The sequence below is a fragment of the Theropithecus gelada genome, chromosome 9, assembly GCF_003255815.1.
Source record: "Theropithecus gelada isolate Dixy chromosome 9, Tgel_1.0, whole genome shotgun sequence".
In the NCBI taxonomy this organism is placed as follows: Eukaryota; Metazoa; Chordata; class Mammalia; order Primates; family Cercopithecidae; genus Theropithecus; species Theropithecus gelada.
The window spans coordinates 61,599,759-61,665,002 of record NC_037677.1 but is presented as its reverse complement, the minus strand read 5'-3'; the positions used below and the strand labels follow the sequence as shown (position 1 = coordinate 61,665,002).

Below are 65,244 nucleotides of genomic sequence, written 5' to 3'. Positions count from 1 at the left end.
GCCACCGCGCCCGGCTAATTTTTTGTATTTTAGTAGAGACGGGGTTTCACCGTGTTAGCCAGGATGGTCTCGATCTCCTGACCTCGTGATCCGCCCGCCTCGGCCTCCCAAAGTGCAGGGATTACAGGCGTGAGCCACCGCGCCCGGCCCCCACTTTTTTTTTTTAAGGACACTGGTTACACTGGGTTAGGGTCTACCCTAATGACTTCATTTTAACTTAATGACATCTGTGATGACACTATCTAAATATTTCCAAATCAGGGCATGTTCTGAGGTACTGGAGATTAGGACTTCAACATAAGAGTTTTGAGGGAACACTATTCAACTTGTAGCAACCACAGTGAAAAAAAAAATGTGTCTACCTTGTACTTGCTATCAGATTATAGACATGGGGAAAACACATTTTGTGGTTTCAGGGCTTTGCTCATAGTAGCTGTGCTCATAGTAGGTCTTCAAAATGTGTTTCTTAATTTGTGTTTAAATCTGATACCGCCGGGCACGGTGGCTCACGCCTGTAATCCCAGCACTTTGGGAGGCCGAGGTGGGTGGATCATGAAGTCAGGAGATCGAGACCATCCTGGCTGACATGGTGAAACACTGTCTCTACTAAAAATATAAAAAATTAGCGGGGCGTGGTGGCGGGCGCCTGTAGTCCCAGTTACTCGGGAGGCTCAGGCAGAAGAATGGCATGAACCTGGGAGACAGAGCTTGCAGTGAGTGGAGATCGTGCCACTGCACTCCAGCCTGGGGGACAGAGTGAGACTCCGTCTCAAAAAAAAAAAAAATCTGATACCAAGCAGTTAAAAGGGTAGAAATCTCCCAGTTTCCAAGATGAGTCCTCTCCCGGCCATGAACTAAAGGATTTTTCAATGATCAGCGTTATTTCCAGACAAGTACTTAATAAACTTTGTAAAAATAGGCACTCTCCATGTAAGGTTTTTTTTTTTTTTTTTTTTTTTGAGATGGAGTTTCTCTCTTGTTACCCAGGCTGGAGTGCAGTGGCATGATCTCGGCTCACTGCAATCTCTGCCAGCCCATTCAAGCAATTCTCCTGCCTCAGCCTCCCAAGTAGCTGGGACTACAGGCATGTGCCACCATGCCCGGCTAATTTTGTATTTTTAGTAGAGATGGGGTTTCTCCATGTTGTTCAGGCTGGTCTCGAACTCCCAACCTCAGGTGATCCACCTGCCTCGGCCTCCCAAAGTGCTGGGATTACAGGCATGAGCCACCATGCCCTGGCCTGGTTAAGTTTTTGCCACATTTGCTTGATCTGTAAAATTTTCCTGGTGAGCCATTTGAGAAGTCACACACTTGGGCACGAATTTCCTGGGAATAGGCTGCTGTCCATAATCACATTGCCATTCTCACATGGGAGAAAACTAACAATGGTTCCATAATATCATCTCATATTCAGTTTATACTGAAATTTGACCAGGCTGATTTTTTAAACATTCTGAATCTAATGAATTCCAAATCTGTAAAGCTTAAGGTTTTTTTTTCCTGAGAAGGAGTCTCACTCTGTCACCCAGGCTAGAGTGCAGTGGCACGATCTTGGCCTACTGCAACCTCCCCTTCCCGGGTTCAAGTGATTCTCCTGCCTGGAGCCTTCTGAGTAGCTGGGACTACAGGCGCCCGCCACCATACCTGGCTAATTTTTTGAATTTTGGTAGAGATGGAGTTGAACCATGTCGCCAGGATGGTCTCCATCTCCTGACCTCATGATTCACCTGCCTCGGCCTCCCAAATTGCTGGGATTACAGGCCGGAGCCTCAACCTTGCCCAGCCTTAAGGTCTTGACAATATTACCTGTGCTATGGGAATTTTGGAGCTTCAAAAAATGCAATTTAGGGCCAGGCACAGTGGCTCACATCTATAATCCCAGAACTTGGGGAGGCCAAGGCAGGAGAATCACTTGAGCTCAGGAGTTTGAGACCACCCTGGGCAATACAGGGAGACCTCGTCTCTACAAAAGATTTAAAAATTAACTGAGCATGGTGGTGAGTGCCTGTAGTCCCATCTACTTGGGAGGCTGAAGTGGGAGGATCACTTGAACCCAGGAAGAGGAAGTTGCAGTGAGTGAGACTGTGCCACTGCACTCCAGCCTGGGCGACAGAATAAGACCCTGTCTCAATCAATCAATCAATCAATCAATAAGCTGAGCATGGTGGCACATGCCTGTAGTCCCAGCTACTACGGAGGCTGAGGCAGGAGGATCACTTAAGCTTGAGAGATCAAGGCTGCAGTAAGCTCTGATTGCACCACTGTACTCCAGCCTGGTAACACAGTGAGACTCTGTCTCTAAGAAAAAAGGAAAAAAGAAAATGCAATTTGGCCAGGCGCAGTGGCTCACGCCTGTAATCCCAACATTTTAGGAGGCTGAAGCGGGTGGATCACCTGAGGTCAGGAGTTTGAGACCAGCCTGGCCAACATGGTGAAACCTCATCTCTGCCAAAAATACAAAAATTAGCCAGGTGTGGTGGTGGGCGCCTGTAATCCCAGCTACTTGGGAGGCTCAGGCAGGAGAATCACTTGAACTTGGAAGGGGGAGGTTGCAGTGAGCACAGATCATGCCACTGCACTCCAACCTCGGCAACAAGAGCAAAATTCCATCAGAAAGAAAGAGAAAGAAAGAAAGAAAGAAAGAAGGAAAGAGAGAGAGAGAGAGAAAGAGAAAGAAAGAAAGAAAGAAAGAGAAAGAAAGAAAGAAAGAAAGAAAGAAAAGAAAGAAAGAAAGAAAGAAAGAAAGAAAGAAAGAAAGAAAGAAAGAAAGAAAGAAAGAAAGAAAGAAAAAGAAAGAAAGAAAGAAGATGCAACTTAACATGTAAAACTCTTTCTGGTCATGCCACTTTGTTTCTTTGCCTTCATTTCCTTTCACTCAGGAGCTTGGGCTCTTTTGAATGCTCAGATGTGTGCTTGGGGTGAGGTTTCTCTGGAATTCCTTTTATTCTAAGACAACGGCCTTCCAGGAGTACCTGCAGGAAGACCTGTTAAGACTGGCCTGGGACCTCCTAGACTTGCCCGGGACCTCCCTGCAGGAGTTGCCAAATGGAACCCGGAGGGAAGAGAGGTTTGCCCTTGCCCTTGGCCTTCGTTTGGGGTGGAGACACCCAGGCTGAGAACTTCTCCCCTCCATAGCTGGCCAAGTTCCAATCTGGCATGGCTGTCCCTGCTGCCATTGTCATGGGCTCCTTCTGGGGAGTTCCGGACAGCACCACTGTGCAAAAGATTGTCCTGGCCTCCAGAAAGTTGGCTCCAAATGACACTGAGGGAAGAAAGAGGACATCTCTGCAGTGTACTTCCCTGAGTTTTGGGGGAATGGTTCTCTTTCCCCTCTTTCCATCCCTTCTCTACAAATCCAGGGCTCACAATTAAGCCTAGGTTTGTAAAACTGCTTCATAACTAGGAATGACATTAATTAGTAACACTGTATAAATAAAAAGGGGGGCCAACAAGGATGGAGGGCTTGGGGGACGTATGTGGTTGGCCATCCCAGGCCACCTTCCTACTCCAGCTCTCAGGCTTGCTTCAGGTTTGCTGCAAGTTCCTGCCAATGTATTTCTGCTTGGAACAGGAGTCAAGGGTCAGATAAAGTGCCAGTTGTATTTTGCAGCAGGTCTGACACTTTGCCCAGTGCTCTAGGCCTGTGACAATGCCAGGATAGTATATTGGGAAAGCCAGTCCAGAAGGAGCTGGTTTAAATGTGTTTGAGGTAGCAGGCAGGTGACTAAGCAGACAGTTCAGCAACACAGGGAACAGACAGTTCCCACTACAGGGAACAGACACACTTACTGTCTATGAGGATCTCTTCTAAACACTTTCCATGCATTAACGAATTTTCTGGGGAAACTGAGGCAGAGCAGGAGCAAAGCCAGTTATCCAGTGTCACACAACTGGTGTGTGTGGACCTGAAACCACTGGAAGCTGGGTGATTCCAGAATGGAGGGTTCACCCCTGCACTATCCCTCGATTTTCCAAGTGGGGTAACAGGTTCGGAGATAGTCAGGGGAAGAAAAACCAGGGTGAGATGGGTTAGTTCAGATGAGGTCAAAGTTTGCACTCTCTTCTGCTTCCTGACAAGCATAACGAGAGGTGCCCATGGGAACAGAAGCTCAGACATCCGACCCTGGGCCCTCTGCCACTCTTCCTTCCTCTCCTCTGGCCCAGTTGGTCTCAACCCTGTTGTTCCCGGTCTCACAGGAGCTTCTGTGAGACACAGAATGGGCAAGAGTCCTTTTGTTCACACCAGGTTGTTCCTGGAGGGCCAGGTGCAGTGGCTCACCCCTATAATCCCAGCACTTTGGGAGGCCAAAGCAGGCAGATCACCTGTCAGGAGTTCAAAACCAATCTGGCTAACCTGGTGAAACCCTGTCTCTACTGAAAATACAAAAATTAGCTGGGCGTGGTGGTGCATGCCTGTAATCCCAGCTACTTGGGAGGCTGAGGTAGGAGAACTGCTTGAACCTGGAAGGTGAAGGCTGCAGTGAACCGAGATTGTGCCACTGTACTCTAGCCTGGGTGACAGAATGAGACTCCATCTCAAAAAAAAAAAAAAAAAAGAAAAAAAAGAAAAGAAAAGAAAAAAAGGTTACCCCTGACCTAGGCACCCCGAGAGCAGTGAAAAGCTGCCTGGTGTGCCTCCCACAGCCTAGGCTCTGTCCTGAACCTGGAAGTGAGCCAGCTGGGCCCAGCCTTGCAGGAGGCCAGGCTTCCTGTCACATTGAAGCTCTGCTGATAGCCCAAGGCCACCTGCAGCGATGGCACCTGCTGGGTGGAGATGGGCAGCCTGTTGTCAGTCCCGCACTGTCATTGTCCTTACCAGCTCTGCTTTCACCTGCACCAGTGGACAAAGTCAGGCACGTGAGGGGCTGCTGCCATCTGTCCCTCTGCCTGGCCTCAGCAGGATCATTAGGACTGGACTCAGGAGGGAGCATCAGGCCTGGCTTCAGGGTGCCTGGCAGCATGCTCAGATATAGCCCAGCACGCAGGCAGGACCAGAGACCTGATCTTTAAGCAAGACTTGAATATACAATAAACTATCAGAAATCTTCATCTTACTCCTTGGGGGGAATTAGGTTGTAGTATACTGTCTTGACTTTTTCTTATGTTTACCGACATATCTATGTCTTTATTTACATACATGCATGCCCCCCCATCTTTTTAGAAAATGTTTCCATGCTTTTGCTAATCATTCATTCTTTCTTCCTTTCCATAATTGTTTATTGTTATTATTATTATTATTATTATTTGAGACAGAGTCTCACTCTGTTGCCTGGGCTGGAGCGCAATGATGTGATCTTGGCTCGCAGTAACCTCTGCCTCCTGGGTTCAAGAGATTCTCCTGCCTCAGCCTCCTGAGTAGCTGGGAGGGACTGCAGGCATGCACCACCACACCTGGCTAACTTTTGTGTTTTTAGTAGAGACGGGATTTCATCATGTTGGCCAGAATGGTCTCAATCTCCTGATCTCGTGATCCGCCCTCCTTGGCCTCCCAAAGTGCTGGGATTACAGGTGTGAGCCACTGTGCCCGGCCTTTATTATTATTTTTTGAGATGGAGTTTTGCTCGTCACCCACGCTGGAGTGCAATGGCATGATCTCGGCTCACCGCAACCTCTGCCTCCCGGATTCAAGCTATTCTCCTGCCTTAGCCTCCCAAGTAGCTAGGAGTATAGGCATGTGTCACCACAAAAGGCTAATTTTTGTATTTTTAGTAGAGACAGGGTTTCACTGTGTTAGCCAGGCTGGTCTCCAACTCCTGACCTCAGGTGATCTGCCTGCCTCCACCTCCCTAAGTGCTGGGATTACAGGCGTGAGCCACCGCGCCCGGCCCCTTTCCATGTATATTTATTGATCTCTTAGTGTGTGCCAGGCACCTTGGTAAGTGCCGGGCATGTGGAGATGAGGAAAACAGACATGATATCTCCCTTATCGACCTTTCAGCCTGGCGGAGAAAGAAACTTCGAATTCTGAACTGCAGTAAGAGCTAAAGAGAGAAAACAGGAAGCTCTGAGAGTTAATAACAGGATCTCTACTCAAGTAACATTTATGTGGGGATCAAGATGAGAAAGAGCCAATCATTTGAAGAGCGTGGGGGAAAGCATTCCCGGGAGAAGGAGCAGCATGAGTGAGGGCACAGAAGTCTGAACATTGTGTGGGGTGTGTGGGGAAGTCTGAGGCTCTTCCTAATTACAGTGTAGGGGTGTAGTTGGGGGTGAAGCCATACAGGCAGGGTAGAATCAACATGAGAAAACCCCAAATGCTAAGCCAAGAAATTCTGTAAGCAACAGGGGACTACTCATGTCACTGAGTTTAAAAACAGCAGTTCTAAGGCTCCAGCCTGGAAAAGCCCAGAATATTAACGTTCACGAGGAAATCTCTGCTTCAAATCAAAGGCTCTTTCTCCTGCTTGCTGGAAATTTAAAGGCTGCCTCGTGCCTCTGAGCCTTAGAGCCAGACAGGTTGCCTTATTACTGATTCCCCAACGAAACGCAGCCCAGAGCGGCCAAGAGATTTGCCCAAGTGAAACAGCAAACCAATGCCAAGTGCAGAACTTCAAGCCCCAAATGCCAGCCTTCAGCTCCAGCCCTCAACCTGTCCCCTTTCACCTGGAGATTCTTTCTTGCAGGCACTCAAAGCAGGTAAGTGAGAAAATGACTTTTTAAAAAAATTTTTTTTTTGAGACCAGTCTAGCTATGTCACCCAGGCTGGAGTGCAGGGGCAAGATTGTAGCTCACTGCAGCCTTGACCTCCTGGGCTAACGGGGTCCTCCCGCCTCAGCCTACCGTGTAGCTGGGACTGAAGACTTGAAAATTAAATAAACTGCATTCTTGAAAATGCATGTTAACACGAATTTGTGGAGCACTTACTAGGGCCAACTACACCCCGAGGGTGCTCCCAGTCCTGGAGTCCCCAGACTTCTTGAACTCCAGAAATTTCCCTAGGACTTCCCTCCCCTGCCCCCAACTCCCCAAGTTGCTGAAAATCATGAGTAACAAAGCGGCCAGGAGCTTCCTGTCTTGCTGAGCTGGCTTACTCAATTTCCCTCGTTTGTCCGCTCAGACCAGACGGGGCAAAGGGCAGCCATCAAAGGTGTCTGGGACGAGCCCGGCGGGGTAATGGGCCGCTAGGGACTCAGTCTGGCCCGGGTCTCAGCCGGGGGAGAAGGCAGCCGGGCGGGGCCGCGGGCGGGGGGCCGGGGACCGGGGACAAGCAGCTCCGCCCAGGCAGGCGCGCTGTGTGCGCAACGTGCAGGACTCCGAAAGCGGATGCGGCCTGGTGGGGCAATCGCTGGCAACGCACAGCGGGCAGTCAGCGGGCGCCGGCGGGCCCTGCCTCCAGCATTAGCCCCGCCCCCAGTTCCCCAGTTGTGGCTGGGTTTTGGGGAGGGCGCCCGGGGCTGGGGGCGCCCAGGGCTTGCGCACACGGGTGGGCCGGCGTGCCCAAGCCCCATTGCAGCCCAGGCGCCCTGGCTCATTATCCGCCCCCACCCCGCCCCGGCCACTGGCGTTGGGCTCCGCTCCTGTTGCACCACCCCTGCACTGCTCTGACAGGAGCTGGTGCCAACCCGCAGACACACCTAGGCAGCCCCACGTGGGTACCGCACGCGCAGGGGCACATCTGCCCTGCTGGGTTTGGAGCACATCTGCCCTGCTGGGTTTGGAGAGCAGTTGCAAGTCAGTCCCTGGAGTGTGGTCCCGTGCCAGTTGGAGCAAGAACTGAGTAACCTCTCTGAGCCTCAGATAACTCATCTGTTAAATGGGGAGGATGATAGCATCACTGGGTTGTCAGGATGAAATAAGATAGAGGCTATAGGGGCGGGTGTGGTGGCTCACTCCTGCAATACCAGCACTTTGGGAGGCCGAGGTGGGAGGATCCCTTGAGCCCAGGAAGTCAAGGCTGCAGTGAGCCAAGATCATGCCACTGTATTCCTGCCTGGGCAACAGAGTGAGACCCGATTAAAAAAAAAAAAAAAAAAAAAAAGGCTACAAAGCGTTATATCAGAGTCACTAGCACTCACCCAGTAAGTGATAGCCATGAAGGTTCTTACAGAGGAGGGAGCCAGCTGGGCTCAGAGGCCGCAACTGGGGCATGTCTGGGTTTCCGGCTTTTTTTTCTTTCCCTGTATCCTATTTATTTTTTCCTCAATATCATCCCTCATCTTTCACCCAGGGCCTGCAACATTCATTCATTCATTTGACACACATCGGTTGATATTTGTGCCTGCTGTGAGGCATTAAAAACTGCTTATCTGGCTGTGTGGCACCCGGGAACGTTCCCCAGGCCACATCAGCTACACCTGTGGCCTCCTCAGCCTGGGTTGCTGCCAGGTCTGGCCCTGAGTCACTGGAGTAAGTCACTTCCTCTCTCAGTCCCTTCATCTGTGCAATAGGGATAAGAGATCTGGCCTCTCTCTAGTCTCCTGGGACTGTCAGGGGATGAGTCAGATAACGGTGGGGAAGGCCCAGAGAGGCAGAAAGCAGCTCTTACTAGAGCAGGGCCTGTCTGGCTGATGCAAGGCTTGCACTTTGCGTGTAACCCCAGCCTGTACAAACAGGGATGGCTCCGGGAATCGTGAGGAGCAGGGGGAGCAGAGAAGTCCCCGCCCCACCCGACAGCTGGGGTGTGGGATCCAGACTGGCAGCTTAGGAGTCTGAGCAGCCGGGGCTCGGTCCAGGCTCTGCTTCCCCAGGTCTGCGAGCATGAGAGCAGGTTCCCGACCCCTCTGATCTGGCTCCCTTTTCTGTCACTCGGGGGTCGCGGTACCTCCCTCACCAAGCTGAAGTTGGAAGTGAAGGTGGTTACTTCCAGAGGGAGTGGAGCCCTTCCCTGTTTCTGGGAGGGGTCTGAGGGCTGGCAGGGGGGTCCGCACTGGGGAGGTGGGACCAGACAGGAGGAAGGCAGTCCCAGCCAAAGGCTCCGCATATTCCATAGTCACCTCAGGCAGGGGATTCTAGGGGCTCCTCCTGAAAAGGTCAGAGACCTCTGCACCCTCAGCCAGCCCCAGGCATGACAGACCCCCGCCTCATCCCACAATGCACAGGGAGATCACACTCAGATCTGGGCCCCAATCTGGCTTCTGCCCCAGGCCAGCTACATGACCTTGGGCAGGTGATTGAATGTCTCTTGGCCTCCATTTTTCCACATGTGAAATGGGGACAGTGATGCCTACTTTGTAAAGCTGTTGTGAGGCTGAGGGAAAATGAGAATGATATCAAGTGTTCACAGTAGTGGCCGGCGCTGTTGTGAGCGGCAGCTCCTCTCCCCCACCTTGCCTCCCCCTTTCCCTATCACAGGTGGGGCCAGGTGGAATGTCACAGTAAGTCCATGGGATAGAAAGGTCTACCGACATCTTCAAAGTACCCCCGCCCCCAAGGTTTCTAGCCTGATACCATAAGCTTTGATGGCAAGAGCTCTGATTGCTTGGGGACTTTATATGCATGATTGTATCTGACATATGACAAGGGCTGTACATGGCATCCATTATATAGATAGAAGTGGAGGCAGGAGAGGTCATACAGCTTGTCTGTGGTCACATGGCTAGAAAGGGTGAGTGTCAGGATTTGAAACCAGGTCTTCCGGACTCCAGCTCATCCACCACACACCCCCTGCCTGCCTCTTGCTTTTGCCCTGGATATTCTCCTCTTTCCTGAGTGGCCTCTTATGATATGGAGTCCCCGAGGCCAGGGACGGTCATAAGCATGGCTTCCTTGTCTTCCAGGGTGTGGCTCAAGCACACAGTGGGTCCTCAGTCCACCCTGCTGACCAGGGAGATGAGTCCTGGCATGAGGGACATGACTCATGAAGCCGGGCTGGGCGAGGGAGCGTGCCTGTGTCTCTGTGTGCGTGCATCTCTGTGTGTGCACAGGGCGGGGAATGAACAAGTACTGTCTGCTGGAGGCCTCCTTCTCTCCAAGCTCCTACCCCATCTAGCGCTGCTCCTGAATCTCAGCCTTCAAGGGGAGTCTGAGCCTGGGAAGCAGGGGTGGGGGAGGTCTTGGCCATCTCTCTCCCTGGCCTAACGCGGGGCCTGGTGGGGGCCGTGGCTGATGTCGGTTCCATGGGAAGCCAGGTCCTCCCTGGTCCAAGGGGAAGCTCTTGGGGCATCTTCCACCAGTCTAGGCCCTGCTATTTTTAGATGTGCTGCCCCCTCCCCAACCCTCTCCTCCCTATCACATACCAGCTGAGGGAGGAAGTGACTCACCTCAAGCCCAGACAGGTAGAGGCAGCCTCAGTGGGCCCCCGGGTAGGCCTGGTTCCCATGCTGGGGTTGCCTTCCTGGGATCACCTCAGAATGGCCTGCCCCAGCCTGGGGACAACTCAGGGCTGGGATGGAGCCCAGCACCTTTCTTGGGTTCCTCCATTCTCCATCTCACAGGGCCTAAACAGGCCTGGGCCTCTGATGGGCTGTGGAGCTTCTGCTCAGCTCCTCAGCAGACCTCAGCAGGCCTCAGACCGCACTATGGGCCTGTGGCCAGCCTCAGCCCAGTCTGAGGGAGCCAGATGGGTGGAGGGGACTGCCTGTGGCCCCACCCTGTCTTTGTGAGAGACCAGGGTTATGGAAAGAAAAAATACCTGGTTCAGTGGGGACAGGAAAGGTGTGATGACCCTTGGGATGTGTGTCCCAGTGTAGTGACCAGTTGTCCCAGTATGCCCAGATCTGAGGGGTTTCTGGGGACTCGGGACTTTTAGTGCTCACCAGGAGAGTCCTAGGCAAGTCAGGACGGTTGGCCACCCTGGTGCAGCATTGCAAGGTGTATCCTAGTGAGAGGGCAGGTGTAGGGAGCTTGTTTCGGTTTCCTGACGGAGTCTCACCTAGTCAGGGCCGCAGGACCCAGCCCCTGGCCGGCTCGCTGTCTGAGGTCAGGGCGTCACCTTGTCCACCTCAACTGGAGAGAGACTGGGCTGGGCTGTGTGAGAATCCAGAGCCCCGGGCTGACTGGAAGACCTGTGAGCCACTTCGGCCAGGGAGGATAGGGGCCTGTCAACATGGGTAGGGTGGACAGGTTAGCAGAGGCTGGGGCTGGGGGAGGAAGGGCACCTACCCATATAGGGCAGGGTTGGGGACGGCACCCAGGAACAGCAGGAAATAATGACAGGAGCCCAGGATGGGCCTCAGGTAAGCTTGGCCCCAGGTCTGCAGACTGTCGGGTACTTGCAAGGAGGAATGGGAGAGAGTGTGGTGATGGCTAACTGGCAGGCTGGCGGGGCTTTTGGTTACTTGGAGAGGCCTTGCCAGGGTGACAACCTGCAGAGCTCTCAGCTGCTCAGAGGAGTGGACAGGGGACTCCGCTGCCCTCCTGGATCAGGGTTTGGGGCTGCCTTCAGGGACAGCCCGGCTTCTGGCCCTGAGGCCTGCCCTAGGGGGTTAGGTCAGGGGAGCCGTGGCTGAGGCCCAGACCTTGCTGGGGACAAACCCCACCCCCGGCCCACCTTTGCCCTCCTCATCCACGGTGTTGGCTATTTTTCCACAGCCCAGGGTTGGGGCAGGGGGATGGTCTGTGTCCCAGGCAGCAACTCCAACACCACTGAGCTGGGCAACCTTGGCCTTAGACCAAGGTACCTTAGACTGTGTAGCTCTTTTACAGTCATTTTACACTTCTCTTTTCCAGACCTTGATTTCCTCAGTGGTAAAATCATGGGGGTAGATTATGTGTCTGGTTTTTAAATATTTATTTTGGCCATGGAATCCCTTCTTCAGTCACAATTCCACCTACACTAAACAGAAGAGGTAACAGTGGGTGACTGAGACAGGTGGGCTAGAGCCCCGGGCGCCCTCCCACTCTCACCCCACACCCCTGGGGGCCCAGGGCTCTGGGGATACAGTTTGAGAACCGTCTTCACAGCCTCTAACACTCTGTGATTTATGCCTTCAGGACAAGGATGTTGTCCTTGTTGCCTTCTCCAGGCAGCCCAGTAATTAGACCCCAAGCCCAGCATGTTCTGCTACTGTCCATTCAGTGCTGAGATCTTCAGATTCTTTCTCTTTTTCTTTTTCTTTTTCTTTCTTTCTTTTCTTCTTTCTTTCTTTCTTTCTTTCTTTTTTTCTTTCTTTCTTTCTTTCTTTTTCTTTCTTTCTTTTCTTTCTCTTCTTTATTCTCCTTCCTTTCTCTTTCTTTTCTTTCTTTCTTTTTTCTTCCTCCCCTCCCCTCCCCTCCCCTTCCCTTCTTCCCTCCCTCTTTTCTTTTCTTTCGTTATTTTTTGAGACAGAGTCTCGCTCTGTCGCCCAGGCTGGAGTGCAGTGGCACAATCTTGGCTCACTGCAACCTCCGCCTCCTGGGTTCAAGTGATTCTCCTGCCTCAGCCTCCCGAGTAACTGAGATTACAGGCGCCCGCCCCGACACCTGACTTTTTTTTTTTTTTTTTTTTTTGTATTTTTAGTAGAGATGGGGTTTCGCCATGTTGGCCAGCCTGGTCTTGAACTCCTGACCTCAGGCGATCCACCCGCCTCGGCCTCCCAAAGTGCTGGGATTACAGGCATGAGTCACCAAGCCCAGCCAAAATCCTCAAATTCTTAATCGCTGGTTTCTGCTGACAGTGAGGTCTGTTATGCAGAGTTCAGTGGGGCCACAGGTCCCTTGTCCCTTCTTAGGGAAGGGACAGGGCCAAAACCTTCTATGCAACAGCCAACCCCGTGGGGCACTTCCAGGCGTGTGCAGGATATCCACATAGCTTCTCTCAGTCCCCAACAGCATGCGGGAAGGTGTGACTCCCAATGGCCGACAAGGGAGGGGTTCAGGGGTCTTAGGAGGCTGGTTCCTGATACCTCTGTGAATGCAGGGCTGGGTGCCTGGCCAGGAGCCCAGGTCCTTTCCTGGAGCCACAGTCTGGGGCCCTGGCCCAGGCCCAGGTTTTCCCTGGCTTACTCCAGGGGTGCTGGCACCTGCAGACACCAGCAACAGAAAGAGGCAGGAGTCGATGAGGGAGGCGGAGAGGAGGGGGACTTTCCTTCTCCTGTTGGGGGTCTGGAGCGTCCTTTTCCAGGCTGAGGAGTAGGGCTACCCATTTCCCCATCACCTTCCAGCCAGGGGCAGTGGGAGGAGCAGGAGGCTGAGATTGCACAAACAGGTATGGGAGGAGGCCAGCAGTCAGGCAGCTGGCTGGGGTTGCCCAAAGGCCGTGAGAGTCCCCAGTGCCCGCATGGACATCAGTGGCGCCTGGAGGGACTCAGTCGGTCATCTAGCAGTCTTCTCTAGCTCTCACAACAGGCACTGGGGGGTGGGAGGAGTCAGAGGCCCTGCTCCCCACTCCATGCGTCCCTCCCAGCTGCTGGGCTGGAAACTCGAGCCAAGTCAACAGTTCCTTGAATTGTGTTACAGCCCAGGCTGCCCCTCCAGAGCTAATAATATGGGCAGCTGTAGGACGTGAAACTCGATCCTCCAGGCTCCAATCCCACCCCACTGTGGCCAGGCTGGCAGGGAGTGGGTGGATGTTGGGCCCAGGGTCCTGAAAGCAGAGGTCTGGACTTAGGATCCTGGGGTGAGGCTGGGTCCGGGAGGGACCCCAGCCCCCATGAGGGACCCTGGCCCCCTGGTAGGGCGTTTGTACAAAGTTGATATGGGTCAGGCTAACAGGGCTGACACCTATAAACTCAGTGGCTGACAGAGGCTGACATCCTTAGTGACTGAACCGGTGAAGTCTGTGGGATGATAATTATAAGAAGATTTTTTTTTTGAGATGGAGTCTCGATCTTGTTGCCCAGGCTTGGGTGCAATGGCAGGGGCTCACTGCAACCTCTGCCTCCCAGGTTCAAGTGATTCTCTTGCCTCAGCCTCCTGAGTAGCTGGGATTACAGGCATGCGCCACCATACCCGGTAATTTTGTATTTTTAGTAGAAGCAGGTTTCACTGTGTTGGTCAGGGTGGTCTTGAACTCTTGACCTTAGGTGATCCACCTGCCTCAGCCTCCCAAAGTGCTGGGATTACAGGCGTGAGCCACCATATCTGGCCTATAAGATTTTTTTTTTTTTTTTTTTTTTTGAGACAGAGTCTTACTCTGTTGCCAGGCTGGAGTGCAGTGGCACAATCTCGGCTCACTGCAACTTCCACCTCCTGGGTTCAAGCTATTCTCCTGCCTCAGCATCCTGAGTAAGCTGGGACTACAGGCGCGTGCCACCACACCCAGCTAATTTTTGTATTATTAGTAGAGACAGGGTTTCACCATGTTGGCCAGGCTGGTCTCGATCTCTCAACCTCTTGATCCACCCGCCTCGGCCTTGCAAAGTGCTGGGACTACAGGCGTGAGCCACTGCACCCAGACTATAATAAGATTTCATAAGTAAATAATACAGATGAAAAGTGCCTCCTGGCCTAGCATGTCCATGGCTGACGCTGGAACTCCAATCTTTGGGCTTTGTGCTCAGTGCTTCCATGCCAAGGTGGGACCAGAGAGAGACTGAGGACTAAAGACATCCACAGAGAAGAAGCTCTGAGCACCTGCGGTGGCTTTGCAAGGCCTGTCACTCACAGCCTGAACACCGTGGACACACTTGCACCCGTGTGGCACCTGCAGTGGTGGTAGCTGGCTTGTTTGACGTGTGGCTGGAAGCAAAATTAGGGCCCATGATGCCACCTCCTGCATGCAGGCCATGGGCTGGCACCCAGCAGGTGGCAGAGCCTGCCAGAGGTGATTCCAGGGCTTGTGGCGAGGGCAGCACTGGGGCGGCCCGGGACAGAGTTGGGTCTGACTCCAGGAGTGACTGGTGCCATCTGGCATAGGCCTGAGTGCTGGAGAGAGCCGCCTCCTCTACCTCTTGGGGTGGTGACCTCTTCGTACAGCAGTCCACGCTCCCCTCGATGACCACTGTTTGTAATTCTCATTTTGGCCCCTGGCACATTTGTCCTCATGCCGGGAGAGGAGACGTGGGGCCTTTTCAGCAGGACTCTGCTTCCCCCAGGAGGTGGGAAAAGGAAGAAGCCCCCACCCAGTGCCCGTCCCCTGAGAGACTGCTTTCTCCACCCACCGTCCAGCTGGACGCACACCGTGCCTGACGGCCCTGGGTCTGAGCCCTCTAAGATCTGGGAGAAGTGTCTCCCAGCCAGGGCACGAGTTTATGGCTGCAAAGTAGCCCCCTAGGGTGACCCTGGGCAGAGGAGTAGGCGAGGCTGGGAATGCTGCAGGGGGACAGTGCCTCAGTGCTGACGGGCTCCTTCCTTCCCTCAGCCTCCCATGGAGACCCCAGAGTGTGGTGCCCAGGCCCTGGGGCCGCAGCCCTGAACCTCTTCTCCAGGGAAGTCTTTGCCTAAGAACTACACAAATCGGCCGGGCGCGGTGGCTCAAGCCTGTAATCCCAGCACTTTGGGAGGCCGAGACGGGCGGATCACGAGGTCAGGAGATCGAGACCATCCTGGCTGACACGGTGAAACCCCGTCTCTACTAAAAAATACAAAAACTAGCCGGGCGAGGTGGCGGGCGCCTGTAGTCCCAGTTACTCGGGAGGCTGAGGCAGGAGAATGGCGTAAACCCGGGAGGCGGAGCTTGCAGTGAGCTGAGATCCGGCCACTGCACTCCAGCCTGGGCCACAGAGCGAGACTCCGTCTCAAAAAAAAAAAAAAAGAACTACACAAATACCTCCAGAAGAGGATGTGAGAGGCCCTAAAGGGCCAGGCCAGACCTCCCTGAGGAGGTGGCAGGAGGTTGGGCCCTGAGGGGTGAGAAGAGCCTCAGGCAGAAGGGAAGCAGGGTAGCAGGGCTCCACAGCGGAGGGAGGGGGCTCCACAGCGGAGGGAGGGGGCTCCACAGCGGAGGGAGGGCGCTCCACAGCGGAGGGAGGGGGCTCCACAGCGGAGGGAGGGGGCTCCACAGTGGAGGGAGGGGGCTCCACAGGCTGCAGTCAGGGTGAGAGGGCCCTGCAGGGTACCTGGGGCCAGGAGGAGTGCAGGGGAGGTTTTGGGCTGTCGGTGTGAGGTAATGAGGCCGGGCCTGGTAAGCCCCACTCCCTCCCTCTGGCCCCAACTTCCCCATCTGAAGGAGCCCACTGTATCCTCCTGTGCTGCCAGGTACCTGTCTCTCGGGCCTCCCATCTGAGTCCATCTGAAAAATGAGAATAATTCAGTCTAGGTAGTGGGACTGCCAGCCGGGGAACCTGCGGCCCTGGCCTGAACCCTGCTCTGACTATCACGGGCTCCAGTGGGGAGCTGCACCCTGTCTCCTCAAGGAAAAATCCAGCCAGTCTGGGAGCAGCCCTGCCCTCCCTCCCTAGGGACTTTGTTTAGACCAAATTGGTAGGAGGGTGGGGAAGGTGGACAAGATGTGGCAGGCCCTGCCCTCCCCCTCCCCAAGCAGAGCCCCAACTCCTGGGCTCCGGGCAGACTGGCCGTGGGGTCCTAGAGAGCGCCTGCCCGCCTGCCCCTTGTCCTGCCTGAGACCTGGACCTTTATTTCATGCCCAAGTGGCTGTGAGAGTGACAGGAGGTCTGGGCCCTGTCCCTGGGGAAACATCTCCTTATAAGGGTCTGGGGCGGGAGTGACAGTCCTGTCTGCCGTGTTAGCCTCTCCACTGCATGGCCTTCTCTCAGCTTACAGAGTTAGTTGCAGCCTCCCTGAGGGCAGGCAGGCCACCAAGAAAGGTGCAGAAGTACTTGCTGAGTGAATTGCTGAGTGGACAGGGTGCAGCGAGGAGTGGAGAAGCTCAGGGTCTCTCATTCATGCCTGGGAAAGTTCTCTGCCCAAGGCCACTGGGTGGGCCTGGCATGATGACAGGTATCGACTAGGGGCCTGGCCTGGGCCTTGCTCCCAAACATGCTCACTTCTGCACTCTGGTCTCCCTGCCTCTGCTCACGCTGGAGCACCCACTCCACCCCCACCCCAGTGCTGCCCGCACTCATCTCCTTCACAAACGCCAGTTCCTCTATCAAGCGTCCCTGGCTAGAGCCCTCACACCTGCTCTGCTCCCAGGGTTTCTACTCAAGGGCAGTCCTCGTCTCAGTCACCTTAGAGCTTTCACTGCTTGGAAGGGACTTGACACCCAGTCAGTGCTCAGCTAATCTTTGTCCACTAAGGACAAACAAGAAACACCCAAATGACACTCACCATGTACTAGGCACTGTTCTAAGTGCTTTATATGCGGTAACTTGTTTACTCCTCACAACCACCCTATGAAGTAGGTGTTTGTGTCACTCCCATTTTGCAGATGACACAGGGAGGCAAAGGGTGGTCAAATGACACAGGAGAGCAAAAACTGGCTCCCTCCACCCTTCTAGGTCTTTGGCTGTGCTAGGAATTACATGGACAGATAAACTAGTTAACAGGAGAAAAATCATATTTAATTACGTACGTAGGCATGGGAGCCCCATGAAATATGAGATTCCAAGAAGGATCACATCTTGAGATATAGAAAAGGAACTGGGGGGGCGGGGGGGGGTCCAGGATAACTTTTGTACCTTAAAAAAAAAGAAAAAGAAAACAGGGGCTGGGAGCTTCTGGTGGGTGATGGCAACGCAAGTTTGGGAGGGTGAGGGGAAGAACTCTATGGTGAGCAAAAGTTGTCTCAGTATGCAGTAAAAAGTCAGTCTCGGCCGGGCGCGGTGGCTCACGCCTGCAATCCCAGCACTTTGGGAGGTCGAGGGAAGCGGATCATGAGGTCAGGAGATCGAGACCATCCTGGCTAACACAGTGAAACCCCATCTCTACTAAAAATACAAAAAAATTAGCTGGGCGAGGTGGCAGGTGCCTGTAGTCCCAGCTACTTGGGAGGCTGAGGCAGGAGAATGGCATGAACCCGGGAGGCAGAGCTTGCAGTGACTCCAGCCTGGGCAACAGAGCGAGACTCCATCTCAAAAACAAAAACAAACAAACAAAAAAACCCCAAAAAGTCAGTCTCTCAGTTCGTTAACAGTTGTCTGAGCAGCCCCAAGAATAATAGGTAGTTGGTGTCAATGAGTCAATCTTCCCTGGTAGATAAGATTTCTGGGAGGGGGTTCAGGACAACTTAGGCAGATGAGGGAACTTCAGAGAAAGCCCTTTCTATACTTGTTGTTGCTCAGGCGCCCCCAGTTTGAAGTAACCAGCACACCAAAATGGCAGATTTTGGGGTGGCATTTCCTGAACTCCTTCAGCGACACCCAAGGTCACTCAGTCAGTAAATGGCAGAGCAAAGATCCAGCCCCAGCCCCCATGGGGGCTGTGACGCTGCCTCCTGAGGATGACGTTTCCTGGTGCAGCCAGATGGATGCCTGTGTCACTGCCAGGAGACACCTACTCAAATGGGCAGCTGCTCCCTAGGCCAAGCCCATCAGATGCCACCATCCTCAGTGTGGCCTTTTCATCTTTTCCATCCTCCTGGACTCAGGTCTTCTGCCCATTCTACCTGACACCAGTGGGTTTGATTTCCCTGAGTGCAGCAAATTTGGGCTGAGCAACTGTTTGTAGAATGACCACTTTGCTACAGGGACCCAAGACAGGCACGGTTTCTTCAAGACCCTGGGCACCACTTTCCTCCCCCAAGCCTGTTTCCTGCTCTGGGAAGTGAGCTGACTTGCTCATGTCACGTGGCGTGATGTCTGGTAGGGACGCTGGGCGGCTTCTGAACCATGTCAACAGTCTGTTTAACCTGATTCTTGGCACTGCTGTGTGCCTGCTCCAGACGCCAGGTGACTTTGTCTGAGCAACGTGGGGTGGGGATGAGGTTACAGGCAGGTCGGGTGTGTGCTCCTTGTCTCTGGAGCGGTTTTTTTCTCTGGACCTGGGAGCAGCAAGGGACAAGGCAATAAGCTGGCGGAGCCGGGGAGCTGGGATGTAGTGGTGCAGCATTCTGCCACCTGACAGTGGGTGGGGGACACTTGTCAAAGCCTTTTTTGCTGCAGTCAGAGCGTGCATCCCACCTTTTCTGGCTCACAGCCGAGCCACGCAGGGAGGGCAGGGGGATGAGGTGGGTGAATGGGGGTGCTTGCAACGCCTCTGCCAACCGTAGCTAACAAGTGGCGGCTTGCACACCAGGGCAGGCTGTGGTGACCCCGGGTAGGGGCAGCCAATGAGCTCCGGGGCCGTGGTGGCACCACCGGGCAGCCCGCCTGTCTTTGGCTGGCGCAGCCGCGGGAGGGGCCTGGGTCCGCCAGTCAGGGCTGCCGGGCCCTGTCTCTGGGAGGCCTGGGCAGATCTGCCGCTCCATTCACAAGAGCCTGACCTGACTCGGGCTGCCACATTTTTAACTTTTTCAACCTCCTGGAGAGGAGGGCGGGCTGTGGGGGCGGTTGGTGGGAAGGACGATGGAAACAAACTCTTTTCCCAGGCTCTGGTTCCTGAGTGGGATCGAGCTCCAGGCTGGGGCCGGGAATTCTGAATACTCTGCAGGCACATGGCACATTAGGGTGTGGGGACGATGTGGGAGAGGGAACAGCAGAGGGTGATGGTCGTGGCCCAGATGCCCACCCAGGACTGGCGTTGGGGACCGCAGGGACCCAGCCTGCTCAAGTCTTGCAGCCCCCCAGCCATCTGAGCACCGCTCTGCCTGGATGGAGTTAGTTCTGGAACAGCAGACCTAAGTGGCTGTTGGCCTGGGTCAGGGGTCGGGGGAAATTCAGGCTCATCATCTAGAACTCCTTGTGGCACAGGCTGGGCAGTGTCAGCAGCAGCAGGGGCTTGTGCCCCCAGCCCCCTTCCTTAAGCCTCCCTGCTCAATGCAGACCCACCACGGCCAGTCACATTATAAACATATATTTACAGATGTACAATTTCAGAATTCTAATTGAAGAAATACAGCTTCCGGGGGATCCTTTAGGATCGATGTTCTTATTGCACATGGCTCAGCCCATCTAGGGACATCCACCAAGACCAGATGGTCGGGGTGTGAGGGCAGAGCACCGGGGCCACTGTGGGGAGGCACTCTGGCCACATCAGTTCTTATAATCTCTCTGGGCTGAGGTGGCCGCTTCATTGCAGGGTGGGACCTTGTTTAAAAACCAGATTTGACATTTCCTTACCAAACTTCCTTTCCCAGCAAGAATCCTATTTGTTGGGGGACTTTTAAAAAAAGAGCCGAGAGAAACTCTGGGAGGGTGGTTATCACCTCCTGGCTGGCAGCTTGGGGAAGTAAGGCTTTGGAAGACGGTGGGCTCAACGACACACTCACCGCCACAGGAAAACACGGTCATTCCAGAAGGCCCAGTGGAAACTGTGGGAATAAAGAAACCTCCCTCCTCCCCCTGGCAGCAAGTGCTGTTTTGAGCAAAATCCTCATTTGAAGGTGAGGGTAAGAAAACTATTCTGGTTCAGGTGTATCCCTTGTCCAAGGTACAAGAGGAGGCCTGGTGGTCACATCCACAGCGGGTGAAGAGAGGCACCCATGGGCACTGACTTTTCTTCAGGAGTTGAGGAGGCTGCCCTGGGGTCCCGGCACCACTGGCTGACTCGGAGGAAGAACCTTCTGAAATCCTTGGTGCAGGACTTAGGAAAAACCAGTGGCAATGATGGAGCTGTGCCCTGTGGCACCTATAAGGCAAAGCCCACTGAGGGGCTTAGGGATGGGGAAGTGGTTAGGCAGATCCTGGCCCCCTCTGCAGGCCTTCCCTTCTGTGGGCAGGGGGCTGGAGGGCTCCTGGGCACCAGGACAAAGAGCCCACTAGTGCTGCTCAGAGGGAAGGGGTGGTCTCACCCAAGCAGGTCCTTGTCGTGCCTCTCCTGTGACTCAATACTGACCTGGTACCTGCCTCCACGGCCTGCTCCTCTTCAGGTTAACCGTTATCCTGAGGCCTTCACGGGTTCACACTATCATGATTACTGCTGCCATCAAAACCAGGTTGGGGTTTCGGGGGGCCGTGAAAAGCTCTGACGTGACTCTCCTGACGCTGTCAGCTATAGCTAATGTCTAGCAAAAACATCACCAGGGTGCCTTCCCCAAACAGGCCTCATTTTCTAAAACATGGAAGAAATCAGCTCAACAACTTAACCAAATCCCTGCAGAGTTTAAAAAGTAGACTATATATATATATCTTCATATATGCCTATTTACATATAAATAGATATATATACATATACGCGCATCTATAAATTACATTCTATGGAGAGTTCTTTCTTCCTCCTCTCTATCCTTGGCCAGCGCCTTTGGCTTCTCCTGAGAGGTGGCTGGTGGTGGCTCCTGTGAGGGAGGAAAGGCAGCTGGGTGCCCCCTCCCCCAGCCCTTCCCACTGATATCTGCTGGGAGTTTTACATTCTACTTTCGTTGCCATGGTTTCTGTATCCTAGGAGAGAGCCGGTGCGGAGCCTCCGCCAGCCCTGGGAGGGAGGGAAGCAGCCTCATGGCAGGTTTTCTGTCTGTCCTAAGAGCTTTCTGCATTTACTGGGTGAGAGAGAGGGCAGCTGTGCAGCGTTCGGCCTCCAATTCCATTTTAATTTTGTTTCTTTGTATGTCTTTCCTCAAATATACAGTCCATCACCTTGGCTCAGTGCGTGTCACCAAAAATTCTCCAGGGATTTCATAGTCTGGGGAGGAGAGTGGCAACAGTTAGCTCGGCAGTCAGGCGGCACCGGCTTCTCTAGCTTACGCCATACAAGTAGCCCCCCTTGCCACTGCGCCACTGCACCACTGCACCGTGCTGCCTGCTCAACCCCCACCAACCCCACCTGCGGTCTGCCCTCCTGCGGCGGCACAGAGGCAGACACAAATGGCCTCTAGGCAGAGTCAGCTGTGGATCCAGGCTGGGAGGACACAGGCAAAGGAGGGGGTGGACAGGGCACCCGCACAGAGAACCTTCACTGCTTCTGCCCACACTTCTCTGGGCTTGGCCGAAGTGGCCATCTCTGGCAAACGCTGGGAGCAGAGCCCAGCACCCCCATTCGCCGGGCTGTAGGAGGGAGCCTGCTACGAGCAACTCTCATTTCCCCTCCACCCCTCCTGTGCTGAGCGGCTGCATCTGACCCTGAACTCATGACCTTCTGTTCCCTTCCTCAGACCGCAGGCGAGATGCCTGGGCAGGGCCGGATGCCTGTGGTTTCCACGCTGCCAGGTGTGGCGGCATTAGAGAGAGTGCCTGAGATCCCACCAGAAGGGGGTGGTCAGGGCCCACGGCCCCTCCCGCCGCCAAGCCTGCCAGCTCCCACCCACCTCGCGGCTGCCTGTTCATCTTGCTCCATTTCCTCCTCGCTGGAGGGATGGAGGAAGAGGAGGGCTCTTGGCCCACCTGTTCCCACATGGTTCTTCCTGGTATCAGGCAGGCAGTGTGCGTGTGGGGCTCTCTTGGGCCCCACAATATGTGATGGCCTGAATACCAGGGCATGGACAATAGTCTGCTGTGCTGGAGAAAGGGCTGTGCTGACTGATGGCTGGAGTGGACCAAGAAGCCCCAGGTGGCCCTCAGCAACAGTTTCAAGTTCCCACTCTGCCTGGCTCTGGGGTCCCCCACACCCCCGGAGCCAGGGAGCGAGACTGCAGGAGTGGGGGTGGAGAGCATCGCTAGAGGGCGGAAACCGACCTTGGTTTCTAGCAGGCCCCACAGCTGCCCAGTCTCTGGAGGCTGGAGGTCAGGCTGGGGACAGGAGTCTTTGCCACAATCACCAGGCTTCCTCCCTTTCTCCCCCTCCCTCCTCTCCTCATGACCAGGGCCAAAGCTGCCAGGAGTTGCAGGGTGGAGGCAGCCCTGGCTCATACTTGGACCTTGGTGGCGTGGCTGGCCCAGGACTATCCATGCAGGGAGGCCTGCACCTCTGACAGTCGGCTGCAGCTGGGGGTGCTCATCTTCTGTGCTTTGTGGTACATATCTGTGTCGCCAAAGTAGCGGGCCCGGTACAGCAAGCCTTCCTCTGCAAAGCAATGGGACAGGGTTAACACACACCCAGTACCTCCTGAAGCCTGCGAGGAAGCCTGCAAAGACTGGAGGGCGGAGGAAGGCTGACACACGCCCGGGGCTTGGGCAGGGCTGGCCTCCCATTAGGAAGACCCTGGAGGAGCAGAGACTACAGTCCTTCTGTGGGAGAGACTGACAGAGGTGCCTTTCTCTAGAATACAGTGAGGCCAGCCAAGGTAAGACCCTGTCATCCTGGTCAGGCCTCCCCAGGGTCCCACAGACGGATCCAGGAGCACAGTCAGGGCGGCCAGGGATCTATCCGCTCCAGTCTGTCTCTACACACTCACCTCTGGCAGCCAACACGCCAGGCTGATGGCAGTGATTTACGGGAACCTGAGGAAACCACAGGTGGCCCCTGGCTTCCAGCCCCAGGGAAACACAGGAGTGGAGACCAGCTCTTGGCTGGGAGGTGGCTTGGTGCAGGGCAGTGCCAGGGGCCGGGCCCTCAGAGCACAGGGTGAGCAGAGCTCTCTCCTTCTCCTGCTTTCCAGCTTCATCCCCAGTCACCTCCCAAATACAGCCCCCATCTTCCCCCCACACTCACTCTGCTGCTTCTCCTTCCAGCAGTTGTTCCGGAGGTTGGCGATATAATCATCCTCCACATTCCGCTCGACTGTTTTGAGGCTGGAGCCTGTGTACTCCTCGGAGAAAGTGTCTCCCACATAGTAGACGACACCCAGGTGGTCAGTGACTCGCCTATGGATGTGGCCCACGGACCTGGCCAGAAATACCAGGTTCAAAGTGGGTGCGGGTTTCCATGCCCAGGGCACTCTTAGGGGTGATGGGCCCCATGACAGGAGGTGCCGCACAGACCACACGAGTAGTTGGTTCCTTCTCAAACCAGAGCAGGGACTCGCACACTCCCTGAAAGGAGGGTCTGAGGAAAAGGCAGCGTCCTCCCACACACGTGGCCCAGACTACAGGACGCCCTGCCTTTAGACTCCTTGCTTACCACACTGCTGACCTGGGGCCTTTGGGGAGAGGCCCACCCTGGGGAACTGGGGACCTGGGAGGGAACCTGGGCTCCACCTCTGTGCCTCCATTTCCCCATTCATCCCCTAAGCCAATTGTTACTGAGGGCTTGCCTGCCTATCTAGGAGTTCCCAGTGTCGAGTTAAGAGGCTTAGGGACAAAATGACAGGAAAAGCTCCAGGGAGCCGTATCCTCCCAGCTCCAATCACAAGCTCTGTCAGCTGTGGGAAGAGCCTTGACACCCAGACAGGACCAGTGCTCTGGGGACAACAGTCCCTGCCCTAGTCCTCTGCTCCTCGCGTGTCTCCAGTTGCAGAGAAAAGGGCTGGCATCTGGCCACAGGGAGCCTGAGCCAGCGGCCAGGGTCCAGTGGACCGACTCTGCCCCCTGCTGGTTGAGAAGGGTCATTCCAGCTCCCAGCCAGAGGTGGCCACCTTTGGGGAGAGGGGGATCCAGCCACTGAAGCTGAGCACCCTGTGTAGCTGACCCTGGGCCAGATGCTGGACATCAATGAGGGGAGCTGACACCCTAATGGGTCACAAAACGTCCTCAAGTTCACTCCTGGCAGTTGAGACCAAGCATTCATTAAACAAATATTGTTGAGCATTTCTAATGGACCAGATATGTTATATGCATTATTCATTAATTTCCACAGCAGGTAGATGTTATAATTCCCATTTTATAGATGAGGAAACCAAGGTTACGTAACTTGTTTAGGGTCACACAGCTTCTTAGTGGAGAAGCTGGGATTCTAAGCCATGCTTGCCGTGTCTGACTCTAGTGCCCTGTTCTTTCCATAGCCTCAGGAAGCCCAACCAGAACCGAGGAGCAGAGGTTCTTCGTCAGGGTTGGCAGGGGAGATGGCCAGGAAGGAGTCACAAAGCTGCTGAAATTATATGCAAAACTCTGTATGGATGTGTGTGCGTGCATGTGTGCATGTATTGTGTGTGTATGTGTGCACGTGTAGCGTGTATGTGTGTGTGTGCATGTGTGCACAGTTCTAGGGAAAAGTTCTGTAGCTCTCGCTGCATTTTCTTAGGGGACCATAATCCTAAAAAGCTTAAGAGTCCTGGTTGAATAGAGAAAGTATATTTTATTGATTCGAAGCCAGGTTTCTGCATTATGATCATGCACTGGCTGGATCAGGATGCGAAAGAAGGCCCCTAACGGGGCTGAGAATCTAAAGCCCCTTGTCTGCCCATGGCCCAGCCTCACCCATGTACTCACGGTCTTGGGCTCAGACTGTAGGGTGGACTGGAGACCATGAGCTGGCTGAGAGCTGACACGAGGATCAGGATGAGGATAGGCATTAGCTGCACAAACACCCCTAGCCCGCCCTGGAGGGAAGAGCCAATGTCACTCTGCTGGACCTGGGTGGGGTGTGGCGTCAGCCATAATCACCACCAGCTCCCCTAGAACAGTGGACCCTGGGGAGACATGACACCACTCTGCCATTCCCTCCACGAGGCTCCAAAATACAGATGCTCCTTCACCTGACAGCTTTCCCAGATAAAAACAAAGCAGCAACTGGTGTGAAACACAGGAGGAAGTGAGATGTCTGCATTTACTTTTGAGAGCATGTCAAAAAAAAAAAAAGCAGCAAAACTTGCTTCCTCCAGGAGAATGGAACGCAGGGCTGGAAAGAGACATGCGGTATATACAACTTTTTGAAATTTGAACCACACAAATATATTACCAATGTAAACATTATGGCCAGTGTGGTGGCTCAAGCCTGTAATCCCAACACTTTGGGAGACCAACACGGGAGAACCATGTGAGGCCAAGAGTTCAAGACCAGTCTGGCCAACATACACCCCTATCTCTACAAAAAATAATAATTAAAATAAAATAAAAATTACCAATTAAAATTAGAAATAGCACTGGTCCTAGGTTGCAGAAAAAGCAAACAAACAAAAAAATAAGAATTAGAAACAAAAATTAACAAATTTATTCACTGTGTGATAATCTATGATGTTAAAAACTCTTCTGTTGTTAGATACAAAATAAAAAATCTTTGATCGGGGCAGTGGCTCATGCCTGTAATCCCAGCACTGTGGGAGGCTGAGGCAGGAGGACCACTTGAGCCCAAGAGTTTGAAAGCAGCCTGGGCTCAAACAACAAAGTCAGATCCTATCTCTACAAAGAATTAGCTAGGTGTGGTGGGGTGGGCATGTGGTCCCAGCTACTGAGGAGCCTGAGGTGGGAGCTTTGCCTGGGAGGGGAGGCTCCTGCACTCCAGTCAGGGTGACAAAGCGAGACCCTGTATCAAAAAGAAAAAAAAAAAAAAAAGAAAAGAAAAGGCTGGCATGGTGGCTCATGCCTGTAATCCCAGCACTTTGGGAGGAAGAGGCAGGTGGATCATGAGGTCAGGAGTTCAAGACCAGCCTGGCCAATCTGGTGAAACCCTGTCTACTAAAAATACAAAAATTAGCCGGGTGTGGTGGTGGGCGCCTGTAGTCCCAGCTACTCAGGAGCCTGAGGCAGGGGAATCGCTTGAACCTGGGAGGCAGAGGTTGCAGTGAGCCAAGACTGTGCCACTGCACTCCGGCCTGGGCGACAGACCGAGACTCTATCTCAAAAAATTAAAAAAAAAAAAAAAAAAAAAAATTGAATAAATATTGTCAGAGCAAAAGGAAACCCCTTCTGCCTTGCCAGAATTTAAAATGTGCTGCAATTGTCCACAATATTTTAATTTTAGCCAGCGAGCTGTTCTTTGATCTGTGGCATACAAAATGTGTTTGGAGCATTGGCTAGTTATAATTTTTATTAAAATTTTTTTTTTTGTTTTTTAAGACAGAGTCTTGCTCTCTTGCCCAAGCTGGAGTGCAGTGGCATGATCTCGGCTCACTGCAACCTCCGCCTTCCGGGTTCAAGCGATTCTCCTGCCTCAGCCTCCTGAGTAGGGATTAAAGGCACCTGCCACTACGTCCGGCTAATTTTTTTATTTTTAGTAGAGACGGGGTTTCACCATGTTGGCCAGGCTGGTCTCAAATTCCTAACCTTAGGTGATCTGCCCACCTCAGCTTCCCAAATTTTTGTAAATATGTTTTTTAAAGTATCTTTTGACTTTTTAGCAAGAAGAGTCGGCACCTATGTTGTCATCCTTTAAAATTCTCTCACTGGCGGAGCACCGTGGCTCACGCCTGTAATCCCAGCACTTTGGGAGGCCGAGGCGGGTGAATCACCAGAGGTCAGGCGTTCAAGACCAGCCTGGCCAACATGGTGAAACCACGTCTCTACTAAAGATACAAAATTAGCTGGGCGTGATGGCGGGCGCCTGTGATCCCAGTTAGTAGGGAGGCTGAGGCAGGAGAATCGCTTGAACTAGGCAGGCGGGGGTTGCAGTGAGCCGAGATCGTGCCGCTGTACTCCAGCCTGGGCAAGACAGCAAGACTTCGTCTCAATTTAAAAAAAAAAAAAAATTCTCTCAAAAACTTGAGAGAAAATAGCTGAGACCCATGGGAAAAAAAAGAAAAAAAAGAAAAAGAAAATAAAATTCTCTCACAGAGTGTAACTTTCCATTGCTTAGAGGATGTCACTTTGGCCTTACCAGCGAGCGGCCTGCATGGAAGCCTCACATCACCCTCAAGCCTGGCTGCGGGTGGGGTTTCTGCATTCCACTCCCCAGCCAGACCAGCAAAGCCGCGCTCCTGCTGGCAAAGTGGAGCACGGTTCCCTCATGTAGCGCCCTCTGTTGTCACTCAGCAGAATGCAAGGGAGGCCCAGAGGACTCCTTGGCTGAGAGTTGTGGGGACTCTGCTGGTCCCAGAATGGACAGTGTGGGAGGGAACTCCCTCCTCCAGGCCCCCTCCCTGGGATGGATCTGGTGCCCTCCCCACGCTGTTCCCGACGCCTTCCTCACTCACGTCACCCTGGTTGTCCCTGCGGTCCTGCCTTTGCTGGTAGGTATAGCGCATGCGGCCGTTGCTGTAGACGTGGACGTTACCTGGGGGTCAGAGGGGCTGAGTCAGGAGCCGGGGCTGTTGGGAAAGGGAGAGGCTGGCATGCCATCCCCACCATCACCCCAGGGATACCTGGCTGTGGGGAACTTACTAGAAGGGAAGCCGCCGCCAAAGAACATGTTGAAGAGGTCTTCAGGGGAGATGTCGGCCTCAAAGCCGCGGTGGAAATCCCCGTGCCCATGGCCGTGCCGGGCCGCCTGGCTCTTGTCATCGCCAAACTGGTCATACTGCTTCCTCTTCTCCGGGTTGCTGAGTACCGCATATGCTGTGCCAATGGCTGGAGGGGAGGAGGAAAGGTCAGGCTTGAGGATCCTGGGGTGCAGGGGAGGCTCCAATGGCAGCTGAGTGCTCACTTTTCTCAGGTACTCAAGCAGTGCTTTAGGAAGCAGACGTCCTTGGGGCGGGCAGGAAGCTGGGCCAGTGTTGGGAGGGGGCATGCAGGAAGACCCCTCAGTGGATCTGGGCAGCCTGGCTGGGTGGAGGGTAATATAGGCTCCTTGCTCTCTTCAAGACAATGGTCAAGCTTTGTCGATGTGCCAGGCCCCCTAGGAGCATGGCCTCATTTGCTTCTTTTTCTGTTTATTCTATTTTTTGAGGCAGGGCCTCACTCTGTCACCCAAGCTGAGTGCAGTGGGGCAATCATGGTTCACTGCAGTCTCATCTTCCTTTGCTCAAGCGATCCTCCCACCTCAGCCTCCTGAGTAGCTGGGACTACAGGCGTGCACCACCACACCCAGCTAATTTTTTGTATTTTTTGTAGAGATGAGGTCTTGCCAAGTTGCCCAGGCTGGTCTCAAACTCCTGGGCTCGAGGGATCCTCCCACCCTTGGCCTCCCAAAGTGCTGGGATTACAGACATAAGCCACCACACTAGGTCAACTCATTTACCTCTAAGAACAACCCTATCTCCATTTCACCAAAGAGAAAACTGAGGCTCAGAGAAGTGACTGCCTAAGCTCACACAGCTTTAACATGTTACAGAGCTGGGAGTCAAACAAAAGCAGGTGTCTCTTGCTGCAAGTTCTCTCTCCGACTTTATGAAAACCACCAAAAACCTCTTTCCTCATTTTCTCTTGAGGTGCCCAACAAGATGGGCGTCCCTTTCTGGAGGTTCTGTAAATCTGAAGTCATAGTCTGACACGCAGGCCAGACAGACACACAATATCCTTACTGTGAACTGGAAGGCAGCAGGAGCTGTGGGGAAGGGCTCTATGGAGACTCCTCCACTCCTGGTGATGTGGCCAGGGTGAGTCCCCCACTCTTGGGGGTCCAGGCCCCAACCACTATTTCCTACCTGGGCCTGGAGCCTCCCACCAGGGCCCCCTGGCCAGGACGGCTATGCCCTGAAGGATCCCAGCTCTGAGCTTCTCAGTCTCCCACTCTCTCTCCTCAAGCTGCCACTGTCTCCGAGGAGTGGTTCCAAGCCACATCTGATTCCCATCCTGAAACCCCTGGGAATAAGGAGGGCAAATCTTCTCCTCTGCCAATTCTGACCAGGCCTCAAGGCCAGAGCTGGCCTCTCAGTACAGTCGGAGCAGGTTGCAGGCAGAGGCTGGGGCTGGAGAAACATTCAACAGGGCTACCTTGCCTCCCTCCACTCCCACTCTCCTTCTCCTCCGGGGCTCCTGGGACACTGCACACCAGGTCTCGGAGTCTGCTCTGCCACAGGCTCTCCAACTGGCTATGGTTGTGGGTGCAGCACAGCACGCACCCTGCCCAGGCCAGTGGGGGCTAATCACCATGCTGTTTCCCAAGGAGGTGGATGAAGCGAGAATGAGAGAAGGAAGGAGGACATGGTGGGAATGAGAGAAGGCAGTGATGTTTGGGGCAATGAGAAATTGCAGTGCACACAGTCAGTACACGAGCGCCTGACAGGTTAAAAGAAAATGTAATGAATAAAGGGCAGCTTATGATTTCAGCCAGAAATGAAGCACCCACCCCTGAGCCAGTGGGCCCTGAAGCCAGAGACTGGCATGTCCCCACTGCAGGCCCCAGGTGTATAGGTATGGCGGGGGAGCTGGCTGTGGCTGCTGGTATTGAGGCGGCCACCAGGCCTGAGGCCCCTGACCTGGGGCTACCCTGCCCCTCAGCAGGGAAACAGTTACCCCAGTGGGCAGCTATGAGACTCCAAGACAGGGGAACACACACGGTGAGTCGCTCAATCACTGAGAATCCTTGGAGAAGCTACTAGAACTTTCTTGCCTCAGTTCTACTACTGTAACCCCAGGAAATGCAGAGGAAGCAGGGTCAGGAATGCTGCTATTTGAGCTCTGACAAACTCTACATAGCTGGAGGTGGCTACTAGAACCTTTTTCCCAGGAAGCAGCTCCCAAGCCTGGGCAACTTGGGCCTAAGGCCACTTCCTTCTGCACCCCACTTCCTGGGAAAGCTGTCTTGGTCCCTTACTCCCTGCCACCGACAGGAGAGGAACACACCGAAATGCTAGGAAAGCAGGGCCGGCTTACCTTTGAAAGCTTCAGTGGCACCAGGCGCGTGGTTCTTGTCTGGGTGGAATTTGAGGGCCAGTTTGCGGTAGGCCTTCTTCAGGTCCTCATCCGAGGCCCCTCTGCTCACCCCCAGGATCTCATAGTAATCTTTACATTGCTTGACCCTGGGGAGGGAGGGGAGTGTGGTAGGGGGTGCTCTACATGGGTCTGTGTGAGGGGGGCGAGGAACAGGCCGTGTGAGGCGCACAGCTCTAGGCAGGCTGCGGGGGACCAACAGGGCAAGGCTGACAGCTCCTTGGGTCAGTTGTGTGACATTAGGGACAAGGGAGCCACAGTGGACGCCAAATGTGATGCAGAGCTGGGCAGGACCACGGGAAACAGAAGAACACTGTCTGGATTCTTGGATTTAGGAGGGCAGCTGCAGGGTTCGCCAGGCCAATATCTATCTCCCCCTGTTCTGCTGACAATTTCCCCATGGGAGGAGCTCAGGAGGACTGTTGGTGTCCATCACCCAGGGTGGTGTCCCAAGCTCAGCCAACCGACTCTCCTGGCAATCTGAGTCTTTTTTTTTTTAATTTTTAAAAGTTTTTAAAATTTTAAATATTTAAAGATAGAGACAGGGTCTTCTAATTGCCCAGGCTGGTCTCAAACACCTGGGCTCAAGGGATCCTCCTGCCTCGGCCCCCAAAGTGCTAGGATGACAGGCATGAGCCACCATGCCCAGCCCAGTCTGAGTCTTGAGTGGGTAACATGAAGGCCAGAGGTGGCAGGTGACTGTTTACCCCAAGCACAGGGCCTAAAGAGACCCTAGTTCTCTTTTACCAATTCTTCCTCTCTGCGCCCCTGGAGACCTCCTGGTTCTTGGCCCGTTTCTAGGCCTTCCCAATCCCTCATACATCAGTTTCTATTGCCTACAATGGACCTTGCCGAGTCAGTGAAGTACAGATCTGGCCTACACTTTTATAACAGCAGTCATGCTCTGTCTCACACAGGCGGCCTCGGTCCTGAAGCTTGCCAGGAGCTGTGGGCATGACCCTGGGGGATTCCCAAGGCCAGCTGCTGGGAGACCTGGGGAGAAATGGGAGCTGGGAACGTCTAAGCCTGAGGAACTTTGGCTGGGTGGTCGCTGGCCTGGTAGCCAGCTGCTCTGCACGGGGCCTGCTCACAGTCACGGGGCAATAACTCTGCCTCTGGTCTCCATTCTACCCCACACAGGCTCTGATCTAAAAGGGTTTTTGTTGGGTGCTGGGCTGTGGGTTGGGGTAGAATCTGGAGGGGGAGACAAGGCTCCATCTCTGTTGACAAACAGAGCTGTGTAAAGACGCCTGGGGCCTGCCTGGCCAGTGGCAGAGGAAGCCGGCAGAGTCAGCTTTTCCAGCCTCTGCTGTGGGTCATCTTGGCAGGAGGGGTGGTGAAGCCCCAGTTCCCACACTGTATTCCTGGGCCTTGAGGGAAATAAGGAGAGGTCCTGGTGAACCTGGACACTTGGACCTTCTCCATCCACCAAGCCCCTCCCAGGGCCCTGTGCAGCCCACAGGCAGATGGGAGGTGGAGGACATGCTCCAGGAAGCCTCTAGATGTCCCCAATCTCCCCAGGCTCTGGTCCCTGCCCACCCGTCTACCTTTTCACAGCTGCAACCTGTTCTGCAGTGTAGCCTTTGGTGCTTTCTCCTCCAGCTTCACCGTTGGCCGAGGGGGCACTGGTCCCACCTGCTTTCCTGTGGGTGGCATGGGTTGTGTCTGTGGGTGGGGGCTGGTCACCGGCAGTCTGTGGTTTCTGGTTGAGGGACTCGATCAGGGCTGTGCAAGGCAAGGAAACTATTCAGGGCTCCTGCTCCAGCAGGCTGCGTGCCTCGCCGAGCGGCCTGCTGCTTCCCACTTGCTTCCCCTCCCAGCAAAGCCACCAGCTCCTGCCCTGATTAGGCCTGTGGGTGCTTGGGGGGGGCAGTCATCTACTCTCTTGAAAGCCACAGTCCTTAAGAGTAGGCAGGATAGGCTGGATGCGGTGGTTCATGCCTGTGATCCCAGCATTTTGGGAGGCTGAGGCGGGCAGATCACCTGAGGTCAGGAGTTTGAGACCAGCCTGGCCAATGTAGTGAAATCCCATCTGCATTAAAAATACAAAACTTAGGTTGGGCGCAGTGGCTCACGCCTGTAATTCCAGCACTTTGGGAGGCCGAGGCGGGTGGATCACGAGGTCAGGAGATCGAGACCATCCTTGCTAACACAGTGAAACCCTGTCTCTACTAAAAATACAAAAAGTTAGCCGGGTGTAGTGGCGGGCACCTGTAGTCCCAGCTACTCGGGAGGCTGGGGCAGGAGTATGGCGTGAACCCAGGAGGCGGAGCTTGCAGTGAGCCCAGATCGCACCACTGCACTCCAGCCTGGGCGACAGAGCGCGACTCCATCTCAAAAAAAGAAAAAAAAATACAAAAATTAGCCAGATGTGATGGCGGGTGCCTGTAATCCCAGCTACTAGGAAGGCAGAGGTTGCAGTGAGCCAAGATGGCGCCACTGCAGTCCAGCCTGGGTGACAGAGTGAGACCCTGTCTCAAAAAAAAAAAAAAAAATCCAGGCGCAGTGGCTCACGCCTATAATCGCAGCACTTTGGGAGGCTGAGGCAGGCAGATCACCTGAGGTCAGGAGACCAGCCTGGCCAACATGGTGAAATTCCATCTCTACTAAAAACAAAACAAAACAAAAAACCCCCCCAAAAACCAAAAAGCATTTAGCTGAAGATAGTGGTGGGCGCCTGTAATCCCAGCTGTTTAAGAGACTCGAGAGGCTGAGGCATAATTGCTTGAACCCAGGAGGTGGAGGTCGTAGTTAGCAAGATTGTGCCACTGCACTCCAGTCTGGGCAACAGAGCAAGGCTCTGTCTCAAAAAAAAAAAAAAAGTAGGCAGGATAGAGGTCTTTTTCTTTTTACATGAACAAAATTATGTTAATAAAACTTAACAGAAAATCTACATAATTCATGGATAAATCTGTAGTAATTGCCTTATTTTCCGGATAGTATACTTACATATATATTTCTTTTCTTAATAAATTTAGGCAGAATTCTGATATTCTGATAGTTTTCCAGAAACACACTTGGTTTTATTAATAAACCCTATAGTACTTTATTTAGAGTTATTTTTTTGTTTGTTTGCTTGTTTGAGATACAGTCTCACTCTGTTGCCCAGGCTGGAATGCAGTGGTGCGATCTCAGCTCACTGCAACCTCTGCCTCCCAGGTTCAAGCGATTCTCATACCTCAGCCCCTCAGCCTCCTGAGTAGCTGGTACTATAGGCACGTGCCACCATGCCTGGCTAATTTTTTTTTTTTTTGGACACGGAGTCTTGCTCTGTTGCCCAGGCTGGAGTGCAGTGGCATGATCTCAGCTTACTGCAACCTCCGCCTCCTAGGTTCAAGCAATTCTCCTGCCTCGGCCTCCCTAGTAGCTGGGATAACAGGCTCCCAGTACCATGCCCAGCTAATTTTTGTATTTTAGTAGAGATGGGTTATCACCATGTTGGCCAGGCTGGTCTTGAACTCCTCACCTCAAGTAATCCACCCATCTCGGCCTCCCGAAGTGCTGGGATTACAGACGTGAGCCACCATGCACGGCCTAATTTTTGTATTTTTAGTAGAGATGGGGTTTCACCATGTTGGCCAGGCTGGTCTCAAACTCCTGACCTCAAGTGATCTGCTCCCCCTCGGCTTCCCAAAATGCTGGGATTACAGGCATAAGCCACCGTGCCCTGCTAGAGTTCATTTAATACTGCTTTAATTGCCATTTCTTTCAATGTATTTGGTTTTACTCTGCTTTTTGCTTTTATGAATCTAACTTATGAATCCATTTTTTTCTACTGAACTCATTCAAATCTGCAAATATGTTTGCATTGCATCACATTTTGAATAAGTAAAATATTCAGTCCACAGCACTATGCCCTATTTTTAACATTTTCTTTTTTTTTTTTTTTTTTTTTTTTTTTTTTTTNTCCTATCCAAATCTTAACAAGGTTGTAGATACAGGTACAATTATTTTAAAATGTATATTTATTTTTTATTTTTTATTTTTTATTTTTTATTTTTTATTTTTTTTTTTTTTGAGACGGAGTCTCGCTCTGTCGCCCAGGCTGGAGTGCGGTGGCCGGATCTCAGCTCACTGCAAGCTCCGCCCCCCGGGTTCCCGCCATTCTCCTGCCTCAGCCTCCCGAGCAGCTGGGACTACAGGCGCCGCCATCTCGCCCGGCTAGTTTTTTGTATTTTTTTTTAGTAGAGACGGGGTTTCACCATGTTAGCCAGGATGGTCTCGATCTCCTGACCTCGTGATCCGCCCGTCTCGGCCTCCCAAAGTGCTGGGATTACAGGCTTGAGCCACCGCGCCCGGCCTATTTTTAACATTTTCAGACGGAGTCTTACTCTGTTGCCCAGGCTCGAGTGCAATGGCATGATCTCAGCTCACTGCAACCTCCGCCTCCTGGGTTCAAGCGATTCTCCTGCCTCAGCCTCCCAAGTAGCTGGAATTACAGGTGCACACCACCATGCTGGCTAATTGCATTTTTAGTAGAGACAAGGTTTCACCATGTTGGCGAGGCTGGTTTCGAGCTCCCGACCTCATGTGATCCACCCGCCTCGGCCTCCCAAAGTGCTGGGATTACAGGCGTGAGCCACTGCACCCGGTCAACCCTTCAGATTTTTTTTTTTTTTTTTTTTGAGACGGAGTCTCGCTCTGTCTCCTAGGCTGGAGTGCAGTGGCCAGATCTCAGCTCACTGCAAACTCCGCCTCCCAGGTTCACGCCATTCTCCTGCCTCAGCCTCCCGAGTAGCTGGGACTACAGGCGCCCGCCACCTCGCCCGGCTACTTTTTTTGTATTTTTTAGTAGAGACGGGGTTTCATCGGGTTAGCCAGGATGGTCTCGATCTCCTGACCTCGTGATCCACCCGTCTCGGCCTCCCAAAGTACTGGGATTACAGGCTTGAGCCACTGCGCCTGGCCCAGATTTTTAAGATCTCAAAGTAGTGAGTTTAACAGACTTGGCATGTTGAGTGCCAAGATGGGCAAAGTACCCTGCAAAGGGGACCCCGCTTAGCAGGACCATCTGTTTCAGGTGGGATCAGTCAAGAAGGCTTCCTGGAGGCCTTTGCTTAGCTGTAAAGAGGAATGGGGGAAATGAGTTTGCCCAAGGGGGACAGGGATGGTATGAGACCAAAAGAAATATCTGCTGTGCTCATTACTTGCTATTTTTCACATTTTTCAAATGGCTGGGCATGTCAAATGGCCTCTTCAATGTCTGGAGTCTATACAGGACATTAACTATCACCCTCGCCAGCATCATGGTTATTGAAAACCAAGCCCGGCCAGGCACTTGGGAGCTGAGGCAGGATTGCTTGAACCTGGGAGGCGGAGGTTGCAGTAAGCTGAAATCATGCCCTTGCACTCCAGCCTGGGCAACAGAACGAGACTCCATCTCAAAAAATCAAAAATAAAAACGAAAAAAACCAAGTCCACTGGGCGTGGTGGCTCACACCTATAATCCCCGCACTTTGGGAGGCTGAGGCGGGTGGATCGCCTGAGGTCAAGAGTTCGAGACCAGCTTGGCCAGCATGGTGAAACCCTGTCTCTACTAAAAATACAAAAATTAGCCAGCGTGGTGGCAGGCGCCTGTAATCCCAGCTACTTGGGAGGCTGAGGCAGGAGAATTGCTTGAACCTGGGAGGCAGAGGTTGCAGTGAGCTGAGATCATGCCACTGCACTCCAGCCTGGGCAACAGAGCGAGACTCTGTCTCAAAAAAACAAAAACAAGCAAAAACAAGCCTGTGGTTCCTGCAGATTAAATGAGGAAGGGCCCAAGTCTCTGGCAGCAGGTCCCTATGTCCATTTATTCCAGGCACAAAACCAACTCTCAGAAACCTGTCAGGCCTGGGCCCCTGTGCCCTGGGTAGTAAAATCCTAAAGCCTCTGACAACCTGACCAGCTGGGAAAACAGGCATCTGGATCACTGCAGGGATCCAGCATCCCTCTGTGCTGAGGAGGGACAGCAGCACATCCCAGAACGGTCCTCTGCTTCCTTCAAACACGCCAGGTGCCTGCTGGCCTGAAGACACCATGCTGGGTGCCACACCCACCAGTGCAATGCACTGAGGTCTGACCCAAGGGGCTGAGAGCCAGTCTCACTGGGAACAGAGTATGGGGCTCCAGTGGAGCACTGCTGCCCTGGGCTGCTGCTGCCACACTGCGAGCTTGTGTGATCTTGCTGAGTCTTCAATTGGGAAATCCAAACACAGGAGCTCACAGCCGGGGTTGCTCTGAATAAGGGAGGTAGGCTCCTGCAGCAAACCCTGAGAGGGTGCCTGGGGAGGAGTAATAGCAACAATTATTTTTCTTACCCAGTGATGTGTGTCAGGTGGGTACCTTCACAGTGATCTGCATGTATTAGTTCATTTAACTGCCACAGCAGCCTCCACTGTAGGAAGAGGGCACTGTGGCAGACTGCTGCCATGACCACACAGCTGGTTAGGAGGCAGAGAGGGCTTTGAACCCCAGGAAGTCCAGAGGGGCCTTTGAACCCCAGGATGTCCAGCTCCAGGATCCATGCTCTTTTTTTTTTTTTTTTGAGACGGAGTCTCGCTTTGTCGCCCAGGCTGGAGTGCAGTGGCCAGATCTCAGCTCACTGCAAGCTCCGCCTCCCGAGTAGCTGGGACTACAGGCGCCTGCCACCTCACCCGGCTAGTTTTTTGTATTTTTTTTAGTAGAGACGGGGTTTCATCGGGTTAGCCAGGATGGTCTCGATCTCCTGACCTTGTGATCCGCCCGTCTCAGCTCCCAAAGTGCTGGGATTACAGGCTTGAGCCACCGCGCCCGGCCGCATGCTCTTAACTATGCTGCTATCCTGGGCCGCACATGTCTGATGGGGTGGGGGTGGGGGTGGGGATCGGGGACAGAGATCCAAGCAAAAGCAAAGAAGAGACATTAAATTCAGAAAGGCCCAGATTCAAATCTCAGCTCTGCCATTCCTAGCAGTGTGACCCTGGCTGATCTGTGATATCTCTCTGAACCCGGTTTCCTCACTGTCGTGGTGAATGAAATGAGATAATGTGTGTAAGCACCTGGTGCAGAGTCTGACAGAGAGTGAAGGTTCAAGGCTGATGAAGTGTCTGGCCATGGAAGTGGGCTGGCCAGGGAGGTGAGGGGACCTGTGGTGGGGGGTGGGGAGGAGGAGGGCTGGGTAGCGGGGGAGTTCTGAGGCTCAGGAAGGCAAAGGCTCAGTGCTCAGCAGGCTCTGGACCCAGTAGTAACCACGAGATTTCAGGCCATCCTAGATACCAGGTCCATGCCAGCTACCAAGGGAATGGCAAGAGAAACCAAAAGATGAAGAGATACTGGTCAGGACAGGGCAGGAGGAGGAGGCAATAGGCTGTTTCCTAGAGCTTTTCAAGAAGCTCTTTATTTCAGTTCCTCTGGAAGCTCCAGTGGCCCAGGCTGAGCCTGGCAGATCCTAAGGGCAAAATAACCAGTTATTCAACTGCCAGAGATGAGCAGGAGCACTAGCCAGGAGATAGGACAGGCTCTCTCTCATACCTCTCAGAGAAGATTCTGGAAGCTTTTCAGGGCAGTTACAGGGAATCAGCCACTCTAATTTCCCTACAGTACAGAGAGAGCCCAAAGGAGAATGGGGTTGCCCTGGGTCACATGGAAGCCTTCTGCTTGAGTTGGAAATTAAAGATTTCTGGTTGCTGGCAAGTAGGGTCTCTCTTCTGGCCTGGGAGATGTGACAGCTTCATGCTTACATCCCTCATGGCACAGAGGCTGACAAGCAATGTCACAAAAGGAGACAGAACAGCTTAATGTTACCTTGGTTCTGTCTCTTCTCAGTAAAGCTGGCAGACCTAGAAAAGGAAGGGAACTCGGTAAAAGAGAACAGAGCTGGGGTGGAGAGGCACCTGAGGTGGAGCTGAGAGGATTCCTATAGCCAAAGCCACTGAACCCAGACTAGAGAGTTGACTTGGCCGGGCGATGGTTCACACCTGTCATCTCAGCACCTTGGGAGGCCAAGGCAGGAAGATGGATTGAGCCCAAGAGTTCGAGACCAGCCTGGGCAACACAGGAAGACCCTGTTTCTATAAAAATAAAACAATTAGCCAGGTGTGGTGGCACATGCCTGTGGTCCTAACTGTTTGGGAGGCTAAGGTGGGAGGATCACTTGGGCCCGGAAGGTTGAGGCTGCAGTGAGCTGTGATTGCGCCACTGCATTCCAGCCTGGGCAACAAAGTGAGACCCTGTCTCAAAAAAAAAAAAAAAGTTAGACTCCCCGACAGGTTCAAACCCAGCTCTGCCACATGCTAGAAGAGTCATCTTGGACAAGGTAACTTAGCTTATCTGTGCAAAACTCCATCTCCATCATACAGGCTAAAAGAGGAAATGAGTGAATGCCGGCAAAAAACTCAGCCCAATGCCCAGCAAATACAGTGTTGTCTCTGACTGTGACTTTGTTAGTAGGTGAGTAGCTGAGTTTCTGGGCTCTATGTACCTATGGTGCTTATAGTGAGTCAGAAAAGGGCCTGGGATTGGAGATGGACAGTTCTGGGTCTTTGTTGGCTAGCCATGTGGCCTTGCCAGGTTATCTGGGTCCTCAGTGGAGAGAAGATCCCTACTCTCATAGGAGTGCTCTGAGGGGTAAATATGATTCTGTGAAATACAGGGAATGGAAGAGGGCTGAGTGCACGGTGGGGCTCATGAAGGTTGACTGACTTGAAGGGAACAACCCCACCCTGGACCTTACCAGCACCAGAATCTCTCTCACTCCTGGACTCTGAATGCAGAATCCCTCAGCAACCCATCTCCTTTTCCTGTGGGCTGGCTTTCCCAGCTTGGCCTTCCTGACTTAGCCCAGAGCCAGCCATTTCACAGAACGTCTGGTAGCCTGAGCTGCAAGGAACCTCAGGATCATTGCAGCCAATCCTCTCTTTGTATGCTGGGGAAACTGAGGCCTACAAATGCTCTCATGAGCTCCCTGGGAAACCTGGCACCTTCCACATTTGTTACAAAGCCTTAGTCAAAGCCAATGGCTACCAGGCTGCCAGCTGCTGGATAAAACTCCCAGAAAGGGACGGACTGACTGGCTCCACCATCTCTAATCTGTGACCTCCCAGCTTAGGGCTACTGCTCTGCAGTTTAACTCAGTGCCTCCTCGTCCCACCTCCTGCAGCAGGAGTTTCAAGTCCCCTCACATCCTTTTTGCTGCAAAGGCCAACAGTGTGAGGTCCCTCACCCTTTCAAGGTTGCTCTGAGCCTCCCCTCTCTGCCCTTCCACCTCTCCAAGACCATCCTCTCCCCATGCTCTCGATCCTTCCCTTTTCATCTCTCAACTTGTCCTTTTCCCATGTGATGCCTGCGGCATCACACAGGGCTGCTCGCCACCTGGTGCCATACATCTCCACGGCTACCTGGCTGCTGCCCTCTCCGGGGACTGCCTCTTCTTGTTGCTCCATCTCACTCTGTTGCTTCCTCTGCCTTTGCCTGTGGGCTTGCCATTGTGCCTGCAGCAATTTTCTCTCCATGGTCTACACTTTCCCACAGTGACCTCAGCCATGCACAACTCCAGTGAGCTCCAGGGAATAGACAATTCCACACTTTCACCTGTAACCTAGAGTGCTCTCCTGAGTTCCAAGCTGACAGCTCCTTTGGCCTGTCCCACTGGCACCTCCCACTCTGCTCATCTCTTCCCATCCCAGTTCTTCACCCTGGTTTCTTCCTGGTCACAGGGGCTTCAATTCTGATCCCCCAGCATCCCATCTGATTCTCCTCTGCAGCCCTCTCTCACACAGGCCTGGTGCCTCTTTTCCAGGGACCTTAGCCTTATCCATACTGCCTTGTCCCAGGCCCTCAGAATAGCCAACCTGCTCAAGGCAATTCTCTCTCATTGGCTTCCTACCTTGAGTCTCTCTTACCTCTCATTAACCCTTCATGCTGTTCTCTTTTAACAACAGCGCCCTTACCTTATTCCTGCTATCAAAAACCTCAACGATTTCCTCAGTAACTACAGAATAAGGTGAAAATATCTTGGTCTGGTAGAAAAGGATTTTTATGATCTGGCCCCATTTTATTTTCCAAGCTTAATCCTCTCTGTATACAAACTACCATCTCCACTGCCTCTAAATCTTGCTACACTTTGATCTCTTCCCCCAAATCTTACAACTTTCAGCTCCCCTGACTTCTCCCAGGATGCCTTTACTCAAGTCTCACACCTTCCTCCAAAGCACAGTTCAAATGCTAACTCCTGTCATCCCCAAAACATTCCCTCGCCGTGAGATAACATTATTTTTATGCACTTGCTACAGCACTTACCACACTGCTTATAATTTAATGTTCAGGAGATTGTCCTCCACACCTCCTCCCCACCATCAGACTGTGAACCCATGGATGATGGGGACTGATTTTTTCACGCCTGTCCTTAAGCCCTCGGCATCAAACCCTGGGCTTATTTTTTGTTTAATCACAGTTCTGCCTTGTAATATTTATTTCTGTAAGTTTGTCTCTTTCACTAGATTATAAGCTCTTTTGAGGTGAGGGATCACATTTTACCAATCTTGCCAGCACCAAGCAGAGGACTTTGCAAACAAAACAAAACATAAATGATCTTCAACAAAAGTCTGCTGCATTGAATGAGCATCTGGGATAAGCCTAAACCCAAAGCAATAGACTGCCACCTAATATATCTGTATTACTCCCCCTGGGGAGGCAGGGAGCCGAATGGGTAGCCCTGCCCTCTATTTTTGAAGTAAGATCTTTCCCTGTCCCAGACCTAAACTAATCCCAGGTCCTTGTCAGCTCAGTGGAGGGCTGCAGATGGTAAAGTTTACACAGATGCATAAGGCGTATAGTCTCATAGTCTTTGAAGAAAAGCACAAATATGACAAATATGCAGGCAGGTGATTCTTCTGTCTCAGCAAATTCCAGAGCCCGAACCCGAGAGAGGACACTCCTTCAAGCTCCTGAACTGGTGTAGGGGGCCTGCTGACAGAAAGATCCCCACAGGCCCTGTGGCCCATTCTTTCTTGGCTGCCAGGTCCTGAGCCCGCAGCAGCATCAGTGTCAGGCAGAATTCTGACAGCTGGAGGGCCCACGCCCCACCACAGAATACGAATTAATTCATAGGGAGGTTCCTCGAGCAGGTTATCTCAGGTGTCCTGACAAATACAGCCCGAAACCCTCTCCAAGGGGAGGCAAACAGGCCAAAGATCAACCTGCAAAAGTCTGGAGGGAGGAAAGTTCAGCAGTCCAGGCTACCTCTTCCACCAGCCTCCCGCTTCTCAGTCTCATCAGGCGGGCAAGGGCTGGTTAGGAGGCTGACTGCTGTTCCTCAATTTCATTTCTTTTCTTTCATAAACATTTACAGAGTCACAGAACTTTCCACTTTCTAGCTGTGTCATCTTGGGCATCCCTTACCTCAGAGATTTTCCTCACCCATAGAATACAGATAACGATCTTTGCTCTGCCTCCCTGACTGGCAGGCTCAAGTAAGGAGGCACAGGCGAAGGAGCTTCCTAAACTGCAAAGCCCTATGGGTATTATTGCCAATCACATTATCTGCACCAACCCTCTAATCTTCCCGAGGAGGAAACCCAAGCTCAGGAAGGTCACGTGGTAGCCGTCAGGATGAGACTGGGGCCTTCGGAGTGCCTGTTATTCCCTGACGGTTTACTAAGTGGTGATCACAAGCACCACCCGGTGTCTTTCTCACCTCTAGCTTGGATTAAGAAAAACTCCTTGGAAAACTTAGGTTAAAGGAAAAAGAAAGGGTTCCCGGGTGAAGCGAGGTGATGAGTTGTAAAGTCAGCCTCACTCTTCCCTGCCTGGCTCAGGAGCCTCCTGTCCAGGGTCACTCAGCAGCCTCGGCGTCCACATAGCCGGCTGCCGCTGGACTCCTGCGGGCGATGGAGGGCTGGGGTGGCTGAGACCAACACCTCCCACCAGGCCACACACTCCGAATCTCATCATCAGGAGGAGTGAGGCAACCGGCCTCAGGACAGACCGTCGGAAGCGGCGGACTGGGGTGGGTGTAAAGGCCGGCTAGCATTTTGGGAGGGTGGTCCCTGACCCTCAGCCCGAGACGTGAAAGGCAGTGAAGATACGGAAGCGCCTTTCCCTTGCGCTCGAAGGACGGAAGTCTCTCCCTGTCTAGCGCTCATTCTCTCCCTCAAAGGAGTTATGTTTATTTTCCTGAACTATGATACTTCCCAGGCCGGCTACTGGCCTGGGCCACCGAACGGCCCCTTGGGAAAAGTAGTTCGAGTTCACTTCTAGGTAAGTTCCCTTCGTCCTGGCTGCCCGCGCGTTTCATTCTCGGAGACCTCAAATCCCAGCGGATTCCGCGAGCACCCCTAAAGCTGAAGTCTCGGGCGCCCGAGTCTCCAGATGGCTCGCATCCCGCAGAGGAGCGCGAGGGAAAAACTACGCCTCCCAGCAGCCACCGCGCGCCTCAGTGCGCAGGCGTAGCCGCGCCTCGCCACCCCTCCCCCTCCTCCAACTGCTCCAGTCGGTCAGTTCCCGTGTTCCCCCCATCAGTTCTAATGTCCCCAGTCTCTCCGACACCTCACACTCACCGCGAACTCGCGGCGTCGGGTACAGCCGCTGTGCCTTCTCCAGGAAGCGGAGCGCCCGGTCGGGCTGGTTGCTCTGGATGGCCTTGAGGGCGATGCTGATACAGCGCTCAGCTTCATCCTTGTTGGATTCCATGGCGGAACCAGAGCGCGGAACCAGGGAGGGGGAGGCCGGGCGAGCGAAGGGCTGCGCCACCCGCCGGCGCGTCGCGGGCAGGCGGGCGCGGAGTGATGACATTCACCCTCCGCCCCTCCTTTCCCGAGATTTGAGCGAGGGTGGAGGCGCTACCGTATGTTTTCTAAGAAAGGGACGGCTGGCTTAGGTGTCAATAATGGTGCATGCCCAGATTCCATGTTCCGGAGGTCTTAGAGTTGAGTATGCACCAACCCTCTAATCTTTCCGAGGAGAAAACTCAAGCTCAGGAAAGTCACGTGGTAGCCGTCAGGCTGAGACTGGGGCCTTCGGAGTGCCTGTTATTCCCAGACGGTTTACTAGGTGATGGTCTATATACGTAACGTAACTATATACGTTTCAGACGAAGGTTATTTATTTATTCACTGAACAGATACTGAGTGCCTACTGTTTGTCAGGCATGGTTTTATGGTTTTATGGGATACAGGGGTGAACAAAACAAAGCCCCTGCTCTCATGGAGCTTACATTCCACTGTGTGTAGGGTTAGGGGAGCTCTGCAGATATGTTCAGAAAGTGATAAAAGCGATGAAGAAAAATTATGGAAAACACAAGGATAGAGAGTGGGAGGTGCTATTTTAAATAGTGCGATAAAAGAAACCTCTCAGAAACTGTCATTAACAGGTACCAGAATTCAGGAATGGTAACAAGTAGATGTGACTGGAAGAAGGGTGGTCAGGCCGAAGGAACAGCAAGTGCAAAGGCTCTGAAAAGGGAATTTTCTTGGTGAGTTATAACAGGATGAAGAAGGCGAATACACTCTAGAGAGCATAAAGATTCTACTATAGGCCGGACGCGGTGGCTCACGCCTGTAATCCACACTTTGGGAGGCCGAGGCGGGTGGATAACTTGAGGTCGGGAGTTCGAGACCAGCCTGACCAACATGGAGAAACCCCATCTCTACTAAAAATACAAAATTAGCCGGGCATGGTGGCACATGCCTGTAATCCCAGCTACTCGGGAGGCTGAGGCAGGAGAATCACTTGAACCCGGGAGGAGGAGGTTGTGGTGAGCCAAGATCGCGCCATTGCACTCCAGCCTGGGCAACAAGAGTGAAAGTCCATCTAAAAAAAAAAAAAAAGAAGAAGAAAGAAAACGATTCTACTACAGAGTGTAATCCAGTTCTATCATTATCCCGTTCTTCGAGGGCTACCACTCCAGTGAAAGCAATCTTGTGAAGGTTGCCAGTTACCTCCACATTGCCGAATCCCCTAGTCATCTGTCAGCCCTTACATTGCTTGGCCTTTCGGGCAGGATTTGGTAAGAGGCTACTACAGTAATCCAGATGAGAGTCAGGAAGCTACTATTATAATACAGGTGAAAATTAATGGTAACTTGGATACGGGTGATGGCAGAGGTGGTGAGTAGTAGTAAAATTCTGGATACATTTTGAAGATAGAATGACGCAATGGATGTGGGCTGTGAGAGAAAGAGGATTCAAGGATGATTCCAATGTTTTTGGCTTGACAACTGGAAGAAGAGAATTTCTATTTACTAAAATAAGGAAATGGAAAAGACTATAAAAGGAGCAGTTTGGTGGGGGAATATTAAGTGTTTGATTCAGTTTATGATGCTTTTTAGAATCAAGCAGAGATATAGACTAGGGTGTTGTACATTTGTAGGGTTTAGCAAAAAGGAGCTGGAAATATAATTTTGGGGCCAGGCACAGTGGCTCACTCCTGTAATCCCAACATTTTGGGAGGCCAGGGGTGGGAGGATCACTTGAGGCAAGGAGTTTGAGACCCGCCTGGGCAACAGAGTGAGATCCCATCACTACAAAAAAATAAATAATTAGCTGGGTGTGGTAGTACATGCCTGTAGTCCCAGCTACTCAGGAGGTTGAGGTGGGAGGATTGCTTGAGCACGGGAGGTCAAGGCTACAGTGAGCTGTGAGATATATATATATATATATATATATATATATATATATATATATATGCACCAAGGAAGTGAGTGTAGATGGAGAAGAGCAGAAGTCTGATTACTGAGCCTCACAAAATCCCAACATTTAAAGATCTGGAAGAGGAGGAAAATCCATGAAAGGAGAATGCGAAGAAGTAGGTTGTAAGGAAATGAGTAAGCCAGGTGTGGTGGCTCATGCCTGTAATTCCAGCACTTGGGGAGGCTGAGGTGGGAGGCTCACTTTAGCCTAGGAGTTCAAGACCAGCCTGGTCAACATAATGAGACCCCGTCTCTACAATAAGTTTTTTTAGGGAAAGAGAGAGGGAGGGGGGTCAAACTTGTCATATCCTGTGGAGAGGCCAAGCAATGTGAGGACTGAGAAATGACCAATGGATCTGGCAGTGTGGAGGGCAGTGTGGACTTTGACAAAATTGCTTTTATCTATTTCATTTTATTTTTTGAGACAGAGCCTCACTCTGTTACCCAGACTGGAGTGTAGTGGCACGGTTATGGCTCACTGCAGCCTCGACTTTCTGGGCTCAAGCAATCCTCCCACCTCAGCCTCCTGAATAGCTGGGACTACAGGAGTGCTCCACCACACCTGGCTATTTTTTATTTTTATTTTTATTTTTTAAGTTTTTTTTTAAAGATGGGGTCTCACTATGTTGCCTAGGCTGGTCCCAAACTTCTGGGCTCAAGTGATCCTCTCACCTCAGCCTCCCAAAGTGCTGGGTGTGAGCCACTGTGCCTGGCCATAAAATTGCTTTTAGTGTGTGGTAGGGGTGAAAACCCAACAGGAATGGATTCAAGAGAGTAAAGGTGACTGGGCGCGGTGGCTCACGCCTGTAATCTCAGCACTTTGGGAGGCTGAGGTGGGTGGTTAACCTGAGGTCAGGAATTCAAGACCAGCCTGGCCAACATGGTGAAACCCTCTCTCTACTAAAAAAATACAAAAATTAGCCAGGTGTGGTGGCATGCGCCTGCAGTCCCAGCTACCCAGGAGGATTATGAGCCTGGGAGATCGAGGCTGCAGGGAGCTATGGTTGCCCCACTGCACTCCAGCCTGGGCACAGAATCAGACGCTATCTCAATAAATAAATACACACATAAGAAAGAAGCAAGGCCGCAGTCTCCTCAGCTATATATGCTCCTTGGAAAATTCTTTCACATCCAACCTTCCTTTGCATTCCCATTTTTCCCTTTCCAATGCAAACCCTTACGACTTCATGCTGGCCTGTTACAGACCCGCCTTGATAAGACAGGCCTACACTTGGAGAAATAGTTCTCTACAAATTGATAGGCCCCTAATGTGTTCATGGATAAATGCCAGGATCCTTTTCAAACAGCCTCTCTGAGGTTTGTTGACCTAGCACAACAATTTCCATCTTCCTGTCTCTGGCTAAGCATCATGAAGTCTCCTCTTCCATTTCCTATCATGAGGCCTGTCTTCTCCTGCTGACTACAAGATACAGTCATGTATCACTTAATGACAGGGATATGTTCTGAGAAAAGTGTTGTTAGGTGATTTCATCACTGTGCGGACATCATAGAGTCCTTATACAAACCTAAGATGGCATAGCCTACTACACACCTAAGGTTTAAGGTATGGCCTATTGCTTCTAGGTTACAAACCTGTACAGAAAATTACTGTACCGAATACGACGGGAAGTAGTTGTGTATCTAAACATAGAAAAGCATTGTGCTATGACCTTATGATGGCTATGAATGTCACTAGGCAATAGGAATTTTTCAGCTCCATTATAATCTTATGGGACCGTTGTCATATATGCCATCTGTAGTTGACCAAAATGTTATGATGCGGTGCATGACTGTACTTCACTCTGTGAAGAAAGCACTCAAGTGGAAAAGAAAGTCTATCATTTTCTTGTGTTAAGGAACTGGATCATGATTGGCCAACTACTGGCGGGTGAGCCCTCCTCTTTTCCTACCATTCATATAAAATGACAAAGTCCTATTTCAATTGTGGGTCAGTGCTTTGGCTTGATTGGCAGGGTCCAGATCAGTAAGGATGTGGAGAAGTGGGCTGCTTGTGGTAGGGGCCGCTTATGCCTTATTTTTGCATTCTTCTCCTTGCCCCACTCTGCTGCTCAGCTTGGTCCCTAAGCCGTTTCTTTCTTTTTTTGAGAGAAAGTCTTGCTCCATTGCCCAGGCTGGAGTGCAGTGGCGCAATCTTGGCTCACTGCAACCTCCGCCTCCCAGGTTCAAGCAATTCTCCTGTCTCAGCCTCCTGAGTAGCTGGGACTACAGGCGTGTGCCAACACGCCCAGCTAATTTTTGTATTTTTAGTAGAGACGGGGTTTCACCTTGTTGGTTAGGCTGGTCTGGAACTCCTGACCTCAGGTGATCCACCCGCCTCAGCCTCCCAAAGTGCTGGGATTACAAGCATAAGCCACCGTGGCTGGCTGCTGTTTCCTTTTTTTTTTTAAGATGGAGTCTCACTCTGTTGCCCAGGTTGAAGTGCAGTGGCACGATCTCAGCTCACTGCAACCTCTGCATCCCAGGTTCAAGCGATTCTCGTGCCTCAGCCTCCTGAGTAGCTCGGATTACAGGCGTGCATCTCCATGCCTGGCTAATTTTTGTATTTTCACAAAATACAAAAAGTAGAGATAAACAAAATGCAAAAAGTGGGGGCTTCACCATGTTGGCCAGGCTGGTCTCGAACTCCTAACTTCCAGTGATACGCCCACCTCAGCCTCCCAAAGTGCTGGGATTATAGGCGTGAGCCACCACACAGGGCCTCCTTAAACTGTTTCAGAAGGGATTATGAACTGACCTTGAAGGCTGGTTTAAGGAGCCCATGCCTTTCTTACAAATCTAAGTCACGCTGGGTGTCTTGGTTTTGGTCGTGAGGCTAATTTGACTTTTTGTCGGTCCCTCTTAGTCCAAAGGCCAGGAAAGAGAGACACACCCCAACTCAGTTCATGTCAAACATTATAATCCCTGGTCTTGGAGCTGGTATGCTAGGGATGACTTGAAATTACACTCTCTCCTTGATGATCTTTGAAATCAAGATGTCATGATTTTGATCTAAGGGAAAAAACTGGAAACATCCATTCTAACTAGCTGGAATCATGGTATCCGTAGGTGGATGAAGCTTAAAAGGAGAGACAAAGGCCGGGCGCCATGGCTCATGCCTGTAATCTTTGCACTTTGGGAGGCAAAGGTGGGCAAATCACTTAAGATCAGGAGTTCAAGACCAGCCTGGCCAACATGGTGAAACACTATCTCTACTAAAAATACAAAAATTAGCTGGGTGTGGTGGCAGGCGCCTGTAATCCCAGCTACTTGGGAGACTGAGGCATGAGAATTACTTGAACCTGGGAGGTGGAGGTTGCTTTGAGCCGAGGTCGTATCACTGCATTCCAGCCTCAGCAACAGAGGGAGGAGACAGTTTCTAAAAAAAAAAGGAAAAAGAAAAAAACCCACAAAACCAAACCAAAACCTTTCATTGCCGCCTTCACAGATATCCAGAAATTACTGAAAAAAGGAATCTACCAGTGAATCTCGGCATCTCCTCATTTTGCTCCTAGACCTGAAACCACCTTTGTATTGGGTGATTATCAGCCTCTAGATTTCTCTCTTCTGGGGATACTAAGAATTCACAATCTGCCTTTAACATGCTTTTATTTCCCATTGTACCTTCCCCATCTTTACTGAGCGAATGTCTCACTTCACTCCTATCTATATGCCTGTTTGCTTTAATTCTTTCCCATCTGTCCAAATCTAATTTATTCTCAGGGCTCGGCTTAAACCCTGTCTCCTCTGTGTGAGAGCGAATTTAATAGTCATATGTCTATACTGAAAGCCAGGTACTGTGCAGAGATTTAGGGATTCAGAGATGCACCATGAATAAGGACAGAACCTGCCATCAGGGAGTCTAGTAAGGGAGTCAGATTGAAAAGTCACAGTCTAGTAAGGGAGACAGATTGAAAAGAATGACAGGGTACTGTGGTAAGGACAGTGGGACTGTGTAAATTCCAGCGGCTCAGAAGACAGAATTGTCAGTTATGTGTGTAGCACTGGGAAGGTCTTCTGTGGGAGATGACATCTGAGCCAGGGTCTGAGGCTGAGAAAGGGGCTTCTCCAGGAACTCCCCCTGCTTTGAATTCCCATAGCACTTATTAAGCCCAGACCCTCCATGGACTCCCACTTTCACTGCCTTTGCTTGTGAGTTTATTTACATTCTGTCTCCAGCTAAAGCAAGATGGAGATCTTGCCCCCGTGTTGCCCATGGTCTGAGCACAGGGCCTGATACCTAATAGAGGCTCATACATATTTGTTAAATGAACAGAATAAGTGAATCTCAGAGGCGGGTTTTTCTCTCCTCACATATTTTATCCAGAGCTTCCCTGAGCAAGTCAGGGGGCTAGATTCCTTCCTAAGGCTTCAGGAAGAATGGCCGAGTCAGTGGAGTATGCCCCACTTCATGGCCTTTGCTCTTTTACTCCCTGGCTGCCCAGTGTCTCCTTCTGCCTCCAAATGTGACCCCGCAAGGCCTCTTTTTCAAAAAAAACTCCAGGCTCCAAAATCTCTCCCTCAATAAACTACCCTTTTGACTAAGCTATGGTATATAATGGAATACCAGGCAGCTGTGGGGATGGCTGAGAATGAGACCTCAATGTAGACACCTTTTTTTTTGAGACAGGTCTCACTCTGTTGTCCAGGCTGGAGTGCAGTAGCACAATCAAGGCTCACTAAAGCCTCAACCTCCCCAGGTTCAAGCGATCCTCCCACCTCAGCCTCCCAAGTAGCTGGGATCACAGGCACATGCTACCACGCCCAGTTATTTTTTCGTATTTTTAGTAGAGATGGGGTTTTGTCATGTTGCCCAGGGTGGTCTTGAGCTGAAGCGATCCTCCCGAAGTGCTGGGATTACAGACATGAGCCTCTGCACGCTGTGGATGATTCTGGAATCAAATACCAGTGGATTCCCAGTATTTGATTCTGGAACTATGTGGATGTTTACCTGTTTAAAAACTGTAAACAAACAACCAAGCTAAGCCTCACATTGAAGATGATGAAAAGAATTCACTCAAGACTGTGAATAACTGATAGGTAACCGGATTTTCACTTTGAGCTTCAATAAATTATTTGTTGAATGAACACGTGAATATTCCCCCACAGCACCTCTGGACCCCCATTTTAGCCCCTTGCTGTCTCCTCCTCCCAGGAGAAGAAGACTTCTATACCTAGGGAGAGCCAGAGGCTGGACACTGGAGTGATAAGGGCACAGGCCAACCACAGCCCTCTGTACTGAACCTGGTCTGTCTCCTGGATATCCCACCAAGTACAGGCTTTTTAGTTAAAGTCCTTGCACTTTGATGATTTCTATTTCCAGTTTCCCTTAGGGGAAGAGATGGAGCTGGTATTAATATTTTCAGTTGGGAAAACGATCTGGAGATTTCATGTATTCATGGTCAGTTGACCTTGAAATTGCAGGAACCCAGGTTTTGGGATTTCTTTTTGAGATGGAGTCTCGCTGTGTCACCCAGGCTGGAGTGCAGTGGTGCAGTCTCAGCTCACTGCAACCTCCACCTCCCGGGTTCAAGCGATTCTCCTGTCTCAGCCTCCTGAGTAGCTGGGACTACAGGCACCCGAAACCACCCAAGCTAAGTTTTGTATTTTTAGTAGAGACAGGGTTTCACTACGTTGGTCAGGCTGGTCTCGAACTCCTGATCTCAGGTGGTCCACCCACCTCGGCCTCCCAAAGTGCTGGGATTACAAGCGTGAGCCACCGTGCCCGGCCAAAACCCAGGTTTTATAGGAGATTCCCAAACCATATCTCCCTCCAGACCTCTTTCCTGGGCCCAGACCCTCCTGTCTGCCTATCAGATAATTCCACTGGATGTCTCTTGGCACCGCAACAAGCCAAAAATGGCCTCGTCATCTTCTACTGAAACTTGGCTCTCCTCCCAATTTCCCAGTCCCACTGAAGAGCACCACCATACATGTAGTTACCCAAACAGAAACCCAGGTTTCATCCTAAATTATTCATTCTCCCTTCATCATCCTCCAATTTATTACCCTCATGCTTACCCCTCAGCCCAAATCACTCAGACCTAAACAACTCCTAAATCCTTTCCTCCAGCTCTGCAGGTATTCCCCTAATCAAGACTTTCATGAACATTTTAATATTTTATTTTATTTTTGAGATGGAGTCTTCCTCCATTACCCAGGCTGGAGTGCAGTGACACGATCTCAGCTTACTGCAACCTCTGTCTTACAAATTCAAGCGATTCTTCTGTCTCAGCTTCCCAAGTAGCTGGGTTTACAGGCGCCCGCCACCATGCCTGGCTAATTTTTGTATTTTTAGTAGAGACGGGGTTTCGCCATGTTGGCAGTCTGGTTTTGAACTCCTGACCTCAGGTGATCCACCTGCCATGGCCTCCCAAAGTGCTGGGATTACAGACGTAAGCCACCAAACCTAGCTGCTTTCTACATTTTAAAACTGATTATAAATCTCCAGCCTGGATCACATTCCAACCTGGATGCAGGCAAAGCCATCATTTTAAAAATCAAAGCTCAGTCTGTAATCCCAGCACTTTGGGAGGCCGAGGTGGGCGGATCACGAGGTCAGGAGATTTAGACCATCCTGGCTAACACGGTGAAACCCTGTCTCTACTAAAAAATACAAAAAAATTAGCCAGGCGTGGTGGCGGGGGCCTGTAGTCCCAGCTACCCCTGCTGAGGCAGGAGAATGGCGTGAACCCGGGCGGCGGAGCTTGCAGTGAGCCGAGATGGCGCCACTACACTCTAGCCTGAGCTACAGAGCGAGACTCCATCTCAAAAAAAAAAAAAAAAAAAAAAAAAAAAAAAATCACAGCTCATTATGTCATTTTCCTGCTTAAAGCCCTTCGGTGGCTTCTAATTATCATTAAGATAAAAGTCCAAACTCCTCATTTGGGATTACAGGGCCCTACAGAATCTGATTCGGTTTTGTTTTTTTTTTTTTCTCCCTCATATAAAGCCACCTGGATTTGGTATACTTTTTGTTGTTAAGTAGATTTCTAACTACTGATTCAATTTAGTATAGTCTGTTTAGATTTTGTTTCCTTGCGTTTTTCGGGTAAATTTATATATATATATATATTTTCTTTTTCTTTTTCTTTGAGAAGGAGTCTTGCTCTGCTGCCTAGGCTGGAGTGCAGTGGTGCGATCTCGGCTCGTTGCAAGCTCCGCCTCCCGGGTTCACGCCGTTCTCCTGCCTCAGCCTCCCGAGTGGCTGGGACTACAGGCGCCCGCCACCACGCCCGGCTAATTTTTTGTATTTTTAGTAGAGAGGGGGTTTCACCATGTTAGACAGGACGGTCTTGATCTCCTGACCTCGTGATCCACCCGCCTCGACCTGCCAAAGTGCTGGGATTACAGGCGTGAGCCACTGCGCCTGGCCTGGTAAATTATATTTTCTAGGAAATAATCCATTTCAAATTTATTGGTATAAAGTTCATAGTATTATTCCCTTTTTTTTTTTTTTTTGAGATGGAGTCTCACTCTGTCGCCAGGCTGGAGTGCAGTGGCACAATCTTGGCTCACTGCAACCTCTGCCTCCTGGGTTCAAGCAATTTTCCTGCCTCAGCCTCCTGAGTAGCTGGGACTACAGGCACGCACCACCACGTCTGGCTAATTTTTGTATTTTTAGTAGAGACAGGGTTTCACCATGTTGGCCAGGATGGTCTCAATCTCTTGATCTTGTGACCTGCCCACCTCAGCCTCCCAAAGCGCTGGGATTACAGGTGTGAGCCACCGCGCCCTGCTGTTTATTACTTTTTAAACTGATGCAGTATCTGTCACTCAGGCTGGAGTGCAGTGGCGTGATCTTGGCTCACTGCAACCTCCACCTCCTGAGTTCAAGTGATTCTCCTGCTTCAGCCTCCTGAGTAGCTGGGACTACAGGTGCGTGAGCCACTCTGACTGGCTAATTTTTGTAGTTTTAGTAGAAATGGGGTTTCACTATTTTGGTCAGGCTGGTCTCGAACGCCTGACCTCAGGTGATTTGTTCCATTCTTTTTCCAACTTCTCAAAAAGTAGATGCTTAGCTTATTGTCAGCTATTTTCTGTAAATAAGTGTGGAAGTTTGTTAAAAAGTTTTTAAGTTTCCGTTAGCTGTGTCCTACAAGTTTTAAAATGTTTCATTTTCATTATATTTAGTTCTAAGCTTTTTTTTTTTTTTTTTTAGACAGAGTCTCACTCTGTCGCCCTGGCTTGTGTGCAGTGGTGCGATCATGGCTCACTGCAAATTCCACCTCCTGGGTTCAAGCGATTCTTGTGCCTCAGCTACCTGAGTAGCTGGGATTACAGGTGTGTACCACCACACCTAGCTAATTTTTATAATTTTAGTAGAGATGGGGTTTCACTATGTTGGCCTGGCTGGTCTCAAACTCCTGACCTCAGGTGATCTGTTTGCTTCAGCCTCCCAAAGTGCTGAGATTACAGGTGTGAGCCACAGTGCCCAGCTAGTTCTAAGCATTTTAAAAATTTCCATTATTATTTTTTGTTATTTATATATGTGTATGCCCAACTGGATTTTTAATCTGTTTTTGTCGATGACCACCATCTTAATTAATTCTTGGGTCACAAAATCACTTCTCAACGTATACTGAATACTCTCTGTTTCCCAGAATGAAACATGCTTTTCTGGCCTCTGGATCTTTGTACACTGGCCTCTGCCTGGATACTCCCCTAGACCACTTTGTAACTCCTACATCTCAGTGCTTTTTTAAATAAACCAAACCACTTCCTCTGCAAGCCTGCCTTGAACTCCCAAGTCTGCATTAAATGGCCTTTGAGACAGGGTCTTGCTCTGTCACTCTGGCTGGTGTGCAGTGGTGTAATCTTGGCTCACTGCAGCCTCAACCTCCTTGGTTCAAGCAATCTTCCTGCCTTAGCCTCCTGAGTAGCTGGGACTACAGGCATGTGCCACTATGCCTGGCTAATTTTTTTTTTTTTTTTCAGAGACAGAGGTCTCACTGTGTTGCCCAGGCTGGTCTTGAACTTCTGACCTCAGGTGATCTGCCCGCCTTGGCCTCCCAAAGTGCTGGAGTTACAGGTGTGAGCCACTGTGCCTGGCTCCTGCTCTTCTAAGTGCTCTTGTAGCAGCCTGTACTTAACTTTATGGCTGCTTTTCTGTTTTCCTCACTAGAATGTAAACTCCTCGAAAGTCCTGCTTAGTGCTCGGGTCCGTGGTAGGCGATCAGTAGAGTTGCAGAACGAAGAGAGGGAATTATACCTTCTTAATTCCTAGGAACAATTCCCATCCTTAGGACACAGAGAACAAACAATACATGGGCATAAATAGCTTTTTTCCTCTGCACAATTACATTCAGATCCCTAGTGACATTCTTTTTTTTTTTTTTTTTTTTGAGACAGAGTCTCGCTTAGTCGCCCAGGCTGGAGTGCAATGGCGCGATCTCGGCTCACTGCAAGCTCCGCCTCCCGGGTTCACGCCATTCTCCTGCCTCAGCCTCCCGAGTAGCTGGGACTACAGGCGCCCGCCGCCTCGCCCGGCTAATTTTTTGCATTTTTAGTAGAGACGGGGTTTCACTGTGTTAGCCAGGATGGTCTCGATCTCCTGACCTCGTGATCTGCCCGCCTCGGCCTCCCAAAGTGCTGGAATTACAGGCGTGAGCCACCGTGCCCGGCCCTTTTTTTTTTTTTTTTTTTTAAGATGGAGTCTTTGCTCTATCGCCAGGCTGGAGTGCAGTGGCGCGATCTTGGTTCACTGCAACTTCCGCCTCCTGGGTTCAAGCGATTCTCCTGCTTCAGCCTCCCAAGTAGCTGGGATTACAGGCACGTGCCACCACGCCCGGCAAATTTTTGTTGTATTTTTAGTAGAGTTTAGTAGAGCCTGTGCTAGCCAGGACCGTCTCGATCTCCTGACCTTGTGATTCGCCTGCCTAGGCCTCCCGTGTCACTCTTTATGGTTATGATCCATCTGTGGCTGTTCGTTTCACCCCACTCCACGTGACTCAGGTCCCTGGGGAGGCCTATTCTCTGGAGTAGGGTTGGGTCTAGGCTGGACTCAACAGCCTCCCCTTCCCCGACTCTAGGCCAATGAGTCCCTGCACTGAGCCTTCTTGCCAGCAGGTGGCACTTGAAGCCTGAAAGCTAAACCAGACTCTGTCTCCTCCTCCTTCCTGTTCTGTTTCTTGGGAGGGCACATAACCCTGCTTGGGCTGTGCTAAGGCTTGCAGTTGGATACCCTCGCCAAGGAGCCTGGCTCCTGGCTCCCATGCTGCGGTGCCTGCTTCCTTGCCTGGGTGCAGTCATTGCCTGGACCTCTCTTTTGCCTTAGAGTCCAACAGGGTTAAAGAGCATATGCTCTAGCCAGAACTAAAACTAGGTGGGGTACTTAAAGATCATGTATGCACATTCTTTTTTTTTTTTTTTTTTTTGAGACGGAGTCTCGCTCTGTCACCCAGGCTGGAGTGCAGTGGCCGGATCTCAGCTCACTGCAAGCTCCACCTCCCGGGTTTACGCCATTCTCCTGCCTCAGCCTCCTGAGTAGCTGGGACTACAGGCGCCTGCCACCTCGCCCGGCTAAGTTTTTGTATTTTTTAGTAGAGACGGGGTTTCACCGTGTCAGCCAGGATGGTCTCGATCTCCTGACCTCGTGATCCGCCCGTCTCGGCCTCCCAAAGTGCTGGGATTACAGGCTTGAGCCACCGCGCCCGGCAATGTATGCACATTCTGTTTTTGAGACAGGGTCTCACTCTGTTGCCCAGGCTGGAGTGCAGTCGTGTGACTGCAGTTGCTCACTGCAACTTCTGCCTCCAGGCTCAAGTGATCCTCCCACTTCAGCCTCCGGATTAGCTGGGATTACAGGTGTGTGCCACCACACCCGGCTAATTTTTGTAATTTTTTGTAGAGGTGGGGTTTTGCTGTGTCGCCTTGAACTCCTGGGCTCAAACTCCTGGGCCCAAGCGATCCTCCCACCTTGGCCTCCTATAGTGCTGGGATTATAGATGTGAGCCACCATGCTGGATTAGCTGAGTCTTGGAGGAGCGGAGGCTTATTCTATCTAGAAGAAACAATTTGAATAAAAAGCAAAGCAGAAATCAACCCTGTGTGTTCCCATATGTTCCCCAGCTTATCAAAAACTCTGCCTACTAAAATCCTCTCTGGCTGCTCACGTCACCTTGACTTTTTCCTTGGGGACCTTGGTCTCTTCTGGGTGACTTAGCTTGTACCTCTCACCTGCACATTTAACCTATTGTGCCAAAGTGCGGCTGTCACGTCTTCTTGAGCACCTGCACCACCCTCTGCTTCCTCAGGCACTCCTAGGAGCTGGTGGAGTTTATTTGGAATTCCATGTACCTGTGATATGTACCCTTGACCCTCGGTTTCAAGATGTTGCACGTGAGATCCTGACCCTCTCCTGCCATGCTCCAGCTTTCAGCTTTAGTGAACCCAGGCCAATCAGCAGATCTCTTGTAGGGAAATGAATGTCCCACAAAGACTGGGAATGAGACTCCTCTTTCAGGCTGAAGAAAGGAGGGTCAAAGGAAAGAGTGATTTTAGGATTCTGGGACAACTTTAAGAAAAGCTCACGTTTTGCTTATGCCCCAGGCCTGGTGCAATGAGCAGAGCAAAGCCTTTACTTTGGGAAAGCTGACAGACAGATGAGGTAGGAGAGTGGCCAGCTCCTTTGAGAGATAATCTAATATCCCAGAAAGGATGTTAAAAGTGAGGTTGTAGTTTGGCGTGGTGGCTCACACCTGCAAACCCATCACTTTGGGAGTCCAAGGTGGGTGGAACACTTGAGGTCAGAAGTTTGAGACCAGCTTGGCCAACATGGTGAAACCCCATCTCTCCTAAAAATACAAAAGTTAGCTGGGTGTGGTGGCGTACCCCTGTAATCCTGGCTACTCAGGAGGCTGTGGCAGGAGAATCACTTGAATTTAGGAGGCAGAGGTTGCAGTGAGTGAGCTGAGATCATGCCACTGCACTCCGGTCTTGGTAACAGAGTGAGCAAGACTCTGTCTCAAAAAAGAAGAAAAAAAAAAAAGGAGGTTCTTAAACTGCTCTGTAAATTCTAGGGTTAGTACCTTCCCAGTGGAGCCACAGGTGCAGAGCCAGGCCTCTGTTCTTCTCTGGCTGACAAGCACTCCCTACTAACACATTCAGAGCAGCCACCTCACAGAAGTGCTGAGTTGTCGGTGTGGTGGTTCTATGATGTTGGCCATGCCAACGAGACATGCCAGGAAGCATTACCTGGAGGTTCTGGGGACTGCAGCGTTCTGGAGGAGAGCTGAAACAGAGGCTTTGGGACCTAGAAGAAACCTCAAGGCTCCTTTAGCCCATCCCTAGCTGTCATTCTATAGATGCGGAAACAGGCGGGAAATGGCTTGCTCAAGAGCACACTGAGTTAGCGGCAACACTGGGTCCACCACACTGGTTGTTATGGTTTTTTTTTTTTTTTTTTTTGAGACGGAGTCTCACTTTGTCACCCAGGCTGGAGTGCAAAGGCGCGATCTCGGCTCACTGCAACCTCCTGCCTCTCAGGTCCAAGTGATTCTCCTGCCTCAGCCTCCTGAGTAGTTGGGACTACAGGCACTTGCCACCGCGCCCGGCTAATTTTTGTATTTTCAGTAAAGACAGGGTTTCACCATGTTGGTCAGGCTGGTCTCGAACTCCTGACCTCATGATCTGCCAGCCTCAGCCTCCCAAAGTGCTGGGATTACAGGTGTGAGCCACCGTGCCCAGCTGGTTGTTATGGTTCTTAAAACTTACGTCCTCATGGTGAAGGTCTTAGGGCAATGTGGCGAAACTCTGTCTCTATAAAAAATACAAAAATTAGCCAGTTGTGGTGGCATGCACCTATACTCCCAGCTACTCAGGAGGCCTGGGTGGGAGGATGGCTTGAGCCTGGGAGGCGGAGGTTATGGTGAGCTGGGATTGTGCCACTGCATTCCAGCTTGGGTTGCAGAACGAGACCCTGTCTCAAAACAAAAGCAAAAACAAAAAACCCCACAAAACTTAGGTCCACCATATTAGATGATTCCTCACATACTCCCCATCTTAGTTCCTTACTGTGGGGCATGAATAAGCAGGGACTGTGCACGTTGGCCCAGAATGAAATGCTAACCAAACTGTGCAGGGACAATGCCACCATTAACCTCCAAAAGCCCTCACTTTTTGTCTGTGCCCAAAGTTGCTCTTCATCAGAAAGAACCAGACTCTGGTAGAAAGAAAACAGGTCTGCTTCCAGCAAAATCTTAAACCCTGTGGGGACATAGAATGAAAAGGGCCTAGAGGACCCTAAAATAAAGGAGACAGGGAACTCTGGGGATGCTTACTGCAAACGGTTATAATTAAAGTGGTATTTTACAAGTGTTTGTTTAAGACAGAGGGCAAACAGGCTCCCAGCCAGGCCTCAGCTTTAGAGGCCCATCCTGGAGGGGAAGCGGCACTTGCAGGGAACATGAGCTCAATCACTATTGCTCACTAAGCACAGAGTCACACTGGAGTCATCTTAGGGAGGCTGCGAGGAAGAAAAGGGAGTGCAGAGAGCCATGAAGCAACTACTTTAAATTCTGAATCTTGCTGTGTTCCCACTGAGCATGCTGCCTTCCTAGAGCAGACCTCGGAGCCATCCCAGGGACTAACACAGATCCTTCCTGGGGCTCAGGCTTCTCACGCTAGCGTAGGGTGCCTAGGTCATCCTCATCCTCATTTATCATCACAGACTTCTTTCTGCCTGCCAGATATCTTCCCTACTTGTGGCTTTAAAATACCAGCAGGAGGGAAAGCAAGGAATGTTCTCGTTAATATAAATCCATAGCAAAAACGATTTGAGAACTGGATGCTTCCCAGGGTTGGCAGCTGTGTGGATGGTTCCCTGCATTCTTTATCCACCGGGTGCTTGAATGGGTAGTGCTGTTTAGGCTGCCAAATGTCTGAGCTTTTCAGACTTGTTCATGTTTTTGAGAACCTATGGGGATAATCATCGGGCAGAATCAGAGCCCAGCAGAACACGGGGACGAGGAAGGGTAAAGGGGAAACCGACAGAGTCCTGAGGTCATCCCCGGGAGGAAGGGACACTACTTCCAGAAGTAGCAGCACAAAGGGCTCTGCCGAGACTCTGCGGAGGGGATCCAGGGTACTGGGGGTGGAGAGGTCCCCTCTTGCAGTGTGGGGTTACTGTTTGGGTAAAGCGAAGTCCCAAGCAGTTTCCTGTGCACATTTCCACATGGCCTGCATGAGGCGAGTGAAACCCATGTCTTTAGGCTTTTCCAGGCCTCTCATCAGCCGTTGCTTCATGATGGAAACAAATTCTTTATTGCTCAGCTCACCATTGCCTAGAGGAAGAGGCAAACACAACAGGGATAAGTGTTGGCCTAGGAACAATACCACTGAGAAAACTCCATTGTCCACACAAAGTGGATTCCAAAGCCCAGACATTCTCACAGCCAATTCTCTTATCTTAGAATTCATTAGTTTATTCCTTCCTTGATATTACCAACTGCAACTCAGTGACAGTTCAGTGTGACAAAAGTTGAATGAAAATACAGTATATGCCAGGTCTTGTGCCAACTGTTTAGAACAAGGAGATAAATGAGCTTTGAGCTTTGTCCCTTGAAATACTCCCGAGTTGTAGGAGAGACACATTATTACCACAGTGTGGGGTAAACAGAGGATGCTATGGGGGCACAGAGGAAGAATCTCCCACCCTGACTGAGGGTGATGCAAGGACAGACAGTAAAGGCTTCCTGGAAGTGACTCCTGAGTAGAATCTCACAGGATTAGCAGCAATTGGCCAAGTGAAGGGCAGGTGGGGGAGGCATTCCAGGGAGAAGTAGCATAAGCAAGGGTACAGGCAGGACGCAGTGTGGTTGCTAGGGAACTACAAGTAGGCAGTTAGGTATTGCTGGACACTAAAGAGGCAGGTGTTTGGGAAGTAAACTAAGGAGGAAGGCAGGGAGCCGAGTGTGGTGACTTGTGCTTGTTATCCTAGCTACTTGGGAGGCTGAGGCAGGAGGATCTCTTGAGGTCAAGAGTTTAAGACCAGCCCAGACAACATAGTGTGACCCTGTCTCTAAAAATTTTTTTCAAATTAACTGGGCATAGTGGTGGACACTTGTAGTCCCAGCTACTTGGGAGGCTAAGGCAGGATGATCGCTTGATTACCACCCAGTGATTGCAGCAATCGCCAGGAGCCAAGGCTGCAGTGTGCTATGATGGCCGCTGCACTCCAGCCTGGGTGACACAGTGAGACCATGTCTCTAGGGGAAAAAAAAAAGAGGTGGGCAGGAGACAGGTACCCCAGGGTGTGTATTGCTCCTAAAGGGCTGGCACTTTCTCTTCCAGGCAATGGAACAGCAGAAAAAACTGGAAGCAGGGGAGTAAGAAGTAGGCAGATTTCCATTCTGGACAGATTTTTCTGGCTGGCTGTGTGAGGATGAATTGGAAGGCGGCACACCTGGAATATGGGGTCAGTTAGGAGACTGCTGCAATAGCATCTCTGCTGCAGTGGAGAGATGGTGAAGGGTTTCATGGGGAAAACCAAAATCAAACTTCAGCTTTGGATCCAGCCTATTTTCTCATGGTTTCCCAATCCACCCTCTTCAGCGTCAGAATCTCAGGGCTGGAAGAAACTTTGGAGAGCATCTGTTTTGTTTGTTTGTTTGTTTGTTTGTTTGTTTTGAGACGGAGCCTTGCTCTGTCGCCCAGGCTGTAGTGCAGTGGCGTGATCTCAGCTCACGCAACCTCCGCCTCCCAGGTTCAAGAGATTCTCCTGCCTCAGCCTCCCGAGTAGCTGGGACTAGAGGCACGTGCCACCATGCCCGGCTAATTTTTGTAATTTTTTTTCTTTTGAGATGGAGTCTTGCTCTGTCACCCAGACTGGAGTCTCTCTCTGTTGCCCAGGCTGGAGTGCAGTGGCAAGATCTTGGCTCACTGCAACCTCCACCTCCTGGGTTCAAGAGATTCTCCTGCCTCAGCCTCCTGAGTAGCTGCGACTACAGGCACGTGCCACCACACCTGGCTAATTTTTGTATTTTTAATAGAGATGGGGTTTCACCATGTTGGCCAGGCTGGTCTCTAACTCCTGACCTCATGATCCGCCCATCTTGGCCCCCCAAAGTGCTGGGATTATAGGCATGAGCCACCGCGCCTGGCCCTAATGTTTTTGCATTTTTAGTAAAGATGGGGTTTCACTATGTTGGCCTGGCTGGTCTCAAACTCCTGACCTTATGATCCACCTGCCTCGGCCTCCCAAAGTGCTGGGATTACAGGTGTGAGCCACCGCGCCCGCCGGAGAGTATGTGTTTGTTTATTTTATTTTTTTTTTTGAGATGGAGTCTCGCTCTGTCACCCAGGCTGGAGTGCAGTGGCGCGATCTCGACACACTGCAAGCTCCGCCTCCCAGGTTCATGCCATTCTCCTGCCTCAGCCTCCTGAGTAGCTGAAACCACAGGTGTCTGCCATCATGACTGGCTAATTTTTTTGTATTTTTAGTAGAGACAGGTTTCATCGTGTTAGCCAGGATGCTGTCGATCTCCTGACCTCGTGATCCGCCCGCCTCGGCCTCCCAAAGTGCTGGGATTATAGGCGTGAGCCACAGAGCCTGGCCGAGAGCATCTGTTTTAACTAGAAATCACCCAAGCCACGCAGAACAGTAACCACTGTGATAGCAGACGTACAGTCACCCCTTGCAAGACACCCAGGAGCCTGTTGATTAAAAGAATGACACCCATTAATGGTGGTGGTAAGACAGCAGGAAACCCACAAACCTACCTCTACTCATGATTGGTCTGGGAGGAGTGTGGAAGGAAGGAATAAATGGTTTACTTCTGTAGAGTACCCAAAACCTAAACTGGCTCATGTTTTCTGGCTGAAGAGAGTATGGGCATCCTCAGAGACAGGAAACCCACACAGCAAGACAAAACCCAAAACCAAACCCAACAAAACAAAACCCAAAACCAAAACAAAAAAACCTTTGGCTTATTTACATAAAGTACAAAGGTAAAACTGTGTTACTAGAAGTCAGAAAAGTGGTGACTCTTGGGGAAGGAAGTGACTGGAGGTACCAAGTGGGGCTCTGTAGTCCTGGTAATGTGATGTTTCTAAATAATGCTGGTTATACAAGTGTGTTCAGCTTTTTAAAAATTCACCAAGCTGGACGCTTAAGATATTTGTACTTTAGGCTGGGCACAGTGGGTCACGCTTGTAATCACAGCACTTTGGGAGGCCGAGGCGGGCAGATGGCTTAAGACCAGGAGTTCGAGACCAGCCTGGTCAGCATGGTAAAACCTCATCTCTACTAAAAATACAAAAAATTAGCTGGGCATGGTGGTGGGCGCCTATAATCCCAGCTACTTGGGAGGTTGAGGCATGAGAATCATTTGAATTTGGGAGGTGGAGGTTGCAGTGAGCAGAGATGGCATCACTGCACTCCAGCCTGGGTGACAGAGTGAGACTCTGTCTCAAAAAAAAAAAAAAAAAAAAAAAAAAAAAATTGTACTTTTCCATATGTGTATTATATTGCAATATAAAAAAAGTTAAAAAACAGCCTTGCTTGGGCTGGGTGCGGTGGCTCACGCCTATAATCCCAGCACTTTGGGAGGCCGAGATGGGCGGATCACGAGGTCAGGAGATCAAGACCATCCTGGCTAACATGGTGAAACCCCGTCTCTACTAAAAATACAAAAAAATTAGCCGGGTGTGGTGGCGGGTGCCTGTAGTCCCCGGTACTCAGGAGGCTGAGGCAGGAGAATGGTGTGAACCTGGGAGGCAGAGCTTGCAGGGAACTGAGATCGCGCCACTGCACTCCAGCCTGGGTGAGACTCTTTGTCAAAAAAAAAAAAAAAAAAAAAAGGGCCTTGCTTGGCTGAAAAATAATGAATAATTTGGCTTATCAAGAATGTAGGCTGAGGCCAAGCACAGTGCCTCACGCCTGTAATCCCAGCACTTTGGGAGGCTGAGGCGGGTGGAGAACCTGAGGTCAGAAGTTCGAGACCAGCCTGGCCAACGTGGTAAAACCCTGTCTCTACTAAAAATACGAAAAATTAGCCGGGCGTGGTGGCGGGCACCTGTAATCCCAGCTACTTGGGAGGCTGAAGCAGGAGAATTGCTTGATCCCAGGAGGCAGAGGTTGCAGTGAACCATGACTGTGCCACTGCACTCCAGCCTGGGCAACAAGAGTGAAACTCCATCTCAAAAAGAAAAAAAAAAAAAAAAGAAAAGGAATGCAGGCTGAGGCATGGTGGCTCACACCTGTAATCTCAGCACTTTGGGAGGTTGAGGTGGATCATTTGAGCTCAGGAGTTCAAGACCAGCATGAGCAATATAGTGAGACCTTGTCTCTACAAAAAGTTAAAAAATAAGCTGAGCATGGTGGTGTCTGCCTGTAATCCCAGCTACTTGGGAGGCTGAAGTGGGAGAATTGCTTGAGTCTGAAAGGAGGGGGTTGTGGTGAGCCAACATTGTGCCCCCGCACTCCAGCCTGGCAACAGAGCAAGATGCTGTCTCGAAAAAAAAAAAAAAAAAAGAAATGTACGCCAGGTGTGGTGGCTCATGCTTGTAATCTCAGCAACTCAGGAGACCAAAGCAAGAGGACAGCTTTAGGCCAGAAGTTTGAGACGAGCTTGGGCAACATAGCAAGACCCCTTCTCTACAAAAAATTAAAAAAAAAAAAAACTAGCTGGGTGTGGTGGCATGTGCCTCCAAAGCTACTCGAGAGGCTGAGGTGAGGGGATCACTTGAACTCAGGAGTTTGAGGTTACAGTGAGCTATTATCTCATCACCACATTCCTGCCTGGTGACAGAGCAGGTGCAGTGGCTCATGCCTGTAATCCCACCATTTTGGGAGGCCAAGAAGGGAGGACTACTTGAGTCAGGAGTTTGAGGCCAGCCTAGAAAACACAGTGAGACCTCTCTCTTAAAAAAAACAAAAACAAATAAAAAAAATGTAATTAAGAGAACAGAAAGTTCTCAACAGGATTCTTATAGTTTGTACAAAAAGAAGCTTGAGGCTGGGTGTGGTGGCTCACGCCTGTAATCCCAGCACTTTTGGAGGCTGAGGCAGGTGGATCACCTGAGGTCAGGAATTCAAGACCAGCCTGGCCAACAGGGTGAAACCCTGTCTCTACTAAAAATACAAAAAAAGTTAGCTGGGTGTGGTGGTGGGTGCCTGTAATCCCAGCTACTCGAGAGGCTGAGGCAGGAGAATCGCTTGAAACTGGGAGGCGGAGGTTGCAGTGAGTCGAGATCGTGCCACTGCACTCCAACCTGTGCAACAAGAAGTTGACCCCAGGAGGCAGAGGTTGCAGTGAACCAAGACTGTGCTGTTGCTGTTGCACTTCAGCCTGGGCAACAAGAGTGAGCCTCAGAAAAAAAAAAAAAAAAAAAGAAGAAGCTTGAAAATGAAAAAATATGAAGTCACTTCACTCAAACTACTATGGGTTTGCCTTCTGCTTCCATAAGGACAGAGATGACCACATGACCACTATGAGTGGATTTTGTTACTGTGAACCAGGTCTATAACTGTATGTTACTGGCATGCATGCGTGATTTGTGAGTTCAATTCTAAAATCTGTGATGAAGAAGTCTATTTGAAAATTGAATTCTCCATCCCCTGGCACTTTATTTTGTTTATTTATTTTATTTTTTTGAGATGAGGTCTTGCTCTGTTGCCCAAGCTGGAGTGCAGTGCTAGGATCATACCTCACTACAGTCGCAAACTCCCGGGCTCAAGTGATGCTCCCACCTCAGCTTTCCAGTAGCTACAACTACAGGCACACACTCCCACACCCTGGCTAAACTTATTTTTTGTAGAGATGGGATCTCGCTATGTTGCCTAAGCTGGTCTTGAACTCCCGGCCTCAAGCGATCCTCCCATCTCAGCCTCCCAGGTTGCTGGGATGACAGTTGTGAGCCATTCTACAGGCTTTCCTTTGGCATTTTGACCTAAGATCTTGCAGTGGTAAAAGTAACAATGGCTTTTAAATTAAGTATACTTTTTTCTTTCTAGATTAATAAAACTCAGGGATGTTAAATAATTTTCCAAAGGTGATTTAAGTAGATATTGACAGAGCCTCTTTCTAAAAAGCTAGAAAATCAAACATTTCCCAGGACTTCTAGGGAAAAGGGGGGACTTGAGAAGTTAGTCGCATTTATTCCCATATTTACTTCACAGACCAGCTCTTGGATATTGGCTTCAAAAATTATAAAAATAATAAAAATATATTTTATTTGGAAAAATTTTAAACCACCTAGAAGTGATTGGAGTGAAAACAAAAATCTGGAGAAAGTGAATATATGTCTACAGCAGTGCTGTGCATTAGAACTCCCTGCGATGGCCGGGCGCGGTGGCTCAAGCCTGTAATCCCAGCACTTTGGGAGGCCGAGACGGGCGGATCACGAGGTCAGGAGATCGAGACCATCCTGGCTAAC

The 65,244-nt window shown here is 51.2% G+C and overlaps 2 protein-coding genes across 9 annotated transcripts in view; both read right to left on the bottom strand.

Moving 5' to 3' along the window:
- Nucleotides 1-19,626: 19,626 nt before the first annotated feature.
- Nucleotides 19,627-43,214, bottom strand: DNAJB12 (DnaJ heat shock protein family (Hsp40) member B12). 8 transcript variants are annotated; one of them, XM_025397070.1, is made up of 9 exons: nucleotides 42,743-43,214; nucleotides 31,775-31,952; nucleotides 30,171-30,316; nucleotides 27,798-27,983; nucleotides 27,611-27,690; nucleotides 24,972-25,081; nucleotides 23,313-23,489; nucleotides 22,577-22,728; nucleotides 19,627-21,411 (listed from the first exon to the last, which is right to left on the bottom strand). In XM_025397070.1, exons 1-9 carry the CDS (start codon nucleotides 42,975-42,977, stop codon nucleotides 21,362-21,364), a joined length of 1,314 nt encoding a protein of 437 aa, XP_025252855.1. In that variant the 5' UTR covers nucleotides 42,978-43,214; the 3' UTR covers nucleotides 19,627-21,361. The 8 variants fall into 8 exon arrangements, with proteins under 8 accessions (XP_025252855.1, XP_025252856.1, XP_025252857.1 ...); XM_025397071.1 differs by having other exon boundaries at nucleotides 22,583-22,728; XM_025397072.1 differs by having other exon boundaries at nucleotides 22,631-22,728.
- A 14,915-nt stretch (nucleotides 43,215-58,129) lies between these two features.
- The window catches only part of MICU1 (mitochondrial calcium uptake 1), a 244,446-nt gene continuing 237,331 nt past the window's right edge, over nucleotides 58,130-65,244 (bottom strand). The window contains exon 13 of the mRNA XM_025395548.1: nucleotides 58,130-59,189. Coding sequence (XP_025251333.1) covers nucleotides 58,990-59,189 — 200 coding nt within the window. The 3' untranslated portion in view covers nucleotides 58,130-58,989. The remainder of the gene's footprint in view (nucleotides 59,190-65,244) is intronic.

Bases quoted from the DNA above. Each gene is read 5' to 3' on its own strand.
- DNAJB12 (XM_025397068.1), bottom strand. From the start codon at position 42,977: ATGTCATCACTCCGCGCCCGCCTGCCCGCGACGCGCCGGCGGGTGGCG. The intron at 27,984-30,170 runs GTAAGCCGGCCC...CCTCCCCTCCAG, and splicing joins TGCCACTGAAGCTTTCAAAG to CCATTGGCACAGCATATGCG. The intron at 23,490-24,971 runs GTGAGTACATGG...ATTTCTGGCCAG, and splicing joins TACAGTCTGAGCCCAAGACC to GTCCGTGGGCCACATCCATA.